At 41.4% G+C, this 72,089-nt stretch overlaps 1 protein-coding gene across 1 annotated transcript; it reads right to left on the bottom strand.

The window, feature by feature from the left end:
- Positions 1-37,828: 37,828 nt before the first annotated feature.
- Positions 37,829-66,470, bottom strand: LOC110203595 (uncharacterized). Its single transcript, XM_078154511.1, has 5 exons — positions 66,387-66,470; positions 64,961-65,054; positions 59,296-59,422; positions 58,653-58,748; positions 37,829-43,052 (listed from the first exon to the last, which is right to left on the bottom strand). Exons 2-5 carry the CDS (start codon positions 64,994-64,996, stop codon positions 41,641-41,643), a joined length of 1,671 nt encoding a protein of 556 aa, XP_078010637.1. The 5' UTR covers positions 64,997-65,054; positions 66,387-66,470; the 3' UTR covers positions 37,829-41,640.
- Positions 66,471-72,089: the final 5,619 nt, after the last annotated feature.

Genomic DNA, 72,089 nt, shown 5'->3' with positions numbered 1-72,089 from the left:
TGTACTGCTGTCCTTCTACTAGAGCAAAAGGGACCTTTCCTGTTAATCCCCCAAGCCTCCTGGGCTAAAAGACTGCTGCAGCCCATCTTTTTGCTGGCTAATTTGTTCCAGGATTTTTCCTTGGGTGATATTTTTGGTAATTTTAGAGGTCAATAATGGAGAGTGAGAGCGACGTACTGCTTACTCTGCCATCTTGTCTCCTGGAAGCATAGCACAATACTTTCTGAGGGGAGAGAGAATACAAGAGACAGAATATAAACAGACTCTAGCCAAAATTAATACCAGGTATTTATGGCATGAAGGGCGGCAGCTGTGGAGAGGGAGAAAAAAGAATTTTGCAATGAAGCAGACTGCGGTCAAAATGACTTGCTCAGCTTCTGAGACTGGATTTGAACACAGAGTCCAAGCCCAGCAATTACTCAATTCAGATAGTCTCCAGGATCTAATTCTAGGGAAATGTGTATCATTGACCAGGTTCCTATTAAGGCCAGAAACCCTGGGAGCCTTCCCCTCTCAGATTGATTTTATTTTTTATATTTTGTATTTGGTTTGATTAGGTAAAAGAGGATATTCTTTGCCTCATTTCTTACCTAGACTTAAGCAAACTGAGATGTGGGAAAGACTTCAACTTAAGAGGCCAAAGTCTCCCACTGATTCCAGGGCCATCTCCAGTTGCCTTGATCTATATAATACCACTGGACCCAGATGGCTGGGCACGAGAGAGTGAGACTAGTGACTTTGTGCAGCCTTCCATCACTTAAATTCAATTCACTTGCAAGTCAGGGCATCACCTTCTTGATGTCATTGCCCTCTTTTAGAACAAAAGGCAAACAACAACAACACTTATGGGACAGTCACTTTACTCCTATCCTACAAGCTTATGGTCTGCACACACTAGAAGATTAAATATAATTTTGGACTATTACCAGGATTTCATTCAGTAACTTAAGTTATCACCATAGAATGATCTAGGTTATATTTTGTAGTATAGAATATGTGTCCTAAGATCATACAGCACAAAGCTCTCACTTAACAAATGATAAAACTCGGGTCCCCAGAGATCAACAGTTTTAGCTAAAGTTCCACAGATGGTTATAGAAATAGGACTAGAAAGAAGATCCCCTGAATACTCCATTACTGATGTCCATTGACACATGAATTGTGTGTAATAATCTGAGCTGTTTTGAAGGATACAGTTTCTTAGCCCACACCATCTATCATAAATATCTCTCTAGTTAATGGAATACTTTCCACTCTTCTGTTAATGGCTCAGGTCTCCTGATCTGTGCACAGTGACAGTTGTGGCCTGGATATAGGAAGACAACTGAGAAGGGAAAGCCTGTCTGCTGCTTCAGCTGTTCCCAGTGCTCAGAGGGGGAGATTTCCAATCAAATTGGTAAGTGTCTGTAGGGGGCTTCCCTTGTGAGCATTCTGGCACAGAAAAGTGTGAGGTTGGGCTACTGGAGTCATATGCATCTCACAGTAATGTTGTTGCCCAAGTAATAGGATATAAACCACCAAGGAGATTCAGGGCAAATGTCTGAGATAAGGAAACATAGCTGGAAATAGTGAAAGCCTAATAATGGTGTCTAACATCACAACATTATATAAAATATAATTGTACACATATATGTATATACACACACATATATGCACACATTTATACACACATACATACATATGTAATTCATGTATATACACACATTACTTAAATATACATGTGTATGTATGTCTACATATACATACACACATATATATGTGGAATAATGTGATGAATTTGGGAGAGAGCCAGGCAGATTGTGAATGAAAATGCAGAATGAGGGATATTACAGAAAATTAACTTTTAATTGAGTAAGTGATTCTTTTCAAATGTTCCTGGGGAGGGGGTGTGAATGCCTTTGGGTGGAATGGACGATGCTAAAAATGTTCACTCTGTTCTGGAAGGCTTTGGTATGGTTTGCAAAGAAGCTGTGCTGACTGGAATCAATGTCACTGAAACATGCCAACCAAGGGTGATTAGCTAGAGGACTAATTATAGAATCTCACAGGTGGAAGGGACCTTGGCCATCATCTTGTTCAGATGTCTCATTTTATTTATGAAACCCATAGAGATGACATGACTCCCTCTGATCTGATGTGAGCTGTGCCAAGGCTAATATCCTTGTCTCCTGACATCAGGTTGAGAGGTCTTACTTCTAAAATGTATAGTTCAGCTCATGTACCAAATCAGAGATTCAGAATAAGGCATGACTATGGAGACTGTTAAGGAGAATAATATACCTCCAAGGCGATCATCACAATCATGAGCCTAGAGAGGGGCAGAATGGTGTAGCACAAAGGGAGCTGGCCTTGGAGTCCAGAAGACCTTGGGTCAGTCCTGTCTCCAAATACTAGCTTTGTGCCCCAGGGCAAGGTCATTTATTCCTCTCTGCCCCAAGGAACTTTCTAAGATAGAAGTTCTTAGCATTTTATGTGTCATGGAAATCTGGACAGATTATGAACCCCTGTTCTGAGCATTGTTTTTTCTTTAAATTTAAAATGCAGGAAACATTAAATTTCGGGTAATATTAGTAAAATAATGATGTATTTTTTGCATCCAAATTAGTAGACCTCTGAGATTCACCCACAAACCTACCCTTAGGTTAAGAATCACTGCTGTAAGACCACACTTTGCAGAAAAGTCATTTCTGTCTGTAGCTGACATTTATATTGTTCTTGAAAGTTCACAAAGTACTTTACAAATATTATCTTATTTGGTACTCACAACTGCCCTAGGCAATAGATGATATGATCTTTGTTTTACTCTTGAGAAAACTGACCCAAAGAGGTCAAATGACTTGGTCAGGATCACTCAGCCAATAATGGTCTGAGATCAGATTTGAACTCAGGTGTTCCTGATTCCTAGTTGCCTCCAAAAGCCAAGGTAAGGACCTGAGAAAGTTTTACTATACTAGTGAAATCACAGACTGATTTTAAAAAGCAAAACAAAATGCCAAATTCTCAACTAGTGAAGTGTCATATCTGATAGTGAAGACAGATCTGATTCTGTAAAGAATTGAATTGTACAGAGGTGGAAAAGGAGCCATAAACTAACCCTTCTGTGAATATAGATGACTTAATTCATGATGAAATCCCTCAGAGATTAGCACTCGGGTTATTTTCATGTTTGTATCAATAAAGCATCTGAAAGTGTTATACTGCAGTGAATCATACATAACAAATGAGCTCCTGAAGTCTTGTCAGAGTTAAGCCGGTTCTAGAACACTTTGCTTATTTGGCTGGGGTCTTGGGTCATGCAATAAGTTTTTAAAATTTTTTTGTTCTGATGTCTCATCTTAAGAAAGTGATGGAAAGAATTTTGATAATACATGTTAAACTTTTTAAAATTAATTTATTTTGAGTTATCAACAATCATTTCCATAAGCTTTTGAGTTTAAAATTTTTCTCCCCCTCCCTCCGCACCTCCCTCCCCAAGACAACATGTAATCGGATATAGGCTATACAAATACATTCTTATTAAACATATTTTCACATTAGTGAGTTGTAAGTAAAATTAAAACCAATAGGAGGAACCACAGAAAGAGGAAACAAAAAACAAGAAGGAAAAAAATAGCATAGCGTTCAATCTGCTTCAAACTCCAAGTTCTTTCTTTTTGGACAGCATTTTCCATCATAGGCCTCTGGAGATGTCTTAGATCCTTGTATTGAAAGGGTTAAGTTAATATTAGTCATCACACAACTGGCTGTTATTGTGTACAAATCTCTTGGTTCTGCTCACTTCACTCAGCATCAGACCATACAATTATTTCCAGGTTTTTCTGAAGTCAGCCTGCTCATCATTTCTTATAGCACAATAGTATTCCATTACATTCATATACCACAACTTGCTCAGCCATTCCCCAATTGATGGGCATCCTCTCAATTTCCAATTCTTTGCCACCACAAAAAGAGCTGCTATGAATATTTTTGTACATGTGGGTCCTTTTCCCATTTGTTGATCTCTTTGGGATATAGCCCTAGAAGTGCTATTGCTGGATCAAAGGGTATGCACATTTTTATAGCCCTTTGGGCATAGTTCCAAATTGTTCTCCAAAATGGTTGGATCATTTCACAACTCCACCAACAATGCATTATTGTTCCAATTTTCCCTCATCTTCTCCAACATTTATCATTTTCCTGTTTTGTCATGTTGGCCAATCTGATAGGTGTGATGTGGTACCTCAGAGTTGTTTTGATTTGCATTTCTCTAATCAATGATTTAGAGCATTTTTTCATATGACTATAGATGGCTTTAATTTCTTCATCTGAGAACTGTCTGTTCATATCCTTTGACCATTTATCAATTGGGGAATGGCTTGTGTTCTTATAAATTTGTCTTAATTCTCTATATATTTTAGAAATGAGGCCTTATCAGAGAGACTGGTTGTAAAAATTCTTTCCCAATTTTCTACCTTCCTTCTAATCTTAGTTGCATTGGCTTTGTTTGCAAAAACTTTTCAATTTAATGTAATCAAAATTATCCATTTTGCTTTTCATAATGTTCTCTATCTCCTGTTTGGTCATGAATTCTTCTGTTCTCCATAGATCTGATAGGTAAACTATTCCTTTTCCCAGTTTACTTATGTATCAGCCTTTATATCTAAGTCATGAACCCATTTTGACTTTATTTTGGTATATGGTGTGAGATTTGGGTCTATGCCTAGTTTCTGCCATACTCTTTTCCAGTTTTCCCAGCAGTTTTTTTCAAAGAGTGGGTTCTTATCCCAGAAGCTGGGGTCTTTGGGTTTATCAAATAATAGATTACTATAGTCATTGACTACTGTGTCTTGCATATTTAACCTATTCCACTGATCCACCTCTATTTCTTAGCCAGTACCAAGCAGTTTTGATGATTGCTGCTTTATAATACAATTTAAGATCTGGAATTGCTAGGCCACCTTCCCCTGCATTTCTTTTCATTAGTTCCTTTGATATTCTGGACCTTTTGTTTTCCAAATGAATCTTGTTATTATTTTTTCTAACTCTATAAAATAATTTTTTGGTAGTAGTTTGATTAAGTAAATTAGCTTAGGTAGGATTGTCATTTTTATTATATTAGCTCGGCCTACCCATGAGCAACTGATGTTTTTCCAATTATTTAGATCTGATTTTATTTGTGTGAAAAGTGTTTTGTAATTGTGTTCATAGAGTTCCTGGGTTTGTTTCGGAGGTAGACTCCTAAATATTTTATAATGTCTACAGTAAGTTTAAATGGATTTCTCTTTCTATCTCTTGCTGTTGGGCTTTGTTGGTAATATATGGAAATGCTGATGATTTATGTGGGTTTATTTTATAGCCTGCAACTTTGCTAAAGTTGTTTATTATTTCAAGTAGTTTTTTACTTGATTCTCTAGGATTCTCTAAGTATATCATCATGTCATCTGCAAAGAGTGATAGCTTTGTTTCTTCTTTGCCTATTCTAATGCCTTCAATTTCTTTTTCTTCTCTTATTGCTAAAGCTAACATTTCCAGTGGTAATAATGGACATCCTTGTTTCACCCCTGATCTTACTGGAAATGCTTCTAGCTGTCCCCATTACATATAATGCTTGCTGAAGGTTTTAGATAGATGCTATTTATTATTTTAAGGAAGACTCCATTTATACCTATGCTTTCTAGTGTTTTTAATAGGAATGGGTGTTGTATTTTGTCAAAAGCTTTTTCTGCATCTATTGAGATGATCATGTGGTTTCTGTTGGTTTTGTGTTGATATGCTCAATTATGCTGATAGTTTTCCTAATATTGAACCAACCCTGCATTCCTGGTATAAATCCTACCTGGTCATAGTGTATTATTCTTGTGATAAGTTGCTGTAATCTATTTGCTAGTATTTTGTTTAAAATTTTTGCATCTATATTCATTAGAGAAATTGGTCTATAATTTTCTTTCTCTGTTTTGACTCTTCCTGGTTTAGGTATCAGCACCATATTTGTATCATAAAAAGAATTTGGTAAGACTCCTTCACCTATTTTCCCAAATAGTCTATATAGTATTGGAATTAATTGTTCTTTAAATGTTTGATAGAATTCGCATGTAAATCCATCTGGCCCTGGAGATTTTTTCCTAGGGAGTTCATCAATGGCTTGTTCAATTTCTTTTTCTGAGATGGGGTTATTTAAGTATTTTACTTCCTCTTCTGTTAATCTGGGCAATTTATATTTTTGTAAATATGTATCCATTTCACTAAGATTGTCAAATTTGTTGGCATATAGTTGGGCAAAATAATTCCTAATTATTGTTTTAATTTCCTCTTCCTTGGTGGTAGCTTCACCCTTTTCATTCTTGATACTAGTAATTTGGTTTTCTTCTTTCTTTTTTTAAATTAAATTAACCAAAGGTTTATCTATTTTATTGGTTTTTTCATAAAACCAGCTCTTAGTTTTATTTATTAGTTCAATAGTTTTCTTAATTTCAATTTTATTAATTTTTCCTTTGGTTTTCAATATTTCTAATTTGGTGTTTAGTTGAGGATTTTTAGTTGTTCTTTTTCTAGTTTTTTAGTTGTATGCCCAATTCATTAATCTCCTCTTTTTCTATTTTATTTATGTAAGCATTTAGAGATATAAAACTTCCCCTAAGAACTGCTTTTGCTGCATCCCATAAGTTTTGGTATGTTGTCTCATTATTGTCATTCTCTTGAATGAAATTATTGATTGTTTCTATGATTTGTTGTTTGACCCAATCATTTTTTAGGATTAGATTATTTAGTTTCCAATTATTTTTTAGTCTTCCATGGCCCTTTATTACATATAATTTTTATTGCATCATGATCTGAAAAGGATGCATTTAATATTTCTGCCTTTCTGCATTGGATTGTGAGGTTTTTATGCCCTAGTACGTGGTCAATTTTTGTGTATGTGCCATGTACTGCCAAGAAAAAATATATTCCTTTCTATCCCCATTCAGTTTTCTCCAGAGGTCTATCATACCTAACTTTTCTAATGTTCTATTCACCTCCTTAACTTCTTTCTTGTTTATTTTGTGGTTAGATTTATCTAGTGCAGAGAGGGGAGGTTGAGGTCCCCCACTAGTATAGTTTTGCTGTCTATTTCTTCCTGTAACTCCCTGAACTTCTCCTCTAAGAATTTGGATGCTATACCATTTGGTGCATATATGTTTAGTAATGATATTACTTCATTGTCTATGGTGCCTTTTAGCAGGATGTAGTTTCCTTCCTTATCTCTTTTGATTAGATCTATTTTTGCTTTTGCTTTGTCTGAGATCAGGATTGCTACCCCTGCTTTTTTTACTTCAGCTGAAGCATAATATATTCTGCTCCAGCCTTTTACCTTTACCCTGTGTGTCACTCTTTTTCAAATGTGTTTCCTGTAAACAACATATTGTAGGATTATGGTTTTTAATCCATTCTGCATCCTTTTTTTTATGGGAGAGTTCATCCCATTCACATTCACAGTTATGATTACTATCTGTGTCTTTTTCTCCATCCTTTCCCCCATTTATGCTTTTCTTTCTCCTTTTCTCTCCTCACTAGTGTTTTGCTTTTGACCACTCCTTCAGTCCCCTCCCTTTATTATCCCTTTCCCTTTTCTTCCCCTTTACTTACTGCTTCTTCCCTCCCTTCTTTTCCCCCTCCCTTTTCTTTCCCCTTTTCCCTCCTACTGCCTATAGGGCAAGTTAGATTTCTATACCTAACTGATTATGTTATTCCCTTCTTGAGCCAAATCTGATGAGAGTAAGGTTCAAACAATGCTCCCTCCCTTCTTTCCCTCTGCTGTAATAGGATTTTTGTCTTTTCCTGTAATGTAATTTACCCTTGTCTGCCTCCTCCTTTCTCAGTACATTTTCTAAGATCAGATTATCCACTTATTTGGATCCATTTAACCCACTTGATTAGATTTTTTTTTATCATTACATCAAAGTCAACTAATATCCACCCCTTTATGTATACTCCTTTAACATGGTGTAATAACAATACAGTTCTCAAGTTGCAAGTGTCATTCCCTTGTAGGGTTTAAACAGTCCCTTATTAACAACATATTGTATCTTTCTGTCCCATTTACCTTTTTATGTCTCTTCTTGAGTCTGTACTTGAAGATCAAATTTTTTTGAGCTCTGGTCTTTTTATCAGGAAAGTTTGGAAGTCTCCTATTTCATTGAATATCCATCTCCTCCCTTGAAAAATGATGCTCATTTTTGCTGGGTAGTTGATCCTTGGCTGCATCCAAGCTCCTTTGCCTTATGGAATATCATGTTCCATGCCCTGGTCTTTTAATGTAGAAGCTGCAAGGTCCTGTGTAATCCTGACTGTGGTTCCATGATATTTAAATTGTTTCTTTCTGGCTGCTTGCAGCACCTTCTCTTTCATCTGGTAATTTTGGAATTTTGCTATTATATTCCTTGGTGTTTCAATTTGGGATCTCTTTCAGGTGGTGATGGTGGATTCTTTCTATGGTTATTTTCCTTCTGGTTCTAGGACTTCAGGGCAGTTTTCCTTTATGATTTCCTGAAAGATACTGTCCAGGCTCTTTTTTTCATCATGATTTTCAGGTAGTCCAATAATTTTTAAATTGTCTCTCCTGATCATTTTCCAGGTCAGTTGTTTTACCATGAGGTATTTTACATTTTCATCTATTTTTTCATTTTTTTGTTTCTGTTTGACTGATTCTTGCTCTCTCATAGAACATTAGTTTCCATTTGTCCAATTCTAGTTTTTAACAGATTGTTTTCTTCTGTTAGTTTTTGTACCTTCCTTCAATTGGCCAATTGTTTTTTAGGGACTTGTTTTCTTCAGTGTATTTTTTTTCCAATTGGCCAATTGTATTTTTAAGGACTCTTCTACCTCTCTCATTTGACTTTAAAATCCTTCTTGAGCTCTTCTAAGAAGGCTTTTTGGGCTTCAGACCAGTTCATATTCCCTTTTTGAGTTGCAGATGTGGGTTTGTTGACAATGTTGTCCTCTTCAGAATTTCTGTCTTGATCTTCACTCTTCTCATAATATGAATCTATGGTATGTTTCTTTTTACTCATGGTGTTTCTTTATTCCCTGGCCTTTAAAGTGATTGAGCTCTCCTGCTGGGGAACAGAGGCACTGACCCAAGCTTCTTGTGTTGGGAGCCTTGAGCTTGGTCACTGGCTTTGTGTGCTGGGGCCTCATGTTGGCAGTTGGAGGCTGTAGGTTCTGGCAGCTTACCTGGTGTTGGGCTGGAATCAGCAACTGGAACTTTCAGGGTAATTGGGTAGTCTGGCCCTGGAGTTGCCTGCTTTTCCTTTCCTTTCACTTTTTCCAGCTCCTTTCAGATGAATGTTGCAGGATATTTATCCACCTGGGACCCCTTGGAGCACTTTTTGCTGAAGCACTGGGAGACTGCTGTAGAATGCCGAGACACTGGTGGTTCTCTGAGCTGGTTTCCACTGGTTCCCCACCCTCACTGAGCCACTCGAGGGTCCAGGTGTTGGTGTTTGCCTGCTTCACCACCTGGGTTTGAGGATCTCCTCCTGGTATGCTGAGGTGGGGCTTTCCTCTAGCTTGCTGGGATGTCTCCCATCCTGTACTGCTCCCCTTCCTTAGGGCAAGAGGGGTCTTTCCCATTAATCCCTCAATCTACCTGGGATACTGGACTGCTGCACCCTGTCTTTCTTCTAGTTCAGCTGTTTCAGGGTTTTACCTGGGGCGATATTTTTTGGGCTTTCAGAGGTTGATATGGGAGGGTAAGAATGACTTACTTCTTATTCTGCCATCTTGGCTCCTGGAAGCGCAGCTCATGAAATAAGTTAATCACAATACAAGAGACTGCCAGCAAAATGTGGTTCACTATTTATAGCCCATGCAGTAGGCAGTAGGGTTTATTAAACATCTACTCTGTGCCAACCTCAGTGCTAATTGCTGTGGATACAAAGAAGGGCAAAAATAGTTCCTGCACTCAAGGAATTTACTTTTGAATAGAAAACAGAGTATGAAGATTAAAAAGGCTCAAGAGACACAGTTTCTGGGTAATCATTTTATTAATAAGGCCCAGAAGTTCTTAATATAAGGATAGTCAATTGGCAGTCTTTCATACACCAAAGGCTCCTAATGGTGGTGGGGTCACAGTTTATATGGCTTTTGAAGAGTAGGTGTTCCTGAAAGATGGCAGTTAATTAGGATTGGTTAATACAGTGTGAAGTGTGGGCTGTAGTAAAATGAAGGCCTTAGTGTAATTGACTCAGGACACTGAAATCCTGGTGAAAGTGACATCAATTTCCATATCACTTGTCTTGATAGTAGGAGAATCACCCTTTCTCCCGGGCTGTCTGGGCAAACACAATGAGCAGGAATATACCTATTAGATCAAACTTAGAATTTCATTTACTGTCTGATTAAATATTGGCTTGGGTAAATCTCTAAATGAGATTTCCTAGACAAGTTCGTTTCTGGATGAGGAAGTAGAAAAAGGGAAAAATCTTGCTCCTAATGTAACAATTAGTTACTAAATATAAAAGAGAAATATTCATTTCTCACAATTTCATATTTAAGGAAGGTAATCTTAGAGAGGAGGTCACTAGCAGTACCTCCTCCTGCACAAGGCAGGGTCTGACTGGATTCTTTTCCTCTTCAGATGTGGACCACTGTGGGAAGTGCCCAGAAGATCAGTATTCAAATAAGGACAGAGATCACTGCTTCCCTAAGGTTGTGACCTTCCTGTATATTGTAGAACCTTTGGGGATAACACTAGCATTTGTAGCTGTTTACTTTTCTGTCCTGACAGCCCTGGTTCTTTGGGTTTTTATAAAGTTTAGAGACACTCCCATAGTCAAGGCCAATAACTAGGCTCTCAGCTATACTCTCCTTATTTCCCTTGCCTTCTGTTTCCTCTGCTCCTTGCTCTTCATTGGCTGTCCCACTGTGGTCACCTGCCTCCTTAGACAAATAACTTTTGGAGTTGTCTTCACTGTGGCTGTGTCCTCTATTTTGGCAAAAACCATTATGGTGGTTCTGGCCTTCAGGATTATAAGACCAGGGAGTAGGAGCAGGATGTGGGTGCAATCTAGGGTGTCCAATTCAGTTGTCCTCATCTGCTCTGGAATCCAAGTGATTCTCTGTGGCCTCTGGCTGGGAACTTCTCGCCCCTTTCCAGACATGGACCTACACTCTGAATATGGTCACATCATCATTCAATGTAATGAGGGCTCTGATATTGCCTTCTACTGTGTTCTGGGTTACATGGGTTTCCTAGTCCTAGGGAGCTTCACTGTGGCTTTCCTGGTCAGAAACCTGCCTGACACCTTCAATGAAGCCAAGTGCATCACATTCAGCATGGTGGTGTTCTGCAGTGTGTGGGTTTCCTTCCTCCCCACATACCAGAGCACCAAGGGCAAGGCCATGGTTATTGTAGAGATCTTCTCCATCCTTGTCTCCAGTGCTGGGTTACTGGGCTGTACCTTTATTCCCAAGTGTTATGTGATCCTCCTGAGCCCAGAAAGAAATATCCAAGAAGGGATAAAGAAAAAAGAGGATGCCAAGAGTTGAAATTATTCTAGGACATTGCCTTACAATTCCTACCAGAGGTATACAAAGTTTCAATAATAACTCATATCAGCATGGGATACTTATATTTATCCACCCACCCCATCACCCTTGTTGATAATTGAATTTCAGCCAGTTCCTTTTCCGACTCTCCATATGTTGTCAGAGACATCCAGTTGTGTGCTAGTAATTGTTTAGCAAAGAGCTCTCTGAACTTCAGGAAAAAAATGACTCTCCTCTATTTTTCTAAAGAGTTAAAAAAATTAAACATATTTACACTAGTCTTTTTACAATTAAATCTATAACAGAAAAGAATCAAAGAGTTCATCTTTCTAATCCATATTTCTCATACAATGAATTATCACATTTATGTTAGGCACTATTTTCATGAAGTTAACAAATTGGTAACCTGTGGTAACTTGGCTTAAGATCACAATCTAACAATGTCTTGATCCATAAGTTTTCTCTATTTGTCTTAATGCCAAATAGTATAATAAATTCTAAGAAAGACACATTTCACTTAAAATGAGACTAGAATAAATTCAGTTACACCTGGATTTATGCTCTCAAATGTTATAAAGAATACCTAAGTAATAATTTCAATAATTTCATATTATTCTTTACAAGGCCTACTTATTTCAAGGACTTCATAGGCCCTACAATTTTTAGCTAAACTAGTGCCAAAAAGTTAAAGTGGCAATCCCTTATTTTTCAGGTCTTAATCTACCACAATTATCCAATTATCCTAATAGAGGAGCACAGTCAAGACCACATTCTGATTTAGCTTCAGGACATAATTTGAACCAAATGAAATCTGGGTTTAGAATCAGTACTCGAGAGACTTCAGTGAGCCAAGATGGTGGAGTAAACAGTAAGTCACTGTCACTCTCCTTTATTGACCTCTGAATAAAAACAGAAAATAGTGCTCCAGAAAAAGTCTTGGAAGACCAGAGACAGCAAAAAGATGGGAGTGAAACAGTCTTTTAACTGGGTAACTTGGAGGATAAGAAAAAAAGGTTCATATCACTCAGGTAAAAGGGCAGTGCATTCCAGGATAGGAAGTGTCCCAGAAACCCAGTAACAAGCTCCTCCTCAGCAAAACAACAGGAGATCCTGTGCACCAGGGTGATGGAGCAGGCAAACACCAACACCAGGACTCCCCTGCCCCTGCATGCCTTAGTGTAGGCAGGGGAACCACTAGATTCCAGCTTGGAGAACCACCACATGCACCAGTACGGCCTCCAGCAGGCAGGCATCCCCCAGTGGCCTGACCTCTCATGCCCTAGCACAGCCCACCTGGAATTACAGGAAAAAATAGACAGCAAAACTATACTAGTGGGAAACTTCAACCTCCCCTTCTCAGAACTAGATAAAATTAACCACAAAATAAACCAGAAAGAAGTTAAGGCAATGCACAGAATTTTAGAAAATGTAGATATAGTAGACCTCTGGAGAAAATTGAATGGAGGCAAAAAGGAATATATCTTTTTCTCAGCAGTACATGGCACCTACGTAAAAATGATCATGTATTAGGGCATAAAAACCTCACAATCCAATGCAGAAAGGCAGAAATATTAAATGCATCCTATTTAGATCATGATGCAATAAAAATTACATGTAATAAAAGGCCATGGAAAGATAGAATAAAAATTACTTGGAAACTAAATAATCTAATCCTAAAGAATGAGTGGGTCAAACAACAAATAATAGAAACAATCAATAACTTCATCCAAGAGAATGACAATAATGAGACAACATATGAAAGCTTATGGGATGTGGCCAAAGCAGTTCTTAAGGGAAATTTTATATCTCTAAATGCTTACATGAATAAAATAGAGAAAGAGAAGATCAATAAATTGGGCATGCAACTAAAAAAGCTAGAAAAAAAACCAAGCTAAAAATCCCCAATTAAATACAGTTGGAAATTCTGAAAATCAAAGGGGAGATTAATAAAATTGAAATTAAGAAAAATATTGAACTAATAAACAAAACTAAGAGCTGGTTTTATGAAAAAAACCCCAATAAAATAGATAAACTTTTGGTTAATTTAATTTAAAAAATGAAAGAAGAAAACCAAATTTCTAGTATTAAAATGGAAAGTGTGAATTCACCATGAATGAAGAGGAAATTAAAACAATAATTAGGAGCCATTTTGCCAAATGTATTCCAATAAATCTGACAATCTGAGGATGAATACTTACAAAAATATAAATTGCCCATATTAACAGATGAGGAAATAAAATACTTAAATAACCTCATTTCAGAAAGAGAATTTGAAGAAGGGATCATTTAATTCCCTAAGAAAAAATCTCCTGGGCCAGATGGGTTTACAAGTGAATTCTACCAAACATTTAAAGAACAATTAATCCCAATACCACATAAACTATTTTGAAAAATAGGTAAAGAAGGAGTCCTGCTAAATTCTTTCTATGATAAAAATATGGTGCTAATACCTAAACTGGGAAGAGCCAAAACAGAGAAAGAAAATTATAGACCAATTTCCCTAATTAATACAGATGCAAAAATTTTGAAAAAAATATTAACAAAGAGATTACAGCAACTTATCTTGAGGCTAATACCCTACGATCAGGTGGGATTTATACCAGGTATGCAGGGCTAAGTCAATATTAGTAAAACTATCAGCATAACTGACTATATCAATAACAAAATTAACACCAATCATATGACTATCTCAATAGATACAGATAAAGCTTTTTTACAAAATACAACACCCATTCCTAATAAAAACACTAGAGAGTATAGGAATAAATGGAGTCTTCCTTAAAATGATAAATAGCATTTATTTAAAACCATCAGCAAGTAATGTATGTAATGAGGATAATGTAGAAGCATTTCCAGTAAGATCACGGGTGAAACAAGGATGTCCATTATAACCACAGTAATTTAATATTATACTAGAAATCTTAGCTGTAGCAATAACAGAAAAAACAGAAATTGAAGGAATTTAAGTAGGCAATGAAGAAACAAAGCTCTCACTCTTTGCAGATGATATGATGGTATACTTAGAGAATCAGCTAAAGAACTACCTGAAATAATTAAAAAGTTCAGCAAAGTTGTAAAAATAAACCCACATAAATCATTGACATTTCTATATATTACTAACAAAGCCCAACAGCAAGAAACAGAAAGAGAAATTCCATTTAAAACAACTACAGACAATATAGTCTACAATAAAATCTACCTGCCAAGACAAACTCAGGAACTGTATGAACACAAATTCAAAACACTTTTCACACAAATAAAGTCAGACCTAAATAATTGGAAAAATATCAGTTGCTCATGGGTAAGCTGAGCTATATAATGAAAATGACAAATCAACCTAAATTAATTCAGTTATTCAGCACTATCAAAATATTTTATAGGACTAGGAAAAAATAATAAAATTCATCTGGAAGAACAAAAGGTCCAGAATATCAAGGGAATTAATGAAATGGAATGCAAGGGAAGATGGCCTAGCCATACCAGATTTAAAACTATATTATAAAGCAACAATAATCAAAACTACTTTGTACTGGTTAAGAAATAGAGTGGTGGATCAATGGAATAGGTTAAGTACACAAGACACAGTAGTCAATGACTACAGTAATCTATTGTTTAATAAACCCAGAGACTCCAGCTTCTGGGATAAAAACTCACTAGTTGACAAAAAATTGCTGAGAAAACTGGAAAACAGTATGGCAGAAACTAGGCATAGAACAACATCTTACACTGTGTGCCAAAATAAGGTTATCATGAGTACATGATTTAGACATAATGTGTGATACTATAAGCAAATTAAGAGAGCAAGGGGATAGTTTACCTGTCAGATCTACAGAGAATGGAAGAATTTATGACCAAACAAGTGATAGAGAACATGATGAAATGCAAAATGGATAATTTTGATTCCATTAAATTAAAAAGGTTTTGCACAAACAAAGTCAATTCAACCAAGATTAGAAGGAAGCAGATATCTGGGAAACAATTTATCCAGCCATGGTCTCTGATAAAGGCCTCATTTCTAAAATATATAGAGAATTGAGTCAAATTTATAAGAATACAAGTCATTCCTCAATTGAGAAGTAGTTAAAGGATATAAACAGGCAGTTTTCAGATGAACAAATTAAAGCTATCTATAGTCATATGAAAAAATGCTATAAATCATTACTGATTAGAGAAATACAAATTCTGAGGTACCACATCACACCTATCAGGTTGGCTAACATGACAAAACAGGAAAATGATAAATGGATAATATTTGGGGACACTGGAACACTAATGTATTGTTGGTGGAGTGGTGAACTGATCCAACCATTCTGGAGAGCAATTTGGAACTATGCCCAATGGGCTATAAAATTGTGCATAACCTTTGATCCAGCAATATTACTTCTAGGTCTGTATCTCAAAGACGTCATAAAAGTGGGAAAAGGACCCATGTGTACAAAAATATCTATAGAAGCTCTTTTTGTGGTAACAAAGTTGGAAATTGAGGGAATGCCCATCAATTGGGAAATGGCTGAACAAGTTGTGGTATATGAATGTAATGGAATACTACTGTTCCATAAGAAATGGATTTCAAGTGGATTTAAGAAAAAAACCTGGAAAGACTTACATGAACTGATGCTGAGTGAAGTGAGCAGAACCAGGAGAACATTGTACATAGTAACAGCAACATTGTGGATGACCAATTTTGATGGACTTGGCTTTTCTCAGCAATGTGACAATCTAAGACAATTCCAAAAAACTCATGATGGAAAATGCAATCCACATCCAGAGAAGGAAGTATGGAGTCTCAATGCAGATGGAAGCATAGTGCTTTCTCTGTTTTTGTTTTTCTTTCTTGTGTTTACCCCTTTGGTTCTTATTCTTCTTTAGAACATGACTAATGTGGAAATGTTTAATATGATTGCACATATATAGCCTACATCATATTGTATGCTGTCTAAGGGAGGAAGAGGTGAAGGGGGGTGAAAAATTTAGAACTCAAAATGTAACAAAAGTGAATGTTAAAAACTAAAAATAAATAAATTTTTAAAAGAATACATTTGATAAGTTTAATATAATTTCTCATGAATACCTGATCATAAATATTTATTTAAGCTCCTAGTCTGTGCCAAGCACTGTGCTAGACACAGGAAATTTAAAAAAGGGGGAAAAAACCCAGTCTCTACCCTAATAAAAGTCATAGGCTAAGGTGGAAGACAGCATACAAATAACTGCACAAATGAACTACATACAGGACAATTTGGAGATAATCAACAGAGGGATGGCACTTGCATTAAGAGGGATCAGGGACACTTTATTGTAAAAGATGAGCTTTTAAGTAGAATTTAAAGGAAGCCAGAAGACCAAGAAGAGGAGCTAAATAATTTGTGTGGGGCTAATGAAAATGTTTGGAATCAGGAGATAAAATGTTCATTGTAATGAGCAGCAAGGAGGTCAGTGTCACTGATTCTGAAAGTATGCTGAGACTGAGAAGCCAAGATGGTAAAGTAGAGGAAGCACTCAGTTGAACTCTCCCAACATTCCCTCCAAACAATTTTAAAATAATGCCTCAAGTTGATTTGTGGAGTGACAGAGCCAACAAAAGATACAGTTGAGACATTCTTTCAGCCCAAGACAACTTAGGAGGGTGGAAAGAGAGATCTGTGACATGGAGGTGAAGGCTTACTGAGAGCCCGCATGCATGAAGCACTAATGGTAGGACTTGATGGTGGTGACAGAATAAACAGGAGGTTGGGGAGCTCTCAAGTCACAGATGGTAAGAGGATCAAGAAGCTGGAAAGAAAATTACAGGAGACCCATTTGCTAGCACTGGACACAGGACCAGATGCTCTTTGGCAGCTCCATTACCTACCCACACTTCTGTGTCACAGTTCAAGGGTGAAAAAGTGCATTTAAGAGCAAGAGAAAGCAGGGCCCCCAAGAAACAGTATTTTACTTTTGGACAGAAGGGATCAGAGATCCTGAACAAAGGTATTGCTTCTGGACCCAAGGGAGCAGGGGCCCAGAGAAGCAGTATCATTTCTGGTCCCAAAAAGCAGGGCCCATGAGGAGAATTATTAAGTGCAATCCCAAGGGATCAGAGACCTTTCCTGAGTAAGGACCAGAGTGAGGCCCAAGAGAGCAGTGAGCACACCTCTCCCCAGATCATACCATCTTGAATGCCCTGAAAACTTTCAAATCGTCAGAACTGGTTCTGAAAACAGCAGTGTGAATAAGCCCAAAGCTTAGAACAGTGCCCTTTCCCCCTGGAATGGGAACAGAGCCCAACTTGACTACTGTTGCTTATCCTTCATTCTTGAAGTGGATCAATGACTTCACGAGGGCGATGTCTTGACTCGTCTGTGAATTGTGTCTGAGTGAAGCAGAACTGATCAAAGTTGTCTGCCTCACTCTCCTGTCCGGAATCGTTAAAGTCCATTGGCAAAACAAAAATCAAGACAGCTGGAGATGGCCCAGGATTCACGAGGTGACCGTGGCCTTTTGAAGTTAAAGTCCTTCCCAGGTCTCAGTTTGTCTGAAGCAACCTAAAGATTAGGTAAGAAGTGAGACAAAAGGTGACCCAATTTACCATCACAAAAATATCAATCTGAGAGGGTAAGACCCTCAGAGCATCTGGCCAGAACAGAAAACAATCTCTGTTTCCCCTCATTCTAAGCTATCAAAACCTAAACAGTGAGTCATAGAGGCTTGGGCTGGTGCTATTATTGGTCATTCAATGAAAGCCAGAGTGATTTGGGGTTCAAACCATAGGCAAGCAGCTCCATTTGAAACATGATGGGTTAAAGATTGGTTTTTCATGGGGCAGCTAGGTGGTGCAGCAGTTAGAGCACTCGGGAGGACCTGAGTTCAAATCCAGACTCAGATACTTGGCACTTACTAGCTATGTGACTCTGGGTAAATCATTTAACCTCAATTGCCTCACCAAAAAAAAAAACAGGACTGGTTTTTCAGAGGAATATTTCAAAAAATTATCAATGAAAATAGCACAGCACAAAATGTAAAATTTCCCAGCTTTTAAAAATAATAAATATTAATAACTTTACAAAAAATCTAGCCCACGACAAAAATATCTTACATGTTGTGAGATTATCTGTATTGGGAATAAAGTAAGTTGAAACCTTCCTAGTGAGAAGAATGGTGAAGCAATGAGGTCTATTATCACCTCTGTTATTCAATATTGTACTGGAAATGCAAGCTATAACAACAAAATGAGAAAAATAAATTGAAGTATTAAAATAGGTAATATGATAAACAAAAACCAGAGACTCCTCCTTGCCTCAAGGTATCGTCCAGTTACGCCTGCTCTTTAAATGGACCTAGGTAGTTCTGGTGACCACAGAGGATCTCAGGGGTGAGGAATTCCTTCGGGAAGTGACAGGGGAGATGACAAAGAATGATGTCTGTGCATCCTGGACAGAGAAGATCCCTGTCAGTGAGAGATCACATGAAGAATCAGAGCTGTATTTTATCCCAAAAATTGTTAGATCTTCAGCTAGGGAAGTTGTCATTCATGGTGATACAGATTCATTAATGGTTCTCAGATATTCACAAATACCATTCGTTGCAACATCCAAGGTGTGGATCACCACTTCTCACTGGGACATCACCATGAGACCCTACTATGCTGATAATTATGCTTTCAGTGGAACTCACATTTACATACATGACCAGCGAGGCTCCTGGTGTTAAGTCTTTTCTCAGATCAATCAACCCTAATGAAGACCCAGAAGACATTGCCCTTGAGGAGTCCTGGTAGTCAGCTTTCTGGTGCAAGGATAAATATGAAAAGCATGAGAGCTAGAGCAATGCTGCATTGGAGGCTTTGCCTATATTCCTTATATTTGGCCTCCATTACATCATCTACAAGGCAGTGTATGCTGTGGCTTGGGCCCTTCATGCAAATCTTCTGATGAAATCAGAGATTGCATCTGAGGAAGCTGGAGAAAGCTGGGTGCCTCATCCCTGGCAGGTAAGTTTCCTTTAGGAAGTGGTCTTGTCTATTGCTGATTCTTGATATTTTGACCATAGAACTTACAGTAGGGCCTTCTCTCAAAGAATTTCTGAATTCTACAAGTGATCTGCCCTGGTCAGATCACTTGTAGAATTCAGTGTTCTTCAAATTATGTCTTTCTCCATTTAGCTTATGTTAGTTTTATCTTTGGGGGACTTTCTGGTCACATTGTTAATATATATTGAACTTTGGTCACCTAAAGTTGTGGATTTTTTTTTCAGATGAACCATTACTTTACTGTTTAAACTTTCCTCACTTATAATAGTGAAGATGATTTTTTGAGCCCATGAAATACTTTACTTTTTATCTCTATTACTTTTCATTTTATTAACTTTAATTCCAATTTCTCCCTTTCATTTCTATGATCAAATTGAAATTCTGTGTTTTGTATTCAAAGCACTTCAACATCTGGCTCACCCCATAATTTTTCAGGCTTCTTATATCTTAAACCTCATTATCATGTACTTTGAGGTTAGTGACACTGTACTCTTTACAGTTCCTCACACAAAATGTTCCATCTTCCTACTGCAAATATTTTCATTAGCTGTCCCACATATTTTCTATTTTCTCTCCTTTTCATCTGTTGTCTTCTCTGGCTTCCTTCAAGTCCAGATTAAGATTCCACTTTCTATGGAATTTCATTATCCCTCTTAATGCAATGGACTTTCTTCTGTTGATTATCCTCATTTCCCCCTCTTATGCCTTTTTTCCACACAGTTGTTTGCATGTTGTCTCCCCCCAACACTGGGAGCTCCTTGATGGAAAGGTCTGTCTTTTGCTTTGCTATGTAACCACATTCAGTAGAGTTTCTGGCATATAGTAAGTGCTTAATCAATGCTTGTTGACTCTTGGAAAACTGGCTGATTTGAACCATCCTCTAACCTTCTGGAGAATTTTTGGGTTTTATCTCCATTATGCTAAAATTGGGTGTCCCCCAGTGTTCCATCCTCAGCTTTCCTCTCTTCCTTCAATAATACTTCACTTGGTGATCTCAATAACTCCCATGGTTTCAATGATCATCTCTATCCTGATGATTCTTGAATCTTCTTAGCCAGCCTTAACCTCTTTGTCACATGTGAAATTTATCAAAAAAGTAAACTGAAGAAATTCTCTGAGCAAGATAAAAGCTTATAAATAGGTCACCAAACATATTAATAAAGAATTGGTTGAATGGCACTGCCTCTGGCCAAAAGATCCTGAACTGAAGATCCAAATCATTTTTATATGAAAAGAAGAAAGAACAGACAAAAATCAGATAATTGGTTATGGGATAGGCAACATCATGGGGTTTGAGAATCCTAATTGGTTACATAAAAGAAAGTGGGCATAGCTCACACATTGGGTAAAGATCACCTCTCTCTATTTCTAAGGAATGCCTTCATGAATCCATGGGACACAGCTGCATCCTGAGGTCACTGATAAGGACCCAAGTATATAGACAAATGGGGGCCTAGGGGGCTAGTTAAATCATCTTTCTAAAAGATAGGACAAGATCAGTTAGTCCAGGCTCTCCAGGATACATATCTTGCAGAAAATACACAGATGTTTTATGAAAATATTGAGAACAGAGTTTTTCTATAACTAAATTTTATTGTGGAAAAGCTTAAGTCTTTGATATCTGACATCAGAGAAAGAGGAGACTGACCTTTTGCAAACATGAACTTCTACATTTAGAGACAGAAAAGAAGCTTTAGGCCAGTTACATAAAATACAGAATCTTGTTACAGAATAAAATCACTTAACAGCAAAATCAAATATAAAATATAGTATCAAGAATTATTAATTCTCTCACCTCTGTTGACCTCCAGTTTTGCCTCTTCAGCTATCTATTGTAAATCTTAAATGGGATGTCCTCTATACATCTTAAACTCCACAAGACCAAAACTGAATTTATTATTATTCTCCCCAAGGACTCCTCCTTCCAAACTCCATCCCCAGGGTGATGTTCAAATTGCTTCACTGAACACTCTTGGTTGACTGGGATGCATTCTTTCAATAATACACGTTGTCCATACACATAGTGAACACAAATCAAAGGGCAATGGTAGTGAGGCATATGTATCCTAGGCAACTATAAGCTTCAGAACTTTGGGTCTTTGATGTTCTTTCCTCATAAAGGCCTCTCAAAGCTCTGTGACATATTTTGTGAAAGAAATTAATAACTAATAGACTGTGCCTGCTGTTTCTCCAAGAATATGGTGATTTCTGTTGGCTATTCCATGCTGTTGGATTCTCATGGGCTTGCTCCTTGATGCCAGCTGAATTCTTCACCATCTCCATCTCCAATCTCAGTTTCACTCCTTTCCTGGGAAACTGCTGGGCTCTTTCCAAAAGAGCAAAGACCTCTAGCCTTGGACTGGCAGAAACCTGCTGAGTTCTGCTTCCTTGAGACTGCAGTTCTGAGACTTGCCAGCTCTCAGGCCTTCCACTTTGACAACTCTTCCAGCAGCAAGACTGGGTCTCCTCAGTGAGAAACCTCACCCTTACTAGCAATTGATATTCCAAATCCTCATCTCTACAGGCTAGGCCATAACTAGGCAAAGACAATTTGCCCAATAATCTGTGTATTGCCCATTTAAAAAAAAATTCTAAAGTTCTCCTACTGGTCTATATGATTGAATGTCTGCGGCAAAAGGAAAAAGTCAATCTGTGCTTTAAAGACAAGTTTTGTTTTCTCTGCTGGACTTTTCATATGCAAATGAATACTTAATGTCTCTCTCATTCTTTAGAAATCAATCATTTAACAACTATTTAATTTATTAGGTGCCTTCTTTGTGCCAGGCATTTTACTAGACTGGATATAGAAGTACAAAGAAATAAACAATTTTTACTTTCAGATCATTAAGTCAATCAGGATTTATTAAGCATTTACTGTATGCCAGGCAGTGCAGTCAGTGCAAGGGATACAAAGAAAGGGAACAAAGTGTCCCTGTCTTCGAGGAGCTTAACTTCTAATGGAGAACAAGTAAATACATATACTTTTTAATGTTAGCAAAAGGGTACACTGAAGAAAATCTCCCAGCAGGATAATATTTACTAGCAGGTGTATTCTGCCAATCAATGGCTTGTCTCCATTTATGCCAGAGGCCCCAAGCAAGAGAATAATTTTTGTTATATAGGCTTTGGAGAGTACAGAACAAAGAACAGAATAGGGTAGATGACATCATGGGGAGTGAGGCAACATAATTAATCGAAGAGCTGAGGCACAAAGAACAACATGATTGGTTGAAAGTTTGGTAATGGGGGCTAGCAACGAACCCCACCCCCACTTCTCTTATGAGACTAAGAATTGCTTATTGTTTGAATGTAGGTTCAAGATAGTGGTCCAGGTTTTTGAACAGCAAACCACTCGTTCTTGAAGGATAGCTTGGTGGTATAAAGATATCATGCCCAACTTCCTTGCTTTCATATACATTCCCCAAGGCTAGTCAAATTCCTTGAGGCAAGAAGAGTTGGATTTTAAAAATTAACTCATCATTGTCCAGCTGAACTCTGAACTAAATTCAGAGACAAAGAACTGTGACTTAGGCAGTTACAGGACAAGAGCAATTACTTGTAAGTAGAAGAAATAAACAAATGATATGGGATCATTCTTAATCTCATATATATATATATATGTTGTTTATTGTCCTTTGTTCTTGAAGAGGACCACAATGACATCACCATGCTAGCGTCTAATTTTAGTGTGTCTGACTGGCTGATCAGACCAATAAAAGCTCGGAATGTTCTAGCAGGGGTTGGGCACAAATAGTCCATGTGAATCTTTTGGGTGGCTTCTCTAAGTGTGTGCATCTTGCATTTCTCTTGAGCTGCTTCAATTCTTCTTTTGCTCATAGAGCTCAGCACCTTCTCTGATGTGGGCACACCATGCCGGGCGGTCCTGTGCCAGTGTCTCCCATGTCATACAATCAATTCCAAAGTTCTTCAGAGAGACCTTGAGAGTGTCCTTGTACCACTTCTTCTGACCACCATGTGAACCGCTTTGTCCTGTGTGAGTTCTCCATAAAATAGTCTTTTTGCCAAGTGTACGTTTTGCATTCAAGCACTGTGGCCAGCCCATCAGAGTTGCCCTCTCTGAAGCAGAGATTGAATGCCTGGCAGTTTAGTTTGAGAAAGAACCTCAGTGTCTGGCATCTTATCCTGCCAGGCGATCTTCAGAATCTTCCTAAGACAATTCAAATGTACATATATATATATATATATGCATCACAAACATAAAATACATAGATACATATATTATATTCAAAATAGCTTATTTTAAGCTTACCAACAATATAATAGCCCTTCTGGGCAATATTTTTTTCCCTTTTTTGTTGCTTTAGGTAGTTCTATTAATTTGGAAGAATAAGAATAACAAAGGAACTAATGAAAAAATGTAAAAGAAGGAGGTTTAGCAGTACTATACCTTAAACTGTATTATAAGGCAGTAATTAAGAACACCATATGGTAGTGGCTAAGAAACAGAAATGTAGATCAGTGGAACAGAGCATATATGCAATTTACAGAAGCAAATAAACATAGTAACCTCATATTTGAAAAGTGTAAAGACAAGATTTTAAGATAAGAATTCATTATCTGGTAAAAATTGTTAGGAAAACTGGAAAGCAGTATGGCAGAAATTAGGCATAGACCAATATCTTAAAGTACTTACCAAGATAAGGTCAAAATGGATACAAGACCTAGAAATAAAGAGGCATATTACAAGAAAAATTGAAGAACAAGGAACATATTGCTTATCAGACTTATGTATAGGTGAATAGTTTATGAATAAACAAGAGATAGAGAACAGAGTGAGGTGTAAAATGGATAATTTCAGTCAAATTAAGTTAAAAATGTTTTTGTACAAATAAATGTACCCAAGATCAGAAGGAAAGCAGAAAATTCAGGAAAATTTTATAGACAGTTCATCAGATAAAGGTCTCATATATAAACTATACAAATAACTTTGTCAACTCTATAAGCATATGAGTTATTTCCCAATTTATAAATGGTCAAAAGATATGAATAGGCAGTTTTCCAATGAAGAAATCAAAACATTTATAGTCATATGAAAAAATGGTCTAGAGAAATGAAAATTAAAACCACTTTGGAATGTCATTTTATACTTATCAGATTAGCTAAAATGACTGAAGGTGAAAGCAACAAATGTTGGAGGGTATGTGGAAAAAGTGGGACACTAATTCATTGTTGGCAGGATTGTAAACTGATCCAACATTTTGGAGAGCATTCTGGAATTATGCCCAAGGAGTTATTAAGCTGCCTATACTCTTTGACCCAGCAATATCACTAGTAGGTCTATTTCCAAAGATGATTAAGGAAAAAAGGAAAAGAATGTGTATGTTCTATAATATTTACATCAGCTCTCTTTGTGGTGGCAAAAAACTAGAAACTGCAGGGATGTCCATCAATTGAGAAATGACTGAATAAAGTTGTGCTATATGATTGTCATGGTATACTACTGTGCTATAAGAAATGATGAGCTCAAAGATCTTTAAAGACATGGATAGACTTGCACAACATAATGAAGAGTGAAATGAGCAGAACCAAGACAAGATTGTACATGGTAACAGTAATATTGTTTCAAGAACAACTTTGAGCGAATAAGTCACTTTGTCTACTATAAATACTCAAATTAACCAAAAAGGACATAAGAAGAAAGTTGCTATCTTCATCCAGAGAAAGAACTGCTAAATAAAAGTATGTATAGAATGATTTTATATATACATATATATGTGTGTGTGTATAAAAATACATGCATACATATATATGTATGTGTGTGTGTGTGTGTATATATATATATATATATATATATATTATATATTTGTTTAATAGCAGCCATCTTTGGGGTGAGGGAGGGAAAAGGCAAAAAAAGCAATTTACATGATAACTTTATAGTATATTTAAAAGGAATAGCAAGTTATACATAATGTATTTGTAGTTTCATGTATAATCATATTTTATTATGCTATTTTATATAAATGCTTATTTTATTTCATAAATTAAAAATACTATATATATATATATATATTATATATATATATATAAAATTTTTAGGCAATTGGGGTTAAGTGACTTGCCCAGGGTCACACAGCTAGTAAGTGTCAAGTGTTTGATCTGAGGCCGCATTTGAACTCAGGTCTTCCTGACTCCAGGGCTGGTGCTCTATCCACTGTGCCACCTAGAATAAATATTTTTTTAAAAGAAAGAAATGAAGGTGAGAGGGAATAAGGTTCATAAAGAGGATGAAAACAAGATTTGATAGTAATAAGACACTGGGAAAGATGGAATGACAAAAGTTTGAGATAAAAAAAGGAAATAAGGATAATAGAAAGTTTCAGTTGATGAACAAGCAAATGGCACACTTGTGAGTAATCTTAATGTCAAGAATCATGGCCATTTCTGTGTGTAGCTGAGGATAAGATAATGGCAAATGAGTAGATTAAGGGACATTAAGGGATGCATGAAGCTATATATAAATTTCTCCTAATATGAAAAATGAAATAAAAAAAGAGAACCACTGTAATCCCTGAACGCTTTCCTTAGGAAGAAAGAGAATGTTCTGGGGTCAGGAGATGACAATCAGCAAGATTTGGTTTGGGTGATAAATGTGGATATCAGGAAGGTAAAAGTAAAAGTTGCTTAATAAAGGCAGTTGAGGGAGGATCTGGAAGTGGCGATGTTGAGCAAAGAGTATTCTGACTCCTATACCATGATAAGTAAATCAGGAGATACAAGAGAAGATACAGTCAGAACTGGAAAGGGTATCAAAGGAATCGGTGTTTTCAGGATGGATCCTTACCTCAGTGAAGGCTAGAAGATGAAATGAATCAGAAAGTAGTAAATTAAAGATAAAAAGAAGTTTGTTGATTACGGGACAGGAATTCAAGAGGGCACAATGGGAATTTCTATTAGACAGCTGCTGTTCAGAGATCTTTAAACTCTCAAATTCTATGGACACTGAAAACCAGGGAGAAGCATCAGAATCCAGCACAACTCACTGTTCAACTTGATTATTTATAATTGGTGACTAAATTGGTGTACTAACTTGTTCCTTTTCAATAAAGTATCCCTTCCAAAAATGTATCCTAGCCATGAGCCAGGTCCCACTAAGATCATGGCATGTCCAAAGTGCCTCCTTTATAGGTGGACAGATTCCCCTACAAGAAACAATTTTTCTTGCTAATTGTGCTGACCCTTTTTAGGTTTCATGAGAAATAAGAAAAAGTAATGATGACAATTAATAATAGCTATCATTTTATAGCCCTTTAAGATATACAACTTTGACATATTAGCCTATTAGAAGTTTTTACCTCACTTTAGGGAACAAGGCTGAGAGAGGATAATTAAATTGCCTAAATACAGTGAGTAAGTGGGTGAGGCAGAATCCAGCTCACATGTATCATCAATTCAAACATGGGCACAAATCTCAGTTGGCCAGCCCCAGCATATCTGGCAGACTGCACAGGTGTTACTTCTAGGGAAGCCCTGTCCTCAGACACCAAGAAATGACAGATTTCTCTTCCCTTTCAGCTCTACTCCTTTCTGAAGGACCTTCAATTCAACAACAGTGCTGGTGATCAGCTGTTTATGAATGAGAAAAGAAGCTCTGAGGCTCAATATGACATTAGGAACTATATGTCCGTTCATAATAATACTGAACTCCTGGTGGAAGTGTGTGAAATTATTCCCAAGGCTTGATCTGGTCAAGGTTTCACAGTGCGTGAGAAACCCATCAACAGGGATGGTTTGGTTCAAAGGTCAGAGGTTATCTGCATATCAATTTACATGTTCAGTAATAGGAACACATCTCACTCTAATTACCTCACTAAACTTTCCATATTTATGTATAGAAAATATCACTCAGCTTGTTTTACTTTTTTGCCTTTAAAACAAATTTTTAGATAAAAAAGGGGGGGAAAAGGCATGTTTTTCAAAACATAGTGATATTTAGCTTTGTAGGAGACAGAAGAGGAAAGGACTTTAAAAATCAACTTGTCTACCCCTTTTTTGATAGATAAGGAAACCGAGGTCCGAAAAGCTTTTAATTGCTCCAGGGCCCTGTGCCCCCAAAGCCATTGCTCTTATCCACTTCCCTGCATCTTCATGAATGGTGGCAAAACTTCCATTCAGTTCAATTGAGTTAACATAAAATTTTATTCAGCTACTGCCCAAAGTTTTCTTTCTATTGAAAGGGAAATTAGTATGACCTATATTTTTCCAATTTGGTCAAATATCTAAATGTCCTCTACTAGTCTGTGTCTCTACTCTAGCTCTTATAAATCTCCGAAGATTCTCAACCCAATGATTCCCACAATGATGAGTCAGTGTCTCTAGTGCAAGGCTACACCAGGGATAACCTGGAGGGGTCACGCTGATGTCTTCACTATAAGTTGCTTCAAGCTCCAATTTTTGGATGTTTACCCCAATATAAAGGACCAGGGATCAGTACTCCAGTATTGCTTAACTAATTAGCACCTATCAGTTTTTACAAAGGTATATTTACTGAGAAGGTATAGCAAAAAGAAAAGCGCAGGCATTTCTCCCTGCCCAGCACTTTGGAACACACTTCCCCTTATACCCGTTGCTTTACAGGGGACCCAAACTTAATAGTTTGTAAGAGAATTTACTCCGCTGAGGAGATTTCCAAAATCAGCCTCACTGCTGGACAAATAATCGCTTCCTATACTGTTGATCTTGGGTCTTGCTCCGGGGTGGGGAACCTGTGGCCTCGAGGTCACACGTGGCTCTCTCGGTCCTCAAGTGTGGCCCTTTGACTGAGTCCAAACTTCCCAGAACAAGTCCCTGTATTAAGGGGGTTAGACTTAAAAAGCCTGTGCCAATGACTGCCTTGTAAATGCATTCCCAGTTCTGGCTCAGCAGCCAGTCAAACAGTCCCTCATTTTCACATAACGAGGGGAGGACAAGCATTGGGAACATAAGGGGATACTTGTAATCGAAAACAGAATATTTTCATTACACAATATCACTCCTTTCTGGAAGCAAGTAGCCCAGCCTTTTCCGTGTGGACTGACTGCAGGCAAAGCGCAGTACTTTGCCTCTGGGTCTCATTGACCAGGTCACTATTCACTCCCACCCTACAAGCTTTTGGTCTTTGTGCATTAAAAATTTTAATGTAATTTTGGATGATTGCCAACCTTTCACTGAGCAACTTGGGTCATTAGCGATACAACGATCCAGTGTATATTTAGCAGTACAAAATGTAAGTGTTCTAAGATCACAGGGCCCAAAGCTCTCATTTTAGAAACATAAAACTTAAGCCCCCAAAGGTCAAGAGTTTCAGCCACAGTTCCACAGCTGGTTACAGAGACAGGACTAGAAAGGAGATCTCTTGAACATTCCATTAGTGATGTCAGCTGACATATGAACCACATATAATTATCAGAGTGGTTTTAGAGGACATACTTGTCTGGCCTGCACCATCCTTCATAAATATCCCTTAGTAAATGGTGTTCTTTCCATTCTCCTGTTAATGGCTTAGATCCCCTGTTCTGTGTGCAGTGACAGCTGCCACCCTGGTTACAGGAAGACAACTATGGAGGAACAGCCTGTCTGCTGCTTCAGCCATTCCTGGTGCCCAGAGGGGGAGATTTCCAGTGAAACTGGTAAGTGTCTATAAGGGGCTTCTTTTCTGGGTCCTTTAGTACAGAACAGTGTGGAGTTGAGCTTTTGGAGACATACACAACCCAAAGTAACATCACTGCCCGAGTAGGAGGATATGAACTGCAGGCTTTGGTTGTGCTTTGCTCTAGAAGAGGACCAAAATGGCATCTCTACATTACAGTCAAGTTATGGTGTGTCCGACCGTGCCTGATCAGACCAATACGAGCTCAAATGCTCTACCACAGCTAAGGCATGAATACTCCATGTGGACATTTGGGGTGGATTCTCTAAACTTATACATCTCTCATTTCTTTAGAGCTACTTCTATTCTGCTTTGCTTATAAAGCACAGCACCTTCTCTGAGGAGGACACACCATGCTGAGCAGTTCTGTGCCAGTATCTCCCATGTCATTCAATTGCTTCTAAAGTTCTTTGGAGAGACCTTGTGACTGTCATTGTGTTGCTCCTTCTGACCACCACGTGAGCACTCACCTTGTGTGGGTTCTGTATAAAATAGTCTCTTAGGCAAGTATATGTTTGGCATTTCAACAACATAGCCAGCCCAACAGGGTGGTGCTCTCTGTAGTAGAATTTGCATGCTTGCCAGTTTAGCTCAAGAAGGGACCTCAGTGTCTGGTACCTTATTCTGCCAGGTGATAGAATCTTTCTAAGACAATTCAAATTCAGTTTCCTAGCATGACACTTGTAGACTATCCAGGTTTCACAGGTGCACAGCAATGAGATCAGCACCACGGCTCTGTAGACCTTCAGTTTGGTAGGTAGACTAATACCTCTCCTCTCCCACACTTCCCTTTGGAGCCTCCCAAACACTGAGCTAGCTCTGGCAATGTGTGTGTCAACCTCATTATCAATGTGTGCATCCTGGGAGAGTACCCTGCCAAGGTAAGTGACCTCATCCACAATATTCAAAACTTCTCCCTTTGCTGTATCTGATGGTTCCACATCTGGACGGTGTTTTCTTGGTGTTGACTGTTAGGCCAACATTAGCACAAGCAGCAGAGAACTGGTCCATACTTTGTTGCATCTCAGCTTCAGAGGCTGTACTGAGTGCACAGTCATCTGCAAACAAACAAACAAACAAAAAAATGTACCAGCTTCCCCCCCCCCCTTAATCTTGGCTTGTTGCCTTTTCAAGTTAAATAATTTACTATCAGTGCCGTATCTGACCTTGATGCCACATTCATCCTCATTGAAGGCATCTGACAACATGGCTGAAAACATCAGGCTAAAAAGCACTGGAGCAGGCACACCACTTTGCTTCACTCCACTGGTGACTAGGAAAGTGTAAGAGCGCCATTCATTACCTAGAACCCAGGCAAGAATGCTGCTGTGAAACTGATGTACAATACTGATGAACTTCTCCAGGCAACCACATTTTGCCACAATTTTCCATCAGCCCTCATGATGGACAGTATCAAAAAACTTGTTTAGATTGATGAATGCTGTATACGGATCTCTGTTCTGTCCCTGGCATTTCTCCTGGAGCAGCAAACACCATATCGACACTTCCTCAGCCCTTTCTGAAGCCACACTGGCTCTCAGGTAGATGACCGTCTTTCAGGTGAAAGATCAGCCTATTAAGGAGGACTCTGGCAAGAATCTTGCCAGCAATGACTAAGAAAGAGACCCTGCCCCATGACTGTCACAGGATAATCTATTTCCTTTACCTATAGATAGACAATGGAGGTATCTTTGAACTCTTGGGGGATAACTTTCTCTTGCCATATAACCTGGAAAATTTCAGACAGCTTTTGTATAAGCAGTGGGTCCCTCATCTTGTAATCTCAGCTGGAATACAATCAGCACCAGATACTTTGACACAGGAGAGGTGCCTAATGGCATTTAAAACCTCTTCTTTAGTTGGAAATTTGGCTAGAGGCGGACTGATTTCAATCTGAGGTAAATGGTCATTTGCTTCAGCTGAGATGCACCATAGGTTTTGACCCATAAATAGCCTTCAGAGCATGCTAAAAGTGCTTTGAATTATCACTATCAACGAAACTGAATTTCATCTGCCTCATTGAGCCAAGAATCCTGCTTCTCTCTGAGCTTCACTTGTACTTTACTTTTGATGGGGATTTGTAAATGCTGCCTTCTTAGAGACCAATGAACTGTCCTGCTGGTAAACCCTATGGAGTTCTTAGTTTTCATTCAGCAGCTTCTGAATTTCTCCATCACCTTCATCCAACCAGTCTTGATGTTTGGGAGTGTTCTGACCCAGAGGAGTAAATGCGGTGATGTACATCAAATTTCCAAAAGCTGCCTGCTCCTTTTCTGCTCCACTGTTGCCAACTATTTGTTGACTCAGCTTTCTCTCCAAGGTTATCAATGAACTGTTCCCACTCAGAGAGGCATTCTAATCCTTTGATAGTAAGTCCTCTGGCAGCTGTCTTGCCTTGGGGCCACTGTTTTTGTTGAATGCAAATATTTAGCTCGGGCAAGTTGAAATATATACTTTGATCGGAATATATGTAGCAAAGACTGAAGAAGGAGTGGGGTGCATGATGTTTTGTTTGCAGCTATGTAAAAAAAATACCTAGCATCTCCATAGCACTATAAGGTTTGGGAAGCATTTTAGAAAAAGCATCTCTTTTTATCCTAACAACCCTAGGAGGTAGCTGGTTTTATTATCCCCATATTACAGATGGGAAAACTGAGGAAGAGGTGAAATGACTTGCCTAGAGTCACACAGCTAATAAGTGTCTGAGGCGGAATTTGAACTCAGGCCTTCCTGACTCCAGGCCTGGTGCTTTGTGAAACATACTATTAAACAGTAATAAAATCCCCTAAACTTGAGAAGATAGAAGCAAATGCAGATTCTCCCCCTCCCCTCAAAGGCACCTCTTTCTCTGAGCCTAGGAGACACACGACGGGAGGAAGGTGATTTCCTGGGGTCAGGATAAAGGCCTATGAAGCAGCTTACAACCAGAGCACCCCAGATGTCCAGACGCCAGGGGAGTTCCGAGATGCGACCGTCACACACATCACAAGCTGCAAGTCCTGGTCGTCCAAAATGGGAAAAGGAAGGGGACAGAGAGACACCTCAGAGTCAGTCCTCTCCCTTCTGGCTTGGGGAAAGTGTGGCCATGCTAAGAGCCACAAGGTGGCTCTGAGGATCTCTGAAGGATGCTCTGGAGTATGAAGGGAACAAGTCACAAAATGCGGCTGGACTTAGGAAGGAAAACAGTTCACTAGCGCTCTCCCACCCCGAGAGAACAGGAACCTTTCCTACATTCAGGGATCTCCACAGAACTTTTAGCAGAGGCTTGGAACTGAGGGAAGGCCGAGGGGTAGAGGGGAGGTGGGCAGGGCAGAGAGGCATCAAGCCTCCAGTTCCCAGCTGTATAAAGCAAATACCTTTAACCTGGAAATAGTTTGTCAAAAATAAACAAAAAAACCCCCGACTTTGGTTCCCCAAAGGATAACCTCTGGTCTCTGTGGGCCAAACAATAATGGCACAGCACGTGAGATACCCTAAACCATTTCAAGCTGGAACCAAAGGAGTCCAAAGTGCACATTCGGAGTCCCGGGGGAAGCTGGCCTTACCCAGGCACACCAGGTTGCTATAGTTCTCGAGCATCACCTCCCTGTACAGATCCTTCTGGGAAGAGTTCAGGTGCTCCCACTCCTCCTGGATAATGTCTATGGCCACGTCCTTGAAGGTCACTGACTCCTGAAACACCAAATACACGTGTGCTAGCCCAGCCAGCAACCTTCACATGGGCCTGGGGGCAGGAGGAGTGGGCAGGACTCGAGAAGGATCTACGCCTTTACATTTGGGCTTCAGTGTTCCAAAGGCAGCGATACTGAATACCTTCTGTGTGTGACTCACTCTGCATTTTTTGAATCCTGCAACAAAGTAATTACAACTATGGCCTATTTGTGTAACCACTATTTTACAAACTGGTTTCTATTGCTGTCTTTTAAACATCAACAGAAATGTTGGGGAAAAGGTCCTTCTTGCTGACAGTTTGAAATCTCAGTTGATATGAGGCACTTCTCTCTGTAGCCAAGGACAGAAAATGCTTTGGACCACAGATCTGAGATAAATCTCAGAGAGGGACCATGAAAAGAGATAACTTCAGAGAGCTGAAGAGATTGTTTCCTGTTATGGTGGAAAAGTTGGAGAGGACATACAGAAAGCAGATGGAAACAGCTTTTCAGATGAAACTTTTTACCTTATTTTGAGAACAGAATTTTTGTGAAGAGAATTTACTTATCACCTTGAAACTAAGTGATAGAGGACTGTTTTCAAAAATGAAGGGAAATATTAGTTAAGTTATAGTGAAGGTTTGAGGTGACACTGCTCTGATCATCCCCACAGTAATTATTTATGTTTATTATTGATTTCACTTGTTAGTGAATATTACATATTCATTAATTTTAACACCCAGTTTTTACTATACAAAGAAATGAGTAATTACTTTTGGGAAAGTTGTTTCTCCAGTTTATTAAATAATGTATACCATATAATGAACTGAGGTGGGGGCTTCAGCTGATGAATGAATTAAAGAGAGGTGGCAAATTTCTGAGAAAAGATATCAAGATATACCCTGGGATTTCTCTAGAGTTTAGAAAAACAATTAGAAAATGAGGCAAGTGACTAATACATTGTTGGTGGAGTTGTGAAATGATCCAACCATTTTGGAGAACAATTTGGAACTATGCCCAAAGGGCTACAAAAATGTGCATACCCTTTGATCCAGCAACAGCACTTCTAGGACCATATCCCAAAGAAATCAAACAAATGGGAAGAGGACCCACATGTACAAAAATATTCATAGCAGCTCTTTTTGTGGTGACAAAGAATTGGAAATTGAGAGGATGCCCATCAATTGGGGAATGGCTGAGCAAGTTGTGGTATATGAATGTAATGGAATACTATTGTGCTATAAGGAATGATGAACAGGCTGACTTCAGAAAAACCTGGAAAGACTTATATGGTCTGATGCTGAGTGAAGTGAGCAGAATCAAGAGGACTTTATACACAATAACAGCCATGTTATGCAATGACTAATATTGTTAAACTGAATCCTTCTCAGCATTACAAGGATCTAAGACATCTCCAGAAGTGTCGGGATGGAAAATGCTGTCCACATCCAAAGAAAGAACCATGGAAGTCAAATCGCTATCATTTATTTTTACCTTCTGTTGAGTATTGTTTCATCTTTCTGATGGTTCCTCCTATTGGTTTTAATTTTTTACTTACAACTTCACTAATATGAAAATATGTTTAATAGGAATGTAAAGGCAAAGCCTATATCAGATTGTGTGCTGTCTTGGGGAGGGGGGAGGAGGAAGGGGGAGAAAAATTTTCAACTCAAAAGCATATGGAAGTGATTGTTGATCAATCAAAATTAATAAAATAAAAATAAATAAATAGCACCCTTTTTCATCTAAAAAAAAAAGAAAATGAGTCAAGTGGCTGGTGAAGGGGTCCCACACGAAGAACTGGTTGCTGCCTATACACTTTGCTACATTAATATTACAGTTTTTCATTTATAGAACAGCCTTATGAGTCACACAGTGAGGGAGTTATTTACCTCCAATTTAAAGAGGAGAAACCTGCTTCTGAGGAAGCCCAGCAAACATGCTCCTGACCGCACAGCTTATATATATCAGGGCACAGACTCTGCTCCTGGTTTTCTGAATCCCAGGCTAATGCTCTTTCTCCAATATCAAGCTGCTGCTCGTTCTATAACTCAAAATCATTCATGTACATCATCATGCCAGGGTAGCAGAACAGTTTTATAAGCTATCAGCCAGGCAATGAGCATTTAATTAGATATTTATTATTTGCCAGAGCATGTGCTAAATGTTGGGGTTACAAAGGAAGGATCTGACCTCCAGCAGCACCCAATGTACAAGATTAGACAATGGACTGGATACATGGGAGTGAGGTGTCAAGGATGACAGTGAGGGTGCGGGCCTGGATGACAAGGATGGTGGTAGCCTTCGCATTTTGGAAGGCTTTGGGAAGGAAAGGTAAGTTCTGTTTGGACATAGTGAGTTTCAGATGTACATCCAGTTTGAGATGTCTAAGAGTCAGCAGATGAGGCAAGACTGGTGTAGAATAACTGGACCCAAGGGAGTCAATGAGATCACTGAGTGAGATAGTATATGAAGAGGGCCCAGACAAAGTCTTGTCAGGCAACTAGACTTTGAGGGTGGGATCTGAATAGAGACTTAGCAAATAAGATTGACAAGAAGTGATCAGGCAAGTAGGAGAACTAGGAGAGTAGGGTCACACAAACCTAGAACAGAGGTAGTCTCCTAGAGGAATGACTATGTCAAAATCTACAGAAGGATCAAAGAAGATGAGGATTGAGAAAACAAACACCCATTAGATCTGACAATTAGCAATTAAAATAACTAGGACTGATGTAGTGCTTTAAGATTTGCAATGTGCCTTACATTTGTTATCTCATTTGACATGCAACCCCTCTGAGGTAGGTGTTATTAGTCCATCTTACAGATGAGGAAACTGAGTCTGGGAAAGGTTAAGGCACTTGTCCAAGGCCTCATAGAAACAGTAATAACAAATTATGAATCCAAGGACTAGTAAGACAGTTCAGGGATTTATGGATGCTTCCTATAAACATCCAACGTTCTCAAAGTCTAACCAGTCAGCCAACCACAAGAACAGGTCTTCTTCCTTGAGTCTACCACGTATCCTATCAATTGTATTAGCACACAAGTAGCTCTCTGAAAGGTTGGCAGGGGACTTGGGGTTGCAGGCACTATACTATCACCTTGCCAGGCCTTCCTCTATTAACTAGTACCTTACCTGTATTCAGAGGTACAGAGAAGTGGGAGGTCCTTCACATTTCCATGTAAGGGCTCATGACCACAGATCCAGAAGTTGCTCAATAGTTCAGTGTTTGGCAATTTGTAAATGAAAATGTATTGTGAATCCAAGGTCCCAAAGTTAATTGTGTCATTTCCTCTTTGCTTCCCTCTATCCTCTGACAGCTGGAGGAACTTAAGGGACTATTAAGGGACTAACAATGTCACAGCAACCTAGCCAGGTCATCTGAGCAGTAACCAAAGAACAAGTTAGATCTCAAGTGTAAAAAAAATCACCCATCGGGCAAAAGGACGGTGGGATCGTAAAGGACAAAAAGGACACAAATGGATAAAGATTTAAGTGGAACTTAAAATGAAAAGAAAGTAAGGTGAAATTTCATTACAGACTAAAACCTTTGATTCTCCACGTGACTCTATTTCGGTGGGAAGAATTTACAGAGCAAGAGGTTACACAATTAGGTAAGAGAAGTTGGAAGACAGATGGAAATGGATGATACATCTCCATCAAATCCATGTTGCAATAATGAAGGGATGGGGCTTCTAGTCTCTTAGCAGAATGGACCTGCTTAAGAGAATTCCCATGGTGCAAGAGGCTACTTTAACTGAGAGAACATTTTGCTTCCATGGGCAACATCCTATCCCAAGACAGGGGATATGTAAGGTAGTGGAATTGTTTGTTTGTTGTGTGTGTGTGTGTGTGTGTGTGTGTGTGTGTGTGTGAGAGAGAGAGAGAGAGAGAGAGAGAGAGAGAGAGAGAGAGAGAGAGAGAGAGAGAGGGAGACAAGGATGGACAGTGAATCCCAGATGAGATGGCATGGCCTTTGAAAGGAGACTGGTCATGGTGAGCACACAGGGCAATTTACCAAGCACATGCAGCTTCCCTTACGAATTTTTTCAAAAAAAATCATTTTTTAATCTTGTTCTGACATCACCCATATTTCTTGCTGAATGCCTTGGCAACTCCCTTTCAGAGAACCCCTATAATAAAGGAAGGAACATAAAGTTCAGTCAAATTAATTAACATATTGAAAAAATCTGATGTCATATGCAATGATCCACGCCCATGGATCCCCACTTCTATAAAAACTAGGGATATCTTATCTTTCTTTGGGACAAAGCTCAGTCATCAAACTTCTACAACATAGTTTAATGCTTGCTTTTTCCATTACATTATTGTATTCATCGTGTAAATTGTTTTCCTTATTTTGCTCAGTTCACTTTGCATCAGTCTAATTCTTCCCATGCTTCTCTGTATTCATCATTATGACCCATTAAAACACAACTTCATTAAAGTAGCACAATTTGTTTCACATTGCCCAATCAATGGGCACCACTGCTGTTTCTGGTTCTTTGTTATACATAATGACACTATTATTATTTTGGTGTTTATGGGGTCCTTTTGCCACTAACCTCATTGAGATATATGCTCAACAGCAGACTCTCTGGTATACGGGCATTTTAGTCACTTTCTTTGCATAATTCCAAACTGCCTTCCAGACTGGTTGTGCCAATTTATAGGTCTAAATACATCAACTGCTTTCATTTTTTGCCATTTTTGCCAACAGGTGTGAGGTAAAACCTCAGGGTATAGGCAGCTAGGTGGCACAATTACAGTGGATAGAGTGCTGGGCCTGGAGTCAGGAAGACTCATCTTCCTGAGCTCAGTTCTGGCCTCCAACACTTATTAGCTGTGTGACCCTGGGCAAGTCACTTCACCCTGTTTGCCTGTTTCCTCATCTATAAAATGAGTTGGAGAAGAAATCACTCCAGTATCTTTGCCAAGTAAACCCCAAATAAGGTCAGCGGTCACAGAGTAATACACAACTGAAACAACTCAATAACAACAGCAACACAACCTCAGGCTGGTTTTAATTTATATTTCCTTTATTATTGGTGATTTGGAGCATTCTTTCCTATGGCAGACAGCATTTTCTTTTTTTTTGGATAGGCAATGGGGTTAGGTGACTTGCCCAGGGTCACACAGCTAGTAAGTGTCAAGTGTCTGAGGCTGGATCTGAACTCAGGTCCTCTCGACTTCAGGGCTGGTGCTCTATCCACTGCATAACCTACCTGCCCCAGCATTTTTTAAAAGACCTGTTTCTTGGGAATTGGCTTTTGACTTATATGTTGGTTAGCTGTTGATGTTTGAATATCAAACTTACAAAGAGACAACTGATACGAAGATTTCCCCTCCCCTATTTTCCTCTCTTAACCTAAAGACAATTTTATTTATGCAAAAGTTTTTCAAATTCATGTAAACAAAATGAGCTAACATAAATAACCATCTATTCCTTGTTTAGTTAAGAATCCAGCTCTGGGTCATTGCTATGACAGGCATATGAACTGCTGTTCCTTCTATATTAAATATTTAGTTCATGGAGACATTTTGATGAAATACAGTGTAAGATGATGGTTTAGTTTCTGCCAGAATCCTCTTCAACTTCCCCAGAAGTTCTTACCAAATAGGAGTCTTTTCTAGCTAATGTGTTTGGGAGATCATTAAACATATTGCTGAGTTCCATTATTTATTTTTTTTCCTTGTCCAGTCTTTTCCATTGATTTCCTTTCCTTTTATTGTTTCTAAACTAATACAAAATGGCTTTTTATGATTACTGCTTTATGACAGTTTTGAGGTAGGGAAGTGTATTCCTGCTTCATTTCTACCCTTTTTTTCAAGATTTCCCTTGAATGCTCTAGCAACTTATTTTTATTTTTGCCCCAATGTTTTCTTTTTACATCACCCACATTTCTACCTGTATCCCTCCCCTTCCCCCATTATCCTTTCTAATAAAGTTTTTTTTTTTTTAGAATCAGGCTTATATTCTTGGTTTCCACAATGAGTTTGGTGTGTTTCTATACAAAATTGTGTCCCTATAGTTCAACCCTGTTTCCAATTCAGACAAAAATTGGGCCATAACAAGTCCCACCCTCCCCCCATCCTATCCCTCTTTTTATATTCTTATTTCTCCCTTATATTTTTTTCTGTCATCTCTTAAAACCCACAAAACAAACAATAAACAACAAAACCCAATCCCAATACCACTTGCCCCCCCCCCTTTTTTCTTTTTCTTATCTGTGACCCCAGAAGGCTTTAGGATTCTGAAAGGTCATCCTGTCTTCTCTCAATTTGAACATAAGCATTTCATCTCCATTTAGTTACTTCAACTTTCAAGTGTATTTACCTTTCTAGACTTGTCTTGACTCCAGATACCTTCTATTCTACTAACAACTGATGTCTTCCCTTGTAGAATAAAGCTGTTTTTCAGTGTAAGTTACCTGCAATTGTAAATTTTTTATCTTTTGGAATATCATAGTTCAATATTTAATGGTATTATAGTTTCATGTGATATTTGCCTCTGATACACAGACCTGGGCAGTTTTCTTTCGTGATTTCTTGGAATATAGTTCACAGGATCTTTGTTTGGACAGTCTTCAGGAAACTAAATGATTCTTAAATTCTCTCATCTTGACCTATTTTCCAGGTCAGTTATTTCTGATTGTAGATACTTTCCATATTTTCCTTTTCTCTGTCTTTTTAATATATCTTGCTGTCTCATGTACTGATTGAGCTGTTTCTTCCATTCTGTTTTGCAGGGAATCTCCCACTTCAATTGTTTTTTTCACTTTCTGTTCTAAGCTAATCTCCTTTCACAGTGCTTGTCTGAGCTATTCTTGTCTTTGGTTGTGGCTTCCAGTGCTTTAAGGAGTGCATAGCAAGCCAGTTTTCCTGTTTAGTAATATATGGTGTCTATTTCTATCCACTGCTTCTGTTCTGATATGTAGGGCTGATATACTGCTGGCTTCAGGCCTCCAATTACTAGATGTCCCTAAAATGGCTTATTCTCCCTCTGATGTGTCCTTGCAGAATACCCACAGGCTTCCGGCACTGGTATAGGAGACCACGCTGGCTTCCCTGGTCAACTTCTCTATCCTCACTTCCAGTCTTCCAGCCACATTTTAGTACAGGCTTAGCCAACGACGATGACATTGCAGCTACTTCTCATTGATTTTCTCAATCATTCCATCTGGTGCCATTTTAAAATCATTGCTGCTGTGTATGTGGGAGCTGGGCTCTTCTATCTTTCACTTGGTCACCTTAAGTAAGTCTTCTGAAAATGCTAAAAATTACCTTATAGGATAGGGTTTGCATTGAAGTTACAAATTAAGAAAGGTTTATTAAATGGAAAGAGAAAACCAGCCAAAGATTATTTGACATGAGATCATAACAGTATTATATAGCTTCAAGAACTTCCAGGATGAGATAGATACTTCGAATCACAAAAATTCAAAGAGCAGTTTTAAGAGAACAGGCTTAATGTTGTCAAGTCATAAAAGTTTCAGTATTTTATAATGCTTTATTAGTTCACTATCATTTGCATGTAGAATATTTTGTTTTCAATCAACAGCAGATTTAAAATGCAAAGGCTTATTACATTTGAATTAAATTGTATGCAGTAATTATTTTCAGCAGCTGTAATTTGTGGCTAATATTTTGCCTTCAAAATTGGCACTGATCAATTTTCAACGAGCAGATTTGATGAATGACATGTCTCATCAAATCTGTAAATGAAACAAATCAAGGAGGGAAACATAAGACAGGATGGCAGAGTCAGGAACCAAAAAGGCCTTGTAAAGATAGATCATTGGGTCATATTTACTAAAATGGAATTAAACTGACATAAATATAAAGTCTTATGCTTGGATTAAAAAAAATCTATTTCCCGAAACAAAATGGAAAAGGCATGGTTGAATAGCAGTTTATGAAAAAAAAAAAAGGAATTTTAGGAACTTTGGAATTTGAATAGACTGTAAGTTCAAAATGAGTGAGCAGTGTGATTTAGAAATTGTAAAAGCTTATCTTGAATCACATTAAGAGTAATAGCTCAGAGAAATAAGAAATCAGTTCTATACTCAAGTCCCAGCTGAAACACATGTGGAATACTCAATTCACATCTCAGTGCCACAGCTTTGGGAGAACATTGTAAAGATGGAGAGCATCCAGAGGTGGTAAAATCATGAGGGTGATGAGACTTTAGCCAATGTTATATGCAGAAGGCTTAAAATAACTTAGGATATTTATCTTGGAGATGGTTTTGGACTGGCCTACTATACTATCTCTGTTAAAATATTTGAAAGATGTACTGTGCATGGTTGATTATTTGTTCTGGCTTGCAAGGACTGACTCAGAAGCAATGGGTTCATTTTGTAAAGATGAGAATTTAACCTTACTGCAGGAAAAGATGATCTTACAATGAGAGCTGTTCAAAAGTGGAATGGTAAACCACAATATATCATGAGTTCCCCTATAAGCTATCAAGGAGACTAGACAACCACTCATCAGGAACGTCATAGTGGTGAGTTCTTTTAGATACAGGTTGGATGAGATGGCTGCTGAGATCTCTTCCAACTCTAAAATTTTCTAATTCTGAATCCTGACTTACTTAACCTTCCTAAGCTTTAACTTAGTAAGTTCTTTTCTCCAGTATGAATTCTCTGACGTAAAATTAAGTTGAATTTTCTGATTAAAGACATTAACATGTTCATTACATTTCTAATACTTTCCTCCAGTAAGATTTCAATAATACTGAATAAGGATTATTCTCTGGCCAAAGGCCTTGCCATATTCATTGCACTGATAAGGTTTTTCTCTGGCATTAATTTTCTGATGTTCTGACTTAAGAACTTCCCATATTCATTAAATTCATAAGATTTTTCTCTCCAATATGAATTTTCTGATGTTGATTAAGTCCTGATTTCTGGCAGAAGGTCTTCCCACATTCACTGCATTCATAAGGTTTTTCTCTAGTATGAATTCTCTGATGTTGAGTAAGTAGTCTTTTGCAGCGGAAGGCTTTTGGACATTCACTGCATTCAAAAGGTCTTTCTCCAGTATGAATTCTCTGATGTTCAGTCAGGTATGTGCTGCGACTGAAGTCTCTTCCACATTCATTACATTCATATGGTTTCTCTCCAGTGTGAATTCTCTGATGTTGAGCAAGTTGTATTCTATGGCAGAAGGCCTTCCCACATTCATGACATTCAAAAGGTTTTTCTCCAGTATGAATTACCAGATGTCGAGTAAGTTGCTCTCCCCTGCGGAAGGCCTTCCCACATTCCTGACATTCATAAGGTTTCTCTCCGGTATGAATTCTCTGATGCAGAATAAGGTGTATTTTCTGGTTGAACTTTTTCCCACATTCATTACATTCAAAAGGTTTTTCTCCAGTATGAATTTTCTGATGTTGAGTAAGGTGAATTCTCTGGTTGAAGGCCTTCCCACATTCGTTGCATTCATGAGGTTTTTCTCCAGTATGAATTCGTCGATGCAAAGCAAGTCTTGAATTCCAAGCAAAGACCTTCCCACACTCAATACATTCATAAAAAGTCCCTTCAGAATGAACTCTCTGATTCTGTGTATATTCTGTTCCCTGGTGGAAGGCTTTCCCATATTCATTACATTCGTAAATTTTCTTTCCAGCACGAATTTTCTGACCTTCATCAAGTCCTGAAATACATTCATTATGTTTACGACTTTTCTCTCTTAGATGGATTGTCTGAGGAATAGAAAGGGATGAGCTCTGATTGAAAGCTCTTTCGCATTCTTTGTATTGGTAAGGTTTCTCATCAACATGTTTTCTATTGGCCTCATTAAGGCCAGAATTGTGATTGAAGAATTTCTCACATTTATTAGGCTTCCAAAATGTCTTCCTTGAGTAAATTTTATTACACTTATTTGGGTCTGAACACACTCTGAAGATCTTTCTTTGAGTATCACATTGATGAGAATGCTCTCCCAGAGAAACTCTTTGCTGTTGAAAAAGGACGGAAGATGGACTTAGGCTTCTGTCGTATCTGTAACATTCAGGACCTCTCACATTACTGGAAGTTTTGCTCCTAGAGATTTTTATCGTCTTAGCATATTTCTCCTTATTGTTTTCTTGCTTCCCTAAACTGGAAGAACATTGCCAAACTCCTCTGAACTGGGAGATACAAGAAAAATGCTTTGTGAGTCCTTCTGGGAATGATTCTCTTAAAGAAATATCCAGCTTTATGGTTGATCCCTTGGTTTCAGTCCCAGTCTCACAATCTGAAAGGAATAAAAAGTGTCATTATCCCTTGTTCATGCTGCTCTACATTTAATCTTATTTTATGTCTCTTCAATTAAGAAGAAAAAGCTTTCAAAGCGTACAGGGTAGAATAAATATTAGCACCTTATCTTAAAGTTCCACCTATGTGCCAAGCACTAAATTGGGTGCTGTGGGTACAGAGACAAAGAGGAAACAACAGCTCTTTAAGAAGCTTATGTTCTACTGGGGAAAACAACATGACCATGTAAATACAGAGAATATTTTCAAAATGCAAGGGAATCTGGTGGGGGGAGGAGGGGAAGGAAAGAATTATCATTAGCTGTGGAGTAGTGGCCCTGTAGGAGGCAGTGACCAGTTTGGCTAGGCTATAGAGTTCATAGAGATATGGATAACCTTGGAATGGTGTGGTGGAGCTTGGCTCATTTAGATCTCGTCCTTTAACTGCGGGTGTCTCTTGGGGTTCCTCGGCCTTCTCCTCTTCTCCCTCTATACCACTTTACTTGCTGATCCCATTAGCTCCCATGAACTTAATTATCATCTCTGGTGATGATTCGCAAATTTACTTATCCTGCCCTTATCTCTCGGCTGACCTTCAATCTTGCATCTCCAACCACCTTTCAGATATCTCAAACTGGATGTCCAGTAGACATCTTAAACTCAACATACCCTAAACACAACTCATCATCTGTCCCCCTAAACCTTCCCTCTTCTTAACTTCCCTATCACTATAGAGGACAACACTAATCCTCCCAGTCCCTTAGGCTCACTACTTAGGTGTCATCCTGGACTCCTCACTATCTCTCACCCCTCATATCCAACCTGTTGCTAAGGCCTATGTATTTCACCTTTGCAACATCACTCAAATACACCCCTTTCTCTCCTTTGACACTGCCACCACTCAAGGGCAGGTCCTTATCACCTCTAGCCTGGAGTATTATAATTGCTTATTGGGTAAGGGTCTGCCTTACTCAAGTCTTTCCCCAATCCAATCTATCTTCTATTCAGCTACCAAATTGATCTTTCAGTCACACATACCCCTTCTCCCACTAAATAAACTCCAGTGGCTTCCAAATTGCCTCCAAGATCAAATAGAAAATCCTATTCAAGTCTCTTCATAACTTAGCTCCTTTCTACTTTATTCTAGCCTTCTTACACCTGACCTTGCCACAGGCTCTTCTATCTAGTGACAATGGCTTTCTGGCTATTCTGGTGAATAAAACACTCTATCCTGTGGCTCCAGGCATTTTCTCTGATTATTTCCCATACTTGGAATGCTCTCTCTCCTCATCTAGCTACTGGCTTCCTTGAAACCTTAACCAAAATTCCATCTTCTAGAAGAAGCCTTCTTCTAACCCATTAGTCCTAGCACCACCCCTCTGCTAATTACTCCCTATTCATCCTCTATATAGCTTGTTTGTACATCTTTGTTTGCATGTCATCTCCCCCATAAGACTGTGAGCTCCTTGAGGACAGGGACTGTAGTTTGCCTTTTTGGGTATCCCTAGCACTTAGCCCAGTGCCTGGCACACAGAAGATGCTTAACAAATGTTTACTGACTACTGAATCCAGGTTGTAAAAGGCTTTTAACTGCAAGCAGCAGAGTTTGCACCATAGGCTAGAAGTAAAATAGGGAATCGCCAGAGCTTACTGAGAAGATGCGGTCTGACATACTCTTTAAGAACGTCACTTAGGAAGCTATATAGATGCAGGCCAAAAGAGAGAGGTCAGAGACTTGACGCAGGTCAATTAACTAGGAATCTACTGTAATAGGCCAGGGGAGATATGCTGATGGCCACATGGGCGAAAAAAAAAACTGGATAGATACAAGAAATATTGTGGGAGTTGAATAGACAAGACAGCAACGATTGGTATGTAGAAGAAAAAACAAACATTTGTTTTTGTAATTTTTTTTTACAAAAAAGTGCTTTAAAATTTTTTCTTATTTGATTATCTCAACCATTTTGTAAGGTGGGTCCCATTATTGTCCCCACTTTACAGTTGAGGAAACTGAGGCAAGCAGAGGTTAAGTGACTTGCCCAGAGTCACAGAAGCTGTCTCAAATGTCATGAGGCTATATTTGAACTCAGTTCTTCCTGATTCCAGGCCCAGGGTTCTACCCACTGCTAAAGACAAGACTAAACAGGTAAAGATAAGTCTGAGGCTATGAATGTGGAAGATTGTAAGGCTGGTGATATGGTCAAAAGAAACAGAAGCATGCAGAAGAAGAATGGGTTTGGGGAAAATACCACTAGGCCTATTACTTGTATTTCAAAAAATCTTTCACACTGACAGTCAAACACAATGTGTATAAAGTGTTTAATGATTATCTTTTCAAATGAGGAAACTGAAGCCTAAGGGATACAGTGACTTGGCCAAGGCTGCATTGGTACTAATGTCAAAACTGGGACTTGAAGCAGCACCTTCCAACTCCAAGCCATGGTTATCTTCACACCAATGCACTGCCGAACAATCCTAACAACAGGAGATTGCCCTTGCATATCAGTGTTAAGGTTTGCAAAGTGCTTCACGTGTCATCTCATGTGAACCTCACCATGATCCTATGAATTAGGGCCTGACTGTTACCAATTTAGAGAGGAGGAAAATTAGCTTAGATAAGGCTAAGTGACTTGCCCAGAGTCACACACACTCAGTGAATGAGTGAGGCAGGATGTGAAGGTGGGGCTATCCTTCTAGGTCCAAGTCTACACTCTATTTTGCCACCTAGCTGCTTCCACAATAAAAAAAGAATAAACTTGAAGATGACTACAAGTAAACTACTGGATGCAGTTATAAGAGGGACGAATGAGTGTAAGATTCAGGGATGCTCTGTTCAGTTTAACAGAAAGAAGGAATACCGTGCATCAGGAGATGCACAAAATCAGAAGGCTTGCCTCATAGAATCAACGTCAGGACTAGAAGACACTCAAGAACTCATCTTGATCAATTTCCTCATTTTACAGTTGAGGAAATTAAGGAGAAAAGTGGTGAAATGGCTTCCCCTATGTCACACGCCCAAGTCCCAACTAAAATCCCGTCTTCTATAGGAAGCCGTCCTAATTCTAGTACCTGTTCTATTCACTATTTGTTCTGTACGTCATTTGTTTGCTATCTCCCCTCCCCCCTTTCCAAATTAGACTGCAAGCTTCTTTGCCTCTTTTTACACCCCTGGCACAGCACAGTGCCTGGCACACAGACGGTGCTTAATAAATGTTACTGACTGACTTACAAGTAGAGCTAAGACTTAAGTGTGCATCTTCTACATTCATCCTAGTGTTGTCGGTGTTTCTGTTGTTGCTGCGGCCCCTAATGCTGCCTCCTCACGACAGACGACATTCCTCAAAGTGAGGACCAGAATTAGTAATGCAGAGACTGGTGACCATTAGGGACAACAGAGAGGATCCCTGTATTAGGTGGATGGCCTTGACACTCGGTTTCCTTTCAAGTCTATGGTTCTGATCTTTATTCTCCTTGGTTCTTATAGATGAATTCCTAAGGAAAAAGCAGAGTGAGACTGATCCATTCTTTATCTTTTCCTCCCTTCCCTAAGGCCTCTGTCATTATTTCAGTTTCTAAACTGTATGCTTTCTGATCATTTGGATGGGCCAAGTCCCATCTGTGTATATAATAGGAAACTCACAGATGGCACATAAAGGCACAATGTCAGAAATTTAATAGATTTAAAGAGATCCTAAATAAGGATATTTTATTTTGAATTACTACAATAACAGAATGACCACTGGAATGACAAATAAGACCAGTGGGTAGCTCTGACACCTCAACGGAATACTATCAATGGATATCTGAATGGAAACAATCAATCAACTAAAGAGAACACTTAACACATACAAAATACGGTTTGATAATTTTGCCATTCAGCCTTGCAGTAAGAGGTGAACACAGGAAGAATGAAGGCCAAAAACAAACAAACCAACAAAAAATTAAACAAGAATTAATCTAGAAGGGAATGAAGAACAACGAGGTCATGAGGGAATTGATTAGTCAAAAGGAATGAGGACAGGAGCAAATACTGAACAGTAGCTGAGGCTGTGCATAGAAAGAATGGGCTATCAAACTCCAGTCCTCCTCATAGCTCCTACTTGGGTCACTGCAACGAGTTTCTAAACCTTTCCAAGACATCTTCCTTCTATTTCTTCCACTACACGCTCATATCGATGCTCCCATTACACCAACTTGCTGCTGCACAAATTCACTGCCTCTGCACATTACCTATTTAACAAATTCAAAGTTCCTGATGTCTGTAGTCAGAGGTGCCACCCCTTGCCTGGTATGTTGGCCTCTGACCTCAGTCTCTCGAAAGGTTTTCATTCTTCCAAGACTTGTGGGGCGCCATCTCCCAAGTGAAGCCCATTGGTGGGGGCCTTCTCTAGGTGTCAGTCACTTCTTCCTCATCTGATTACCTTTGGCTGAGGACATGCGGTGCAATGTAAAATTCCTGAGAGCAACGACTGTTTAGGAATGGGGTACAAGCTCATAAGGCTCAGGACACAAGAAGGGACTTTTAAAGGTCATCTAGTTCAACTGTTTCTTTTTACAAATGAGGAAAATGTGGCTTAGAAAGCATAAATGGTTTGCCCAAAATAAGAGACGGAACAAAGAACAGACTAGATTTGAATCCAGGTCCTCCAACTACAAATCCTGAGCCCTGTCTGCTGTAACAGGCTGCCTGTCAAGTAAAAGACAGAAAGCTGGTCTGGAAGTCAGCAAAACCTGTCTCTGATAAATACTAGTGATATGACCCTGGGCAAGATACTGACTGTCTCAGGCCTCAGGCATGTCTAAGTAAGAAGGGAGTTGTCAATCTGTGTTGGCTGAGGAAGTTTCCACACTAAGATTTCCCCCACTCAGGAAATCACCAATCAAATCTGGATCAAGAAAAAGTAAATCCTCAGAAGTTACATATTTCCTTGTTATATATAACACACACTTCAGTCTTTAAAAATGCAAATATTCCCATAGTTCCCCAAAAGCACTTCCTTCAGTTACAGCTGAGCAGATTTTCTCATTGTCTCCCTGTCTATAAACTAGCAACACTTCCCCTTCTTTCTCTTTTCTATGCTGCTCTTTCTCTCTCACCTTCTCCCCCCACCCCCGGCTCTTAATGAAGCAGTGAGGTATCCTAGTGGGCAGAGTCAAAGAGACACGGGATCAAATCTGACCTCAGACACCCCAGATGAGTCACTTAATGTCTTTCTGTGTGACTCCGCCTCCTGGCTGAGAACCTTGTTTTGTATCTTACAGAAAAAAGGTAGCCACTTGCTGTGACTCCCTCTCCTCTGCTCTTCCTCACATCCTATCACGAAGGTGCCTTCTGGCCCTCTCTCATTACCCCTGTGTGACATGATGAGGGAGCCTTCCTCTTTACCCCAAGCTAATCCCTCTCCCTGTTCAAGTGACCCCGTCCCACGCCATCTCCTCCAACAGACTGCCTCCCATTCATCCCTTTCACTTACTCTCAATCTCTCCCTGGCTACTGGCTCATTTCCTATTGCCTACAAATACACTCATGTCTCTCCCATCGTGAAGAAACCCTCCCTCGATCCCTTCATCTCTGCTCACTGTAGGCCTGTGTTCTCTTCTGCCCTTTGTAGCTAAATTTCTCAAAAAGATACCCTCCAAGATGCCTCCTGTGTCTCTTCTGGCCCTGTTCTTAACCCCTTACAATCTGGCTTCTGACCCCACCATTCCACCAAAACGTCTCTCCAAAGTTACTAATGATCTTAGGTGCTAAACCCGACAGTTGTTTCTCATTCCACATTTTTGCTCTCTCTGCAGTCTTGGATGTTGCTGACCACTCCTCCTTGATGCACTCCTCCTTCTAGGGTTTTGGGACATCCTTCTCTTCCGGCTCTCCTCCTACCTCTTTGACCACTCCTCCGTTTCCTTTACTGGATCCTCATCCTGATGAAGCCCTCATACCACAGGTGACCCTCAAGGCCTGTCCTGGCCCCTCTTCTCTTCTCCCTCTATACTATTTTATTTGGTGATTTCATTGGTTCCCATGGGTTTAATTACCATATTTTGTGCTGATGACTCTCAAATCTACCTTTCCTGTTCTCACTTCTTTGCTGACCTGCAATCTCTCATCTCCAACTGCCTTTCAGACACCTCAAATTGAATGTCCAGTAGACAACTCTGAGGTACCATATCACACCTATCAGATTGGCTAACATAACAAAACAGGAAGATAATAAATGCTGGAGAAGATGTGGGAAAATTGAACACTAATGCATTGTTGGTGGAACTGTGAATTGATCTAACCATTCGCGAGAGTAATTTGGAACTATGCCCAAAGAGCTATAAAACTGCATACCCTTTGATCCAGCAATAGCACTTCTAGGTCTGTATCCCAAAGAGATCATGCAAATGGGAAAAGGACCCACAAAAGTATTTATAGCAGCTCTTCATGTGGTAGCAAAGAATTGGAAACTGAGGGGATGCCCCATCAATTGGGGAATGGCTAAACAAGTTGTAGTATATGAATGTAATGGAATACTATTGTTCCATAAGAAATGATGAGCAGATGGACTTCAGAAAAACCTGGAAAGACTTACAAGAACTGATGCTGAGTGAAGTGAGCAGAACCAGAACACTGTACACAGTAACAGCAACATTATGCAATGACCAACTTTGATAGACTTAACTCTTCTCAGTAATACAAGGATCTAAGACAATTTTAAAAGACTTATGATGGAAAATGCTGTCCACATCCACAGAAAGAACTACGGAGTCTGAATGCAGATCAAAGCATATCATTTTCTTTCTCTCTCTTTTTTTTTGTTTCCTCTTTCTCACGGGTTTTTCCCTTTGGTTCTAATTCTTCTTTCGACATGACTAATGTGGAAATGTTTAATATGATTGTATATGTATATAGTACATCAGACTGCACGCTGTCTTAGGAGGAGGAAAAAGGAAGAAGGGAGAGAAAACTTAGACCTCAAAATCTTATAGAAGTGAATGTTTAAAACTAAAAAAAAAATAAATGAATATAACTTTTCCTGAAAAAGATAAAAGAAATTGAAAAGGACCTATCTGTACAAAAATTTCTTTTTGTAGTGACTAAGAATTGGAAATTGAGGGGATGCCCATCAATTGGGGTATGTCTGAATAAGTTGTGGTATATGTTTGTGATGGAATACTGTTGTGCTATAAGAAATGACAAGCAGGATGCTTTCAGGAAAACCTGAAAAGACTTACATGAACTGATGGAACAGAACCAAAAGAAGAGTGTATATAGTAACAAGCAATATTGAATGATGATCAACTGTGAACGAGTTAGCTCTTCTCAGCAATACAATGATCCAAGACAACTTCAAATGACTCATGATGAAAAATGCTATCCACCTCCAGAAAAAGAACTGATGGGAGCCTGGAAGCAAATCAAAACATACTATTTTTCACTTTATTTTTTATGGGTTTTTTTGTCTGTGTTTTCTCTTCCAACATGACTAATACGGAAATGTTTTGAATGAATGCACACGTATAACCTTTATCAAATGGCTTGCTATCTCACGGACGGGGGAGGTAAAGTAGAGAGGAAGAGAATTTGGAACTCAAATCTTTTCTGTTCAATGCTAAAAATTGTTTTTGCCTGTAACTGGAAAAAATGCTATTCAAGGAAAAAATGATTGCTAATAACATGGGGCCTTTCAGGGTACAGATTAAGCCTCCTAAAGTCCTGCCCATCATCACCTCTCATAAATAGAAGTAATTAGGCCTTTCTCGTTAAAGAGGGGAATAACATCAACATATCTTAATCACTTGAGGTACATGGATGAAATCAAGTAATGTCTCCACTAAAATCCCATTAAACCTTTCAAGACAACTCATGAAATCTTTCTCCAATGATATAAAAATGTCACTTGGAAATCAAGAGGTATACAATTGTGTTCCAAGGATAGAGACATCAAAGGCTTCAAGCTTGAGTAGGTTAACAAAACTGAACCGATGAACAGAGACAATACTTACAGATAATTTAGTCTCCTCCAGGCACTAGACACTGAGCACAAAGCTATGAGGGAGAGAGCTGTGATACACATTTCAGCAGACTGGCATTCTGAAATCAAAGCTCAGTGGGGGAGCACATCTGGAGTAGTTCTGCAACCCCAACCAGATCCTCAACCAGTCAAGAGGACAGAGTAACTGAACTGAAGAGTTAAGAGTGTAAGAAGACTGGAAAGGCAAGGGTGCAAGTGGCAGGTTCTGAAGGACTTTGAACACCAAAGTACTGTGTATTTGTTCTCAAAATGATGGACAGACACTGGAGTTTATTGAGTAGGGACTGACATGAGCAGACCTGTGCTCTAGGAAAATCCCTTCAGTGGCTGAAGGGAGGATGGACTGGAGTGAGGACAGATGCAGGCAGACCTCCCAACAACTATTACCATTGTCCAAGTGGGAGACGATAAGGGCCTGTGCAAGAGTGGGGGCAGGGTCAGAGGAGAGGAGGGGGCATAATCAGGAGATGCTGCAGAAGTGAAGTTGACAGGCTCTGGCAGCAAACTGGATATGGGGGTGAGAGATGGTGAAGAGTGGGAGTGGGGAGATGATACCTAGGTTGGGAGCCTGAGGGACCAGGAGAATGGTGTGTTGCCCCCTACAATAATGGGCAAGGAAGGAAGGGAAAGAGGGCTCTGCCCTGGGCTCTCTCCTTTCCTTTCTCTGTACTACTGGATTTAGTGACTGCAGCAGATCCCAGAGATTTAGTTACCATCTCCTGATGTTCATATCTATCTTACCTAACCTAACCATTCTGCGGACCTCCAGCATCCCATCTCCAAATGCCTCCACCTAGGTGCAGGCCCTTATCACCTCAAACCTATACTGCTGAAATGGCTGCTGGTGGGTCTGCCTGCCCCAATCCAGCTCATAGTCAGCCAACAAAGTGCTTTTTCTAATGTACAGGCAGGTTTGATCGTGTCATTTCTTCTCACTCCCCACGTCTTCAATAAACTCCATTGACACCCATCCCCATCACCTCTACGTTCAAACCTCTATTGGCTTTCAATCCCTTTTATGACATGGCCCCCCTTCTATCTGTCTACTCTTCTTAAACCTTCCTCCCCACCACATGCTCTTTGTATCAGTGACACTGGCCTCCTGGCCCTGGTTTGGGGGGGGTAGAGGAAGCAGGTGTCTGAGGGGTCTGAAGTGAAGGTTTGGGGATGCAATGAGTAACTCTGGCTAATTGGACGCTACCCAAATCATGAAAAGGACCACTGTACATTTCCTCACATACCCATGGAGTGGATTCAGTTCTTCATGGGAGAAACAATCTGTCTTCACCACACCTAGCCCCAGCATTTTGTTCTGATGTTTTTGTAATAATTGTCTCAATGCCAGTCTTAAAAGGTACAGCCTTATCTATCCCTCTGCCACAATCCTTTGTATGGAAGCAGAAAGCAGACATTACTTGTCATGGAGCACTCAGGGGTGACCAAGGCTTAGCTCATCCTCCTACAAGAACCAGTACCTACTTCTGCTACTGTTTCACTGCCTACTCTACCCCTAGCAAAGCTGAGTGGAACAGGTAGGGGCTACCAAGACGCAGAACCCCAACAGATCTGGAAGCCTTGTCACCCCTGCAACACTTCCTGTTCTGACCATCCAGAAAACAAGAGAAAGCTTTGACTAAGGCCCAGCATCCTTCTGCAAAACCACCCCCTGGTGACTGTAAATATTACCCCCATGTGGCCAGCATACTCACACACCATTATTTTCCTTGTCCTCATCTACTTAAATCACTGGCTAGAATCCCTAGGAGTTAGGTACCCTTAACCCCTACCTTCTGTTCTCTCATGCCCATCTTTCTCCACCCTACCCCGCTCCAATTCAGCTCATCCTATTTGACTCACTGTGCCACATGGAATTCCCCTTTCTTCATGAACAACCTTCCCTTGGTTCTGGGCATTTTTCTCATACTCCTTCCACCTGATCTCACAAAGTCCTGACTTTTCCCACATGATGAGCCCTAGCTATTCTCTTTAGCACTGGCTGGACATTCTTCCACATCCCCAAGAGTGGTCTTAGATATGCAGCCAGAAAAGTCCTGGCTGCCCACAGCAACTTCTAGACTTTCCTTCTGCCACTTTCACTATCCACCACTCTCAAACCACTCACATCTTTATTGCAAAGAGGCCAACTTAGGGCTGACGACAGGTACAACTTCCAGAACTTAGAGCTGTCCAAATGCTGCAATGGCTTTTCTCAGGAGATGGTGGGTTTCCTCTCTGAAGGCCTTCAAAAGCATGGGCCAGATAACCACCTGTTGGATATGTTAGAGTGGGGAATCCTTAAATGAGTTGGACTAGGAAAACACAGGTTCCTTCTAACTTGCAAATTCTGTATTAATTCTAGAGGCAGTACGGAATCCCTGGACCTGAGTGGAGGTGGGGTGACAGGATCAGAGCTTTGCTTAAGGAAAATCATTTTGGTAGTCGTGTGGAATTTAGACTAGAGGGAAGAACGGCTTGAGTCAGGAAGACCATGAGGAGGTCACTGCAATAATCCAGGTGAGCTGTAATCAGGGTCTGAAATAAGGTGCTGGGGCTCTGAGTAGGGAGAAAGTATTCAGCGGACACATGTGGAGGTACTGGACAGCAGTTGTGAGGGAGAGTGAGGAGGCAAGAAGAATGTAGAAATTGTGAACACAGGAGACTGGATGGACTGGCGAAAAGTCCGGAGGACAGGCAGGCATGGGGGGAAAGCTAGGGGCTCTGTTTAGAACGTGCTGAGTTCATCCAGCTTGAAACGTCCAATGGACAATTTGCCATGCAGGACCAAGGCTCAGGGGAGAGTCTAGGTCTGTGAGCCACCACTGTGTCAGTCAGACGGCACACAGCCTGAACTCAAGCTTCCTTTCTAGGAGCTCCTGAACAGGACAGCCACAAGGAGGGCACAACCATGTAACAGAGAGCGTGTGCCCACTCTACAAGGTTTCACAAAGTTCAGTGTGGGGTAAAAGGCCTAAAGGGGGCCAAAAGTCCTTGCCCTGTTTTCTATCAGAGAATGCTGAGTACCTTCTCAGCACCTAGTACCCCAGAACCAAGAACACTGAAGCTTGGGATGACCTTGCAGTCAAAGGTGACGTCTCCTGACCCTGCACAGCCTTGGGATGAACCCCACCTAGCAGGACAAACATGAGTCTTCACTTTGTGCACCTTCCGACTGGGCACAGACGTGCATCACGGTCCAGCTCAGACAACACTGCAAAGCAGTACTAAGCAAAAGCAACAGCATAAAAATTCAGAAAAACTGGACAATGGCCTCCTTTCTCTTAATTAAATAAGTCCTTGGTCTTGGTGGGCTAACTAAGGCCACTGCATTTTTCACGGAATTTTTCTGTCATTGCCTTCTGATTTTCACTGATACTATAAAACAATGCCAGTGGCTTTTTTTAATTAACTTTTTATTTCACTAATTCTGTGAGGTTTTTCTAAGGAAATCATCCTGTACCTGTACATGAGAATAGTTCATTTTTTTTTTAATCAATGATTATTCCTTTAATTTCCTTATCCTGTCTTACTGTGATAGCTAAATTTCTAGTACAGCAGCCAATAATATTGGGGAAGCAGCACTGATTTAACTCTAAAGTTAGAGAGAATGATTTCACGGTACTTTGGAAAGAGTTCTGGATTTGGAGTCAGCAGACATGGGTTCAAACCCCAGCTTGGCCACTTACTTGTCCTGTGACGCTGAGGGACCTTTTCACAGGGATCCCATAGTCTAACCTGTACTAGAAAGGAGAGCTCTCTGTAAGAGAAGCTACCACACCGCCTCGGCCCAGACCGACCACTGCATTCTGGACAGCTCTGCTCCTTAGGGTGGTCATCCTGACATCCAGCATTAAATGCTTCGTAACTTCCCTCTCATTGCTCCTGGCTAGGTTCCTTGGGCCAAAGGGAAAATGTGCTTCCATGTCCAAGGTGAATCCCCTCCAAAATCAGGGAGCTGAAAGACAATCTTTCAGGTCTGTTCCAGATCTGAATCCATGATCCCGGCACTATAAAGGACACCAGCTTGCATTCATATTTGTGATCACTCTGAAAAAGGCCTGGCCATGGTCATGCCTTTTTAGAGCTCGACAATCTACCCACATTTATGGTTAATATTGGCTAGCTACCAGGCCTGGGACTGAGATACAAAGACAAAAGTGAGCCAGGCTCTGATCTCAAGGAACTGACATTCTACTGGGGATGATATCCAGTCACAGATGAATAAATACAGAGTACATACCTGAAATGCAAATGTGTATAATTTATATTTATAAATGCATAAAATAAAGTGAGTTAGTGGGGGGGGGACAAGACATCTAACATCTGAAAGAATCAGCAAAGACGCCTTTGAGGAGATGAGGCATGAGATGGTAAGCCTCCAAAATAGCTCAGGGTTCCAAGGGGTTGAGGTGACAAAAGTGAGCATTCCAGGCAAGGGGACAAGCTGTGCAAAAGCAAGGAGGCTGAGGTCAGTCTGGAAGAAGAAGGGTTTCTGTGGAGGAAGACGAAGCCATCAGCCTGAACAGACAGAAAACAGACTACAGAACCCAAGCTCTGGAGCTGGCAGGGACTGAGAATCTATTTCTTGCTCATTTTGCTAATAAGGAAACTGATTCCAGGTGACCTGCACAAGTTCACTCAGGCAGTAAGACGATGAAAAGCCTGGAATGACAGAGGACACTGGGAGCCACTGCAGCTTCCCGGGGACCACGGCTGGAGGTGTGCCCATCAGGCAGAGCCACGCACACGGCATCACCCTTCTGCTGCGCCCACCCTCCTCCCCTCATACCCGGGATCGATAATCAAGTCGACATGACCACAGCTACTGTGGGGGCCGTGACGATGGACCGCCGAGGCGATCCAGACCAGTGGGTCTCGTCCCTGACCACATGTCCACGCCAGCCCCACGCCTCCCATGCCCCGTGTCACATTCTCCCCTCACATCCACTGAGTCCTTTGGAACCCCTGTTCTACTGTTAAAACTGGGTCACATCAAGCCTGCATGCTCCCCTCGTAAACTGCTTTGTGTGCATTTCACACTTCAATCTCCGTGTATGTGTTACTGTGCACCCAAAGAATGTGAAGGGGGGAGCTGCTCTGTCTTGGTAACACTGGTGCCTAGCCCGTAGTGTGCACTTAGTGTGCGCCTGGTCAATTCAGCATCAATTTCATGACTCTTTGGAGGATGGACAGAGAAAAGAGAGAGCAGATGCAGGCAGGTGAGCATGGAGACTACGGAAACAGTCTGGATAAGAGAGGAGGACAGATGGGAGAGGCTTTAAAGATAGTGGAAAGGGGACAGACAGATGAGAGAGACAGGGAGGGGGCAGAACTAATTGGACAGGAGGGGTGAGTGAAGGGTCAGCTGTGACTCCTAGGCTGCAAACACGGGTGACTGGAAGAACTGTGGTGCCCTCAACATAAACACGGAACCGAGAAAGAGAATTCGGCTCAGTCGGAAAGACGATGACTTTGGTTTGGGACGTACTGAGTTTGAGATGCCAACAGAACATAGGTCTAGAGCCCTAGAGAGACATGAGATGTGGACACACTGACTTAAAAGTCAGTAGCATAGAGATGATGGCTAGATCTACAGAGGCTATTGACAGCACAGACTTTACAGAAAGAAGAAAGAGTCTAGGATAGAGCCTTGGGGTATTTAACATAAAGGAGAGATATATTCTGTTAAGATTTTCTCTGTACCAACAGATACGATCATTTTTGTTGCTTCTATATTAGCTCTGATAGTTGTTTCTCAGTTTTGAACCATCCTGGTAACTCTGGTATACATTTGACTAAATGATAATGAAGAATTTTTTGTATCTATTTCTGTAGTCTCAAATTTCTTTGTGTCAATATTTATCAATAATACTGACCTATAGTATCCTTTCCGTTACTCCTTTCTAGTCTGATGTCAGGTCCCTATTTCTCTTAACGAAGAAGGAAGGAAAGTGTCATCTTTATTATGGAGAACAACTTTTTTTCTAGCAGAGGTGTTAATTTTTAAATGTTTTATGTCATTCTCTTCGAAATCCATCTGTCCTCTCCCATGTGCCCTCTCTCATTCCTTTTCAGCTGGCTCCATTTTGGAAGCTGAGTTATTTGGAATCTTGCTCATTTAGGTATTTAAACTTTTATGCATATGTAGATGTCTGCTTTATTGGCATTTAATTATATACAGCATATCATTTCATTTTTCCTTGCTATTTCATTAAATTATATGTTCAAAATCTAGTGCAATGTGAGCCACACACAGGAAGTACTCAATACGCTGGCTTTGGAACCCTCTGAAGCCTGAGCATTGTGTGACATTTCTCTTTGGGTAACTATGATTAAGTGAGCTACGTATTTCTTGACAGTTTTTGTAGAAGACTTGAAAATGCAGGTTCCCAGTGACTGGGAAATACCTGAAAAAATTGTGGTAGAGGAATGTGTGGAAAATTATCATACCAGAAGAAATCATAAATATTATAGGAAATCAGAGAAATATGGGAAGATACGTGTGAACTGAGCTGCAATAGCCTCTGCAGTGGGCCCCCTGCCCTGCGTCTGTCCTCCAAACCGCGCCCCACACAGGCACCAGAGGGATTGGCCTAAATCTCTGGCAGGATTCACTACAAATCCCCTCATGTCTGGGCTCCAAAGGGGACTCCTCCCTTGGCATTTACAGCCCTCTCTCCACTCGGCTCTAACCTGCTTTTCTGGTCTCTACCGTCCTTCCCTTCCTACACTCCCCAGTCTGTCTTCATTGACGTTCTCACACTGCCACTCCACCTCTCATCGCCAGGTCTTGTGCACAGACTAGCCCTAATGTGCTCATACCCTCCCTCTCACCTCTGTCCCGTTAGCCCCTAGTCCCTTCCAAGCTCAGATCCAGTGGCACCTTCTGTGAAACTTCTCTGGTCCCCGTGGTGGCTGCTGTCTCCTCCATCACCTGCTACGCTGCCTCCCAGAATCTAAGCTCCTTGAGGGCAGGGGCCGTCTCCTTTCTCCCTTTGCAGCCCCAGTGCTAAGTCCTGTCCCTGACCCACAGTCGGTTTTTTGTTCAGTCACTCCAGTAGTGTCTGACTCTTTATGACCCCACTTGGGGTTTTCTTGGCAAAGACACTGGAGGGGTTTGCCATGTCCTTCTCTGGCTCATTTTACAGATGAGGAACTGAGGCAAATGGGGCTAAGTGACCTGCCCAGGGTCACACAGCCTGTAAGTGTCTAAGGCTGGATTTGAACTCAGGATAATGAGCCTTCCTGATGCTGGGCCCAGTGCTCTGTGCACTATGGTGTCACCTAGCAGCCCTCAGCCACTAAGCTATGGTGGCTGCTCGATAAATGTTTGCTGATGAACAGAGCTGAGGGCAAATACAGATTCTCCCCCTCCCCTCAAAGGCACCTCTTTCTCTGAGCCTAGGAGACACACGACGGGAGGAAGGTGATTTCCTGGGGTCAGGATAAAGGCCTATGAAGCAGCTTACAACCAGAGCACCCCAGATGTCCAGACGCCAGGGGAGTTCCGAGATGCGACCGTCACACACGTCACAAGCTGCAGCCGCAGCAACGCTGCTTGTACATTTCCCTCCCTCCCTCACTCACCTGGCCACGTGCCTGCCTCCACATCTCTCCTTGCCACCCAAGGCGCTTCCCCTTGCTTCAAATGGGAAATCAGGTCTGGTCTGGAGGCTGCAAGTCCTGGTCGTCCAAAATGGGAAAAGGAAGGGGACAGAGAGACATCTCAGAGTCAGTCCTCTCCCTTCTGGCTTGGGGAAAGTGTGGCCATGCTAAGAGCCACAAGGTGGCTCTGAGGATCTCTGAAGGATGCTCTGGAGTATGAAGGGAACAAGTCACAAAATGCGGCTGGACTTAGGAAGGAAAACAGTTCACTAGCGCTCTCCCACCCCGAGAGAACAGGAACCTTTCCTACATTCAGGGATCTCCACAGAACTTTTAGCAGAGGCTTGGAACTGAGGGAAGGCCGAGGGGTAGAGGGGAGGTGGGCAGGGCAGAGAGGCATCAAGCCTCCAGTTCCCAGCTGTATAAAGCAAATACCTTTAACCTGGAAATAGTTTGTCAAAAATAAACAAAAAAACCCCCTGACTTTGGTTCCCCAAAGGATAACCTCTGGTCTCTGTGGGCCAAACAATAATGGCACAGCACGTGAGATACCCTAAACCATTTCAAGCTGGAACCAAAGGAGCCCAAAGTGCACATTCGGAGTCCCGGGGGAAGCTGGCCTTACCCAGGCACACCAGGTTGCTATAGTTCTCGAGCATCACCTCCCTGTACAGTTCCTTCTGGGAAGAGTCCAGGTGCCCCCACTCCTCCTGGGTGAAGTCTATGGCTACGTCCTTGAAGGTCACTGACTCCTGAAACACCAAACACATGCGTGCTAGCCCAGCCAGCAACCTTCACATGGGCCCGGGGGCAAGGGGGAGCGGGCAGGACTTGCATGGAGGGCTTTGGAGCATTCTAAAGCCAGTGTATGAGCACCTATGACATGTGGCTCATTCTGCACGAGATCTGAGTCCCACAATAGTAAGAGCAGCACATATTTGCAGTGCAAGTATGCATTTATCTCCAAGTTAAAGAAGAAAAACCTGCACCTAAGGAAGGCCACATGGCTTGGCCTCCACTCCAGGCCTTCGGAACCCCAGGCCAACATTCTTTCCATGACACCAAGCCGCCTCTCATTCTGTGGTTCAAGTGCTTGCTTATGTACAACCTTGCCAAGGGAGCTGACGTGCTTTAGAAACTGCTGGGGAATGATGGGAGTACGGTGTGAAAATGACACTCAACGAGAAGCTATGAAGTGCCCACTAAGTGCCAGGCACTGCGCTGGGTGCTGGGTAGAAAGGCAGGAGTAAACCAGACTGTGCCTTCGAGGGGCTTACACCCCGGCAGGGAAAAGACAAGCCCGCCCCCAGGCCTACAGCAAGCAAATGCAGGGAAGTGTTCCAGCAGCGTCTGAGGGCAGAGGGGACCAGGAAAGGCTCAGGCAGAGAGCTTCCCCGGAGCTGAGAGCTGCTGAAAGACACTAAGGAGGGGAGGAGGGAGAATCACCCGGGGCCTGGAATGCCAAGTCAAAGGCTCAGAGTCAGGAGATGGGATGGTCTCGCGGGAGGGCCCCCACGCAGCCAAGGACCAGGGGGCCAGCCCACAGAGCCTGGGAAGTCCTGCCCGAGAGGCTTGCAGTAACAGCCATTTCTATGGGCTCCTCAATGCCACACAGAAGAGCTTGAGATAGTGGAAGTCAGTGGTGACAAGGACTTGAGCCAGCAGGTGGCTCCATGAGTGGACAAAGAAAGACTGTGGAGACAGAAGAGTTAAGACCTGGCAATGAAGTGGATTTGTGAAGTGAAGGGGCGAGTGTCAGGAGTCAGGGTTCCTCCAAAGCTGTGCCCTGGACTGAGCCACAGGGGCAGGGCCCTGGGCACACAGAGGCAAGTTCAGAAGAGATCTGGGGGAAAGGTGAGTTCTCTTGTGGACTGGAGATGCCTCTGGCACGTGCCGTCTGACGTGCAGGGATGCAGAGCTGGCATTCCGCAGAAAGAAGAGAGCTGACACTGAGCGTTATCTGCACAGGGATGACAGCTAAGTCCACAGTGACCAATGAGGTTATCCAGTGAGAAAAGAGAGGTTACGGGCAGAACCTTGAGGCAGGGGACATGACAGAAAGATGATAAGCCAGCAAAGGAGACTGAGAAGGAGCAGTCGGGCAGCCTGGAGAAGCAAGGCAGAGCAGGGTCATAGAAAAAGAATACCCAGGAGAGAAAGTGAGCCACATGTCAAAGGTGCAGAGAGGTCGAGAAAGAGCCACCGGGTCTGGCTTACTTAAGAAGTCAGTGGTAGGTTGGGAGGAAACTGTATTGGCCAAGTGATAATGAGAAAACCAGCTTACTGAAGGGCTGTTAAGGGAGAGGAAAAGGGAGAGAAAGACAATGAGCAGATATGGCTTTCTCTAGGAGTTTAAAGATGAGGAAAAGAGAAACACAGCTGGCAAACAAAGAAGGAAAGGAGACATCATTAAGTGACATGTACGTTAACATCACTTTTATGTTTCACCTCAAATCCAGCAAACTAGTCAACATGCCACAAGATGGAAGCTGTCAATGTCGAAGGGACTTTGGGAAGACATCATCTCAACAGCAGGATGGTCGAGAAGATACAGAGGGCACCTTCTCATCATACCACCAATCATGGCCTGAGAACCCCTGGGAAACGTGGACCTGCTGAACCATCACGGGCCTACATGAGAAGGGGGGAAGCGGGAAGCCTGTTTGTGTGGCTAGACCCATCTGCCGAAGAGGCCTGAGGATGGTCCGCTTGGATGGCCCAGACCGCTGGGATGACGTCAGCATCAGAGAGCAAGAGGAAGACTCATTCCCCCTCATCGCACCTGGAAGAAAACCAGCCCATCTTAAAAGAGGTGGCCTTGAGTTATTTAGTAGGGACTGTGACTACATGCAAAAAACAGTCTCCAATGAGCTCTGTAGACATTAGTGTGTGAGCCGTACCACATAACCACCCATCTGGAGAGCATCTGCTCCTAAATGGTAGACGACCCACAGGAGAGGCCTTATAGTATCCAAACACAAGCCCCCAAGACCTAGTAAGGTCCTGAGCTACCTGATTCTCTTCAGTTTAACTGTGCTGAATGAGCAATAAAGCTTCCTGTATCTTAAAGAAGCATATTAAGATCTGTTAGTGTAATTTCCATTTTGTTGTTTGGTTAGAGCTTTTTTGTTTGTTTGTTTTTGGCTAGGCAATGGGGTTAAGTGACTTGCCCAGAGACATACAGCTAGTGAGTGTTGTGTGTCTGAGGCTGGATTTGCACTCAGGTCCTCCTGAATCCAGGGCCAGTGCTCCATCCACTGCGCCACCTAGCTGCCCCTATCGGTTAGATCTTTATACATCAAATTCAGCATTGCACATCTTTGTGGCATGAGTGAATTTACAGAAAATCAGTAAATGCTGCACACAGGAGAGAGACAGAGGAGCGTGGGTAGCTGCCTATCAAGCACTGAGGGCTTTCCATGGGTGCCAAGCACCGAGTCCCCGCCCGTAAGGAGCTCGCATTCCAATTCAGAGACAAAATGCAAATAACTATGGAAGAAAAATAAATATACCGCGTCAAACGGAGGTCATCTCAGGGGAAGGCCCTAGTAGTAGGGAGATGACTGGGAAAAACTTCTTGCAGAAGGGAGGATTTGAGCTGTGCTTCAAAGGAGCCAAAGGAAATGAGTGGGCACAGCGGAGGGAAGGGAGAGCTCCAATAACAGGGCACAGTCAGTGAACCGGCAAAGAGAAAGGAGACGTAGCGTCTTGTTCAAGGCGTCGCATAAAGGCCAGTGCAGCCAGTCTACGGCGCCCTCAGAGAGAGGGGCTTAAGACCAGAAAGATGGCAGGAGGTTTGGTTGTGAAAGGCTTCGACCTTTATCATCAATCCTGGAGGCCACAGGGAGTGACTGGCCTTCACTGAGCAAGGACGTGATGTGGTCACTGCTTTAGGAGACTGACATGGGCAGCTGAGTGGAGGAAGGCGGAGACAGAGACCAAGCAGCAGTTTACTGCCACGGTCTGGGTGAAAAGATCATCCGCACAAAGCCAGAGGCTATTTGAGCGGAGAGAAAGGGAAGCAGATGTGAGATGCTGTGAAGACAGAAATGACGAGACTTGTCATGTGGTTGGATACTTGGGGTAGGGAGTCAAAGCTAACACTGACACTTCAAGCCTGGGTGACTGGGAGAAGGGTGGTCTGCTCCCCAAGAAGAAGAAAGTTGGGAGGAGGGGAGGATTTAGGGGAAAAAGACAGTGAGTTCAGTTTTGGCCATATCTGTTTTAAGATGTCTATGGGATATGCAGCTCAAGTTGTCCATCAGGCAGTTGGTGATATGGGACTGGAGTTCAGAAGAGACTATAGCTGGATATGTAAACCTGTGAATTACTGCACAGAGATTAAGTGAATTCATGGGAGCTACTAAGTCACCAAGTGAGATGGTATAAGGCCACCTCTTCATGAGAGATAAGGGTCCAAAACAGACCCTTTGGGGACACCCACAGTTAACGGACACAGCAAAAGACTGGGAAGGGGCATTCAGGTAGGCAGGAGGAAAACCAGGAGAGCAGCATCGTAGAAAGCTAGAGGGAACCTCAAGGAGAAAACGGTGGTCAACGGTGTCCAAGGCTGCAGGGAGGTCAGGAGGGTGGGGACTGAGAAAAGGCCACTGGATTTAGCAGTTAAGAGAGCCCTGGTAACTTTGGAGAGAGTCATGTCATTTGAATGAGGATAGAAGCTTGAAGACAGAAAGTGTAGGAAGGAGAAAGGAGAAGTGCAGGCACACACCGCAGGTGGCTTTCTCAAGTTTAGCTGAGAAGGGGGAAGAGGAATAAAGGACGTTAGCCAGTGAGGACGGTTTGATTGAGTGCGGATTTTTAAATGATGCGGGAGACATGGACATTTCTGTTGGCAGCAGAGAAGCAGCTAGCGGACAGGGACAGATTGAAGACTGGGGATGATAGAGGGGGTAATCTGCTGCAGAAGAGGGGATGAAATAGGGTCATAGGGTGTGGGTCTAGGCAAAAAGGGCCACCTCTTCATGTAAGACAGAGGTAAAGGTAGACACCTCTGGGTGAGGTTTAGATGAGGAAAAGTGGAGAAGGGATAGCAGCTAGGGAACAGGGTGTGTGTGTGTGTGTGTGTGTGTGTGTGTGTGTGTGTGTGTGTGTGTGTGTGTGAAGCATGCAGCAAGGTCATTGGTTTGGGAGGGAGGGAGTGCTGGAGGCAGGATTTCAGGAGAGATGAAGATGTTTGGGCCAGCCCCTGCGGTAGGTGGAAAAGAATCTGGGGGTGGGGGAGCTGGTATAAAAGGATTGTCCTGCTGCAAGAGAGCTGAGCTGTGATTATTTCACACATTTGTATAGGACCCAGTCAGCAGGACATGGTGACTCTCTGAAGCTCCATTCAGGAGTATGTGGGTAGAAATGAAGGCAGTATGCATTAACAGTGCAGTTTGGTGAGATGGGCTCGACAAGAGGACAAAGGATCTGAGTGCAGATGATCGCAGAGCTTTACTAATTTACCAAAGGCTCTAGCTACGGAAGGAAGGTGAGTGCAGGCCAGTGCAGGGGTGATGGCCCGGGCAGGAACTACAGGGCTGTGGAGCTCCCAGTGGGAAGAAAGAAGAGGAAGGGGCAGAATGCAATGAGAAAAGGCTGTGATTAGATAAAGGAATTTCTGAGTTCACGGATGTGTAAGTGGAACATTTGTGGGTGCTGGTGAAATCAAGGGCCCGACCATCATCTCTGTGTAGGGCTGAGGTGGGGGAGGAGATCATGGGAAGTGAGCAGGATGAGGAATTGGGACATTAGAATACCTTAGGGAGTAGGTATGTGTATATACACATAACAGCTAGTATTCATGTAGTATCTTAAGGATTGCAAAGTGCTTTACAAATGTTAGAACATCCCATCCTCACAACATCCCTGACATAGGTAGGTGCTATTATTATCCCCATTTCACAGATGAGGAAACTGAGGCACAAAGGGTGAAGTAACTTGCCCAGGGTCACACACCTAGGAAGTGTCTGAGACTGGATTTGAACTCAGGTCTTCCTGACCCCAGGCCCAGGGCCCCATCCACTGAACTGCCAGCTGCCTCTACATCAATAGATAATGACATGATACAAAGGAGTAAGAAATGGGTTTCTGGAAGGAAAATGGGTTCAAGGCCTTTCTCTGCTGCTTACTCTACGTGACATTTAGGAATGCTCAGTTCACTCAGTGTCCTCTTGTGTAAGATGACAGGACAAGCGACGGTTACTGAGATCCCTTCCGGCTCTAAACTGGGTCACAAGATGCGGGCATAACTAAGGCACCGCTTCAGGAAAGAACCAGCTTTCTCTCACCTGACAGGCCCTGGCTGTCAGAAGCACAGGTGCCATTCTGGGCTCTTCCAACCTTCTTCTTCTTGGGGAAAAGCTTAGTCCTTCGAAGGCAGAGCTGGAGAGAAAGAAGAAGCCCCAATTAGGTAAACACAGAACCTGATGTGCAGTTCCAGACCTCCTGCATTTCTCCCTGTGGAAGCAGCAGTCGGGGAGCTCGGGGGCCACTTGCAACTGAAATAAATATCAAGTGCCTACTACGTTCATCCACCTTTGGTGTCCACATGGCCCTCAACTCCAACGTGGCTCCGAGAACCTGTGGCATGAGGGGCAGCAGCAAGTGGCACACCGTCTCAGCAGACGGGCTAAGCCAGGAAAAGGGTGACCAACCTGGGGGGCTACCCCAAGCAGGTAAAGACTCCCCTCCATGGAATGGGCAGAGGCCACTTGTTCCAGAGGCCATGTGGCCAAAGCAGGCGCTGTGGGGCGCTTACAGCTGGTCAGACGTGGCAGTCACCCACAGCCAGTTTTCCTGGCTTCTGTCCTCCCACTGGACTTGGGTGACTGGGAGAGAGGGGGGCTGAGGACCCTGTGCAGCTCTGCCTCCTTTAAATTCAGTCACGTCACCCAAGACATCACTGGACCTCCGAGAACGAAGGACATGTGCCACACTGCTGCACGGGCATGCTTTGGCTGCTGGTAGCAAGGGGTGGGGGTGGGGAACAGCATATCCAAGCTTAGTCAGTCCACAAACATTTATTAGGCACCTACTGTGTGCTATGCACTGTGCTCAGTGAAGGGGTACAAAGGAAGGCAAGCGTTCCTGCGCTCAAGGAGGTCACAGCCTCCCAGGAGGGGCCTATAAAGAAGCCCGAAGGGGAAGGGGTAGGTACCCGTCTCCATCTCTGGGTCCACAGCCTGCTTCCGCCCCCCTTCCCACCCCCCAGACTGGGAGCTCCGCCAGGGCAGGGTGGTCTTTGCATCCTGGTGTGTATCCCCAGCGCTGAGCCCAGTGCCTGGCACACACCAGGCGCTTCATAAATGCTCGCTGGCGGTGCAAGAGGCCGAGGGGGGCTCGGGGCCATGGAGGTAAACTGAGGGGCAGAGCGGACAGCACAGGGAGCCCAAAGCAGGAAGGTGATCAGCACAGGGAAGGGGCCGGGCAGGCAGAGAGAGCGCTGAGCGGGGAGGGGCAGGGAAACAGAGCAGAGCAGAAAGCAGGGATGGGGCAAGCAGAGCTGGAGCACTGGCTGCCCCTGATTGGTTCCCAGACCCCGCCCCGCCCTGTGGACGGGCCAATGAGCGCCTCTGCTCGGAGAAGGGGCGGGGCGCTGCGCCAAATTGCGCAAGCGCACCTCTAACGCTCGCCCTCCTGCAGAGTTCTGCAGCCGGGCTGAGCGCCAGGGACGCTTCTCCTCCCGTGCCCCCTCGGGCCCCTGCCCCAACTCACCCTGGCCCGAGACCCGGGACGCAGGACTCGGACCCTGGTGGCGGCAGCTGAGGGCGAACGGAGCCGAGGCGGCCCAAGCGCGCGCCCAAGGCGGCGGAGCGAGAGGCGCCTACAGAACGCGCGAGACGCGCGCAAGTGACGCGTGACCTGCAGGACCGGAAGTGACCGTGAACGTGAGAACAGGAAGTGGTGCAGGGAAAGCAGGAAGTCACCTCTGAGGTGCGTGGCGTCACGTGAGGCGGGGGAGCCTCCTTTCCCCCCCCCACGACCCCTGTCTGACTCCTGCAGGGTGAAAGGTCTTAGGACTAGAAGCCCACCTGCTGGGAGTGGGGGTGCACCAGAAAGGACAAGTTAGGGAAGGTGACCTGAGTCTTGTGTCCTGAGCATGACCTTTGCTCTGGAAATTAATCACTCCCGGGGAACTAATGCCCAAGGTCAGGAAGGAGGCCTCGAGCGCGCCCCCTGCTGCCTGGAGGAATGCCAGCTCCCCTTCGGCTTCATCCCAGGGAGTGAGACGGCTAAAGCGGGCGGGACCAGTGTTCTGTGGGAACGGGAAGGGCCTATGTGGTCCGCTTTTCAAGAAAGACAAGGGAGTCTGCAGAGCGCGAGCCAATGAGGAGAGTATCGATTGGGGGAAAATTCTAGAGTGGAGCCTGCGAGTGCTAGCTGTCGAACATTTAGAAAGGGAGGAAGCGATGCCGAAGAGTGGCACTGTTGCAGTCTGAGAGGTTGAGACCCCTCAGAGACCGAAGTACAAGACAGGTCGTCTGGAACGAATTCACAGAGTCAAGCATTCTTTAAGTCAGGGCTGCGAAAAGTGTATTGTTAGGCTGTTCAGCGGCCAAGGATTCTTAAGGAGCCTGCGGTCTTAGAGGTGAGTGGGAGCGAGGTCACTTACCCAATGAAAACTCAGAGGTTTCTCCAGGTAGAAAACAGAAGGTCTCTTGCAGCAAGTCTCGCAGGAGAGTTGGGAATCACCTACCCAGGGCAGACTGGAGTAGTGAGGCAGAAAACAGTTCTATACCCTTCGACAAACCACTCCAAGAAACCCCCCTCCCCACTTGTTAGCAGCAATCTCTTTATCCTCATTGGTTGAGGCAAGAGCCCTTACAGTCTGTATTTAGAACCCAAGAGATACATTTTCCCAAACCAAGCTTGGAAGCTAGAAGATTGCCCTATTTGGTGAAGATAAGGCTGGGGTGATGGTTACAAAGCGAGGGAGGGGGTGGGCAGCTGGTGTGTGACCCTATTACATGATTTACAGGAAAATGAAACGTAGGCCTGGCTGATACTAAAGCCTTAACTAAATGTTGGGGCATAGCTTCCATTTCATATGAGAAACTTTCACTTGTCCCACACAGAGAGGTACAGTTAAAGTTTATATAGGATAAAATACAATAAAACATGTGCCGGGTATGTGAACTAGGTGATTCAGGGTGGGATTAAGGAGTGGTCAGTTCTTACAAGAACATGTACTCCTACCTACTGCACAGGTGTTTTACCCAGAGTTCACTAGGAAAAGCCCACAAGGGGGGCCACGTGGAGGTGTGATTTTAAGCCTGCTGTATCATTAAGTTAACTTGAGTTCAGAGGTAACTGAGAGGTGTGCAGTCTGCCACCATTCAGTGTCTTGTTTGACAACATAGAGGTAGGGAGTATGCATATGTCTTCAGTCTAGAATACAGTTAATGAGGAGCCCAGGATGTAGATAATGAGGTAGAGCAGTAGTATAGATAGTCCAGTGGGTACGAATGTCTTTATGACCCAGTGTAAACCCAGTTCAAACTAATAATTCCTTCAGGTGCTGTTTGTAACTGCACCAGGGAAAGAGATAAGGGTCTTGCTTGGGGTCCACTCATGGGTAATTACTAGGCACAGTGTCCTTGGGCTGGGGAGAACTGTTAGAGATAGTGTTTCTGGGACTAGGGAGAAATTGGGGTCCAAGCACAAGGACCCAAGCACCCCATCAGAGTCTTCTCCAGAAGCATCTGTGTTTTGTGAAGACTTAAATCCTGCTGTGAGCACAGGAGTGTTGGCCTGTGATAGGAAATGTGCTCAGAGGAGTCATGACCACGGGAAGAGCGCAGCAGGCAGAGCCAGGGAGTGGCTGTGGAGGAGACGGAGGGCCCACGCCTAAGTCTGCGTGTGCGCCTGTGTGTATTCCCTCCGCACCAGCCTGCACGTGCCAGGTGGATTCTACATTTATGTAAATGTCAGTGTAGAATCACGTAAATGTAGAATCTATTGGGCATGTCCATGCCTGTGTGGAGGGAATCAAAAGATGGTGGGATAATTACTGTGTTTGACTGGGGTGGCTGACAAAAGAATACTTGAAAAACTAAAGTGGAAAAAGAGAAACTTGGTACTTGTCATGGCCTTAGATATAAATTAAGGAGACAAAGGTAAAGTGGTGCAAGTGGGCCATCCCTACTTGGAAACAGAAAAAGAAGCGCTTCACAATTCTAGGTCCCTCTGAACCCAAGAGTTTTGTCCCCAATATAATTGGTGGTGCTTCTCGAGCTGTTCTAGCTGTGCTAGTAGTCTCTGACCAGAAAAGTTTGAAAATGGGTAAAAAAAAGGACAGACAAAAGAATGTGCCATATTAGTTTAAAAAAATGGCAGTTATAAAACACTTAATAGTGCTTATTAATATGATCCAACAGTGAATTGGAATGATGAAAGATATGAAGAATGTAAGAAAAAAATAGTGTTGAAAGTTGATTTCAGTCCCAAGAAAGACATTCGTTTCATGGCCTGCTCAGGATTGACTGGGGCAAACCTTAAAGAGAAATAATATTTTTGTCCTCATTCCATATCTGGAAAATTTGTCAAACTTGAGTAGATCAATTGAGGGACCAATCACCCTGCCATTTGTGGAGAAATGCAAAAATATGGGCATTGTAACCCTGGGAAAGCTGAAACTATCTCCACCATCTCCCTGATCCCACAGTTTAGTAATTTGGTCAAAAAGAGAAATAGACTAGTTGTCGTGGTCTTTGATTAGTGATGCTACACTGGCTCTTTGGGACCAGTGCTTCTGTTTCTGGATGGCCACTTACCATCCGTTTGATAATCATCTCTACCAGTGGTGTGTATAGAAGCTATGGGGTATAGCTGTATGGTAGAGGTAGGGAACCTACAGCCTTAAGTTAACTTCAGTATTAATAAATAGTTTTCATTTTTTGAAATTATTAAGTATATAGTAGTTAGGTTTTTAACAAAATAATATACATTTTTAAGTGTATCAAATTGAAAGATGCAAAGCTCACAGAAATATTATAGCCAAATTCTAGACCTCCCAGATCAAGGAGAAAATACTGTAGGCAGCCAAAAAGAAACAATTCAAATATTGTGGAGCCACAGTCAGGATAACACAAGATTTAGCAGATCCTACATTAAAGAATCAGAGGGCTTGGAATATGATATTCCATAGGGCAAAAGAACTAGGATTACAACCAAGAATCACCTACCCAGTAGAACTGAATATAATCCTTCAGGGGGAAAATGGGTATTCAAAGAAATAGAGGGCTTTTAAGCTTTCCTTATGAAAAGACCAGAGCTGAATTGACTTCAAATACAAAATACAAAAAGAAGCATAAAAAGGGAAGCAGAAAAGAAAATTCTTAAGGGATTTCATAAAGTTACACTTTATATTCCTACAGGTGAAAATGTATTTATTACCCCTAAAAACTTTCTTATTAAGGCATTTAGGAGGAGTACACATAGACAGAAAGCAGAGGTATAAGCTGAATGTGATGGTATGATTAAATAAATAAAATTAAGTGATGAGAAAGAAGAATGCACTGAGAAAAAGTGGAAGGGAGAGGTAGAATGGGATAAATTATCTGACATAAAAGAGACCTGAAAGAGATTTTACAGTGGAGGGAAAATGGAGGAAGTGGGGAAGGGAGCACGTGAACCTTACTCTCATTAGAATTGGCTCAAATGTGTCTTATCATACAGGAAAGTAGGAAGGGGAGAGAATAAGAGAAGTAGCTGATAGAAGGGGAGGCAGAATGGAGTATGTAAAAGTCAGAAGTGAAACACTTTTGAGAATGGATGGAGTAAAAGGAGAAGTGGGATAGACAAGGGAAATTAGAATCAAACAATATGTTGTTTACAAGAGACACACTTAAAACAGAAAGATGCACACAGTTAAAAGAAAGGGCTAGAGCAAAACAGATCATGCATCAGCTGAAGTAAAAAAAAAAAGGCAGGAAAAGCAATCACAATCTCAGACAAAGCCAAAGCAAAAATAGACCTAATTAAAAGAGATAATCAGGGAAACTACATTTTACTAAAAGGTACAATAGACAGTGAAGTAATATAAAAAAAAATTACTGCAAGTCTCTCTGATAAAAGCCTCATTTCTCAAGTATATATTGAGTATAGAACTGAGTCAAATTTGTGAAAGTAAGAGCCATTTTCCAATTCGTCAATGGTCAAAGCTTAAGAAACAAGCAGTTTTCAGAAGAAGAAATCAAAGCTATTTATATTCATATAAAATGATCTAAATCCCTGAATAGAGAAATGCACATTAAAACAGCTCTGAAGTATTGCCTCATACGTGTCAGAAATAATAAATACTAAAGGGGATGAAGGAAAAATAAGTACAATAATAAAGTGTTGGAGGAGTAGTGAATTGGCCCATCTGTTCTGGAGAACAATTTGGAACTGTAGCCAAAGGGCCGTAAAACTGTGCATTCCCTTTGACCCAGCAGTACTACTACTAAGTATGTACCTCCAACTGGATCAAAGAAAAAGGAAAAGGACTCTGTGCAAAATTAGTTGTAGCAACTCTTTTTTCTGTTGGCAGAAAACCCCTGGAAATTGAGGGGATGCTCATTGATTGGGGAATGCCTAAACAAATTGTGGTATATGATTACGATGGAGTACTGCCATAAGAAATGGCAAGGGGGTGTGGTCTCAGAAAAACATGGCAAAGCCTATATGAACTGAAGCAAAATGAAGGGAAAAGAAATAGGAGATCATTGTACATAGTAATAGCAATGTTGTAATGATAACCAAATGTGGAAAACTTGGCTACTTTGGTCAATGCAATCATCCAAGATAATTCTACAGGACTCAGAATGAAAAGATGCTATTCAGTTCCAAAGAGAGAACTGATGAACTCTGGGTGCAAGGTGAAGTATAATTTCCTCACTTTCCTTTTCTTGCTTTCTTGTGATATAGCTATCGTGGAATTATGTTTTGCATGATTGTGAATATGTAATTGATAGCATATTTTTTGCCTTCTCAATGGCTAGGGGACTTAGGGGCATGGAGGGAATGAATTTGGAACTCAAAATATAAAAAGAAAAGAATGTCAAAAATAAATAGATAAGTTGAAATGTTAAAAAATTAATTGAAAAAGCAAGAGAAAAAATAAATGAATTGAATATCACTGCTCAGTAATAAATGATAAGGAGGTTGGATGTGAAACACCTAGGAAAGGTTTTATGAAGGGATACCATATGAAGTGAACAGATCCAGGAAAAAATTATGTGTTACCAACTTTGTAAATAAAAGTAACTTTGAAGGCAGTAGCCAGCTGTGGTTTTAGAGGACTATCCATAAAAAAGCTTTTATTTTGCTGTGAGAGTTAAGGTTGAATCACATTCTTTCTTCTATTCACTGGGCCCAGAGTTCATGCTGCAATGACTGATCTTTGAAGTTAAAGCCAAAGTAGATTTTAAGAAAAAT

Source organism: Phascolarctos cinereus, unplaced genomic scaffold, assembly GCF_003287225.1.
Source record: "Phascolarctos cinereus isolate Bilbo 61053 unplaced genomic scaffold, phaCin_HiC Scaffold_4;HRSCAF=312, whole genome shotgun sequence".
In the NCBI taxonomy this organism is placed as follows: domain Eukaryota; kingdom Metazoa; phylum Chordata; class Mammalia; order Diprotodontia; family Phascolarctidae; genus Phascolarctos; species Phascolarctos cinereus.
The sequence above is the reverse complement of the archived record's forward strand: the minus strand, read 5'-3'. Positions and strand labels throughout refer to the sequence as shown.

Coding starts and splice junctions, on each gene's coding strand:
- LOC110203595 (XM_078154511.1), bottom strand. CDS start 64,996: ATGGCACCTGTGCTTCTGACAGCCAGGGCCTGTCAG. Junction 58,749..59,295: donor TAGCAACCTGGTGTGCCTGG/GTAAGGCCAGCT, acceptor TTGGACGACCAG/GACTTGCAGCCTCCAGACCA. Junction 43,053..58,652: donor GGAGGCAGGCACGTGGCCAG/GTGAGTGAGGGA, acceptor TATTCCTTTCAG/ATTGTGAGACTGGGACTGAA.